Source organism: Mustela nivalis, assembly GCF_964662115.1.
Source record: "Mustela nivalis genome assembly, chromosome: 2".
NCBI lineage: Eukaryota > Metazoa > Chordata > Mammalia > Carnivora > Mustelidae > Mustela > Mustela nivalis.
Genome location: NC_139021.1, coordinates 123,853,123 through 123,925,211, shown reverse-complemented (window position 1 = coordinate 123,925,211; position 72,089 = coordinate 123,853,123). Strand labels below are relative to the sequence as shown.

Here is a 72,089-nt window from a genome sequence, read left to right as displayed (position 1 = left end):
CATACCCCAGGATGGCAAATCTCTTTATTTAAAATAACCCCCAATAAAACCCTTGTATTATCCATTATAGCACAGAACCAAAGTACCACTGTTTTTTATCTAAAAAGGTATGATATATCAAAACCAGTATGCCAACAAGTAGAATAACTATGTTAAGGGTCACTGTTCAGGAAAAATCATAGGGAATCAGTGGCTTTATCTTTTGGGCCACACATGAAGCAGGCTCAGAGCCCCTGCTTTTCCAGATACCAGCTCTAAGCTCATTGCTTGAATGTGGGCTGGCCAAACAGCATCAAGAGGACAGATGAAATGTTTCAGTTGCCCACAATTAGTTTAGAAACTCAATAAACACATATATGTCAGGCATGTGACTAGCCATTTCTTTTTTTGTCTGTGCTTATTCTAATTATAGTTGAGAGTGGGGAGTACAGAAATTAAGTTTTATAGAAATTAAGTTTTATAGAAATTTATAGGATACAAGTGAAACTCTTTATAACAATCTTGGAATTAAGACAAAAGATCGAGTCTGTTCCATGAGTCCTGTATTGCAAACTGAATGTATCCATTTAAGATGGGCCCCTGCCCTCTCTAACAGTCTCTTCCTTTCTCTGGCCTACTTCCCACCTTTGCTCCCTACCAATACATACACACACACACACACACACACACACACACACACAGAGATCATTTCTGACACTGTGTTTAATACTCCAGTTCCTCTTTTGGGGTGGAGTGAAAAGGCACCAGCCTCTTCCTGAATAACACCTGGCATTATTTTCTCAAAGACAGTAAGATTGAATGGTGTAATTTCTATGTGAATGCCCTGTAGATGGCAGATGTTATGTATATATAGCATATTCCTCAGAATACAATCATGAAGAAGAGCACATTTTAGTTTCTGTGGCTTTTTTTTTTTTTAAGATTTTATTTATTTATTTGTCAGAGAGCGCGAGCGAGAGCGAGCACAGGCAGACAGAGTGGAAGGCAGAGTCAGAGGGAGAAGCAGGCTCCCTGCGGAGCAAGGAGCCCGATGTGGGACTCGATCCCAGGACGCTGGGATCATGACCTGAGCCGAAGGCAGCTGCTTAACCAACTGAGCCACCCAGGCGTCCCTTAAACCTGTAGTTCATCCCAGTGCCTTGACACATAATAGATTTTGCAGAACAGCTCTAAGAATTTGGTGTCTTTTGGCTTCGGTATTTATAAAGTGTACAGCCTGGTACAAGTCCCTTAACTTGCTCTCTGAGCATCAATTTCTTCCACCTAATGTGGGGGTAATAATAGTATCTACGTCAGAGTGGGGGGGGTGAGGGTTATTTAACAATTCAAGAAAAGCCCTCAGCGCCGTGCCACACACACTCAGTAAATGCTAGCTGTTAGCACTATTTTAATTATTAACATAATTATTTTTGTTGGTCAGAAACAAAATTATAATGAAGATAGTGGAAGTTATTAAGGTTTCCCCGAAATATAATTCACCCAACATCTGTTGTCGCTTTGAAGTGTCTGGCCCTCTTGGCTTCTTGAGCAATCATGGCTCTCTCCCTCCTTCCTTCCCCTTCTGAGTGGGTCAAAGCAGAACCCAAACTCCGTGCACAGGATATGCTGAGAAGGGGAACAAGGCTGTGCTGGAGGCAGGCGATCTGAACCCAAATCCTATCTCTGCCACTTGGACAAGTTCCTTAAGTGCTCCAAATCCTTCCTCTTTCTCTAATGCAGGACAAAAATATCCACCCACAGAGTGGTTGTGATTACTAGACTGAATGAAAGGATCCACGTAAAACAAATGTAGAGTATGATCATGGAAGGAAACAGGGCGATGGGTTTCCTTCCCGGGGTGACACTTGAGGACATATGTCTTAAACTCAAAGAATCCCTCCTTCATGAAACTCTCAAGGTTGACAGACTCCTATCAGGGCACAACAGCACCCATGGACATGCTGGACTATTACGCATATTACACATCCCGACCCAGGGCGGCGTGGCATCCACATGTCAGGAACCTGATCATGGCAATGTCCTAAACACCATCTCATACACTTGGCTCCCACTAGCTCTCTCTTCCTTCAAGACTCATTGGTGTGGTCCACTTTCTCATGAAGCTTTTCCAAATTTAAGAGAGAAGGTAAGTATCCTGCCTCTTGTCTGATTATCTAAAGAAACCTCAAGCCCAAGTTAAGACTAGTGGAAGAAAATCATCCAGTAACAACATAAATGTGTGGGTACTTGTTGATTTTTTTTAATAAATGGTGAGCTTTGAAGGCCACAGGCTGCCTCTTAAATCTTTCTCTATTTAAGTATTGCCTGTCTTTTGTTAGAATACAAAGAATTAAGTTGGGAAAAAAATATTTTAAAACAATATTGTAGCAAAGAGAAAAATAAGGATGAGAAGATAAAAGGAAGTTGGGGTAAGGGCATAAAAAAAGGAACAGCAAAAATTGTTAGAGATAGATCACAAATTTGGTTTCAGACTTCCCAATGGGGGGGGGGGCATGATCAACTGTGAGATTTATGGTGTGCATGATATGAAAAGCCAAAAATTCTGGGCCTGGAACTAGAGACAGATTCTGCCCATGAGCCTGTATGAAGGAAGACCGAATCACAGCTTCCAGCTAGTCTAGGAAATCTGTCGTCCACTCAAAAACTAAAATGATCTTCCCAATGAACAAAGTTTATTATATCAATTTCCAACTCAATGTCTTTTTGTCTTTGGGAAAAAGACACTCTGAGGAGTGCTGTACTTGTAAGTAGTTAACAATCAGCTCTTGGAAGGAGACACAGACGCTGACTTGTAGCACTTGATCGACACTGTGCTCTGAATAGTTCTACCATGGCCAATTTCAAGCTACCAGAGTGATGTCACTGAAGACAAACTGGCATGTAAGCAGTAGGTTGTAACACTGAACAAAGGGAATGTCACTTAAAATGGGATCTGGGGAGTGCCTGAGTGGCTCAGTCAGTTAAGTGTCTAGGTCTTGATTTCAGCTCATGTCTTAATCTCAGGGTCATGAGTTCAAGGCCCACACTGTGTTCTGTGCTAGGCATGGAGACTACTTTAAAAAAAAAAATAGGGTGGGGGGGATCTTGGGAGAATATAAGAGAGAGGGTCTCATGCCCAACCACTTTTCATCAGTTGCAGATCCCTACAGGAATTGCAATCCCAACAGGAGCCAACTTTACTGCTCAGGCAGGAGGAAAGAAGAATTTCTTCTGGCCCAGCAACAATCTCAGCTGATAAGAAAACACCACAATTCAGCCAATGAGAAATCATCATCATCCTGAACTCTCACTTTCCTTCAAAGCAGTACCTCCCAATTTCTTCCTTTTTTTCTATAAAGTGACATTCCTCTCCTTTGATATCCAGAATTGACTACAGCTTGCCAAAGCTTGTTTGTCCCAAATTAGGATTCCTCTTCTATTCCCAGATAAACCCATTTTGCTGGTAAAGTGATTAGCTGTTTTACTTTAAGGCTGACAACACTCTTGAATAGAATTTCCACCAGACAAATAAAATAGACATAGATAATTTCAAGAACATAGATTATAGCAAAATGTAGTAAAATAATTAGCAAGTGATGGGTCTTAAGTAATATCTTAAAATACAATCTAATCATAAGTTTATATAATTGGATTTTTAGTAAAAACTGTGTAAAAAATAACTTGCAAAATTCTAGAATAGTTAGAGTTGACTCAAGACTGACTGCAACATACCACTACTTCTGAGATATCATAAGACATGTCCCCAGCTGTCTTCCCCAAGCTCATCTCTATCCACTTGTTTCCTCACTCCTGCTGCAAACATCCTGAGGTGCCGCAAATCATCTCATCTTCCTTCTGTTTCAGACACCTTATTTCGCCTTTGCCTGGAAGGCCTTGGCCAGCTCTTACTTGTCCTGCAAATCTCCATGTACACATTCTTCCCTCCGAGATATTTTCTCTGTCACTGTAAACTGGTAGGCTGGCCAACAGAACTGTTGTCTGGAAGTGGTAGAGTGTAGACCTGCCTTTCCCAAACCGAGTCTTTATCCTTGGTTCCCTGGAGATTGCAATCTCTAAGCGCTTGGAATATCTTGTCTGATAAGTGTCTTTGTTTATTTGGAGGAATTGGAGAACAGTCAACAGCACACAGTAACAGTGGTGGAGGATATCAGCTAGACTCCTCGAGGGGCTGGAAATGAAAATCAATCATGGATGGTCAACCATATCTACATAACTGAGCCCCAACAAAAACAGCAGACACCAAGGCTCAGGTGATCTCTCAGAACACCAATACTCTATATTGTTACATATCACTGCTGGGAGATGTTCACACTGCCCATGACTTCACTGGGAGAGGCCAACTGGAAGCTTCATATTTGGAACCTGCTGGGCTCTGCATTATGGACCATTTCGCTTGACTGATTTTGATGTTTACTGTCTGTTTAATAAGCCATAATTATGAGTACTGTTAACCCATGCACAACATGAGGGTTAGGGGTGCTGACCTCCTGTGCAGCTGAAAATCTGCATATAAGTTTTGACTCCCCAAAACTCAATTACTGACAGCCTACTATTGACTGGAAGCCTTACTAATAACACAGTAAATTAACACACATTTTTTACATTATATGTATTATATACCGTGTTCTTACAATAAGTTCAGCTAGAAAAAAGAAAATGTTATTAAGAAAATCAAAAGGGAAAATTTACAATACTGTATTTATTGGAAAAAATCTGCACAGCAGAGGAACCACACAGTTCAAACCTGTGTAGTTTCAAGGACCAACTGTATAACCACTTCCAGTGAGTTTCATGATTCCTTCCAGGAAGTTATTGAACTTAAGGTGGTCTTAGAGACCCCAAACTTGCAGTTAGTGTCAGACGTGAGGGTAGCTTGGGGGATTCCAAAACTCTCAAGTGGCCCTTTTAAGGTGCTTTCAGTCACTATGACATATGTATCACCCTCTGTAGCTTTTGCCTGTTTATCTGTCTGATAATAGGGACTGACTTACTGTTCCCCACTGCATCCTTAGATCTAACCCCTAGTAAAATGTAGCCTCTCAAACATGGTGGAATGAATTCAATAGGCAATATTCTCATATTGATTTTATAGCCACATACTTGTTCCTATGATTATTTTTATTATAACATGAATCAATTAAACTGAGGATAATAATGTCTGAAGGACTTTGAATAAAACCATTTCATAAACAGCCAAGAAGCATGTCTTTATGAATCTCTCTCTTTGACAATTTCATTTGATCTAATAATAATATTTAGACTATAGAGGAATGGAACATTCTTCTTCAGATTACCTTCTATCATACTATTTCTCTAACTGACCTTCTAATGAAAACTACACTGAAAAATATGAGGGCTTATTGCCTAGGACACATCTGGAAGGCAGATAAAAGGGTTGGTCTGGAAGCTTCCTAAGCTAGCTGAGCCCAGGGTAGGATAGACACAGACCTGAGTAACGAACAAACATCTGACCAGAACACCTGCTTGAGCAGAAAGCTACCACGAGGCTGGAGAATGATAACAACCCCTCTCTTATTTATTCTTCATGAGAGTAAAAATACCTGAGAACTTAAGCTGGGTCTACAGCAAAACACATGACAGGTCAGGTTTCTTCACCCCTCTGACCCACAGTCTACTCATCTGCAGAATGTGGATAAGAACAACACTTTATTTCACAAAGATTTTGCAGGAAGCAGAAGGGGTAATAAGCGTAAGAGCTTTGAAAATACCAGTGCAAATGTGTACTATTGTTCTTCTACCACCATAAGTATGCTAGAGACATATCCTACTTGGATGCTTATTTAATGGTAGGTATTTGAGATGGTTACTTAGTTGAAAAGAAAATGCAATAAATCTTCAAAGTCTACCGGGTAGCAGTCCATGGCCTGATAGCAGCAGCTAATTTTTACTGAATACTTAACATATGCGGGACACTAGGCGCATACTTTTATATCATTCTCTCCTCACAGTTCCTCAAGGTGGATCTGTTATTAGCCCCATTTTACAGATGAGGAAACTAGGCTCAAACTCGCCCAAAGTCACGTGGTTAGGTAAGCAAAAGAACTGAGCCTTGAGCCCAGATCTGCCTCTTTGTATAACCAAACTCTTAGCACTACACAGCCCTATCCCTCTGTGGAAAGGCTAGAAGAGGAACTGTGTGAGACGATCTTGATCAGTGTGCAGCTCTGCTGAGGGCTTCCGTCACAGCTGTCTCCAGCATTCACACCAGGGCTGGGTGGGCGGAGGCGGAGCGGTGTACGGACATCGTAATGTGAAGTGTATTGCCTGCTACTAACCGTCGTGAATATTACAACCCTCATTTCAGCCTGAGCCCCAAAGACAAGATAAGATTGCCCATGGGAAGCTCGAAATGTAAGTCTATTTTATAATCCATTTGAACAGGGTGCTGAGATAAAATTAATTCATGACAACTTGTTCTCAAACTGTGAATTTTTGGGAACATTTCCAGGATTCATTAGCTCTCAGATTCACACTTCCACCTGTGTGTTGAAGAGTTGTTTTATCAGTTCCTAGAGCAAGAGGATAAAATATATAGGGGAACTGACTTTGTCTCATTTTTTTTTCTCTTTAATTTGCAATTTTTAAATGTCAGTAGACAAAGTCTAAAGAGGTGGTCAGGAGTCCTCTAACTCCCACATCCTTCTCCTGTTAAATCTTTTGTTTTGTTTACATCCATTTATTCTTCATACTCTGGGTTTCTCTCCAATGGGAATCTAATTTTAACTGAATTATGTATAAAGCAGGCTTTGTTCTAAAGAGGATCCTCCTGATAATCTATAATAGCTTTCTTGGCCAATAAATACTATAATGGACCTTATTTAAGACTACTATAACCCAAACACCTCTGAGCTTAATGCTATATCAAGAATGTCAGTAAATTCTAATGTTCTGAACAAAAACTTAGCTAGAGAGAAAACAGCTATCATCTGGACAGTAAAATCACAGATCTTGTCTCAGAAGCAGAGTTTAGCATTTCCAGTACAACTGGCTGGTTATGCTGAAGTTAAAATTGATTTCCTAATTCTTCCTCTACAATGTTTACCTCCTCACACACTAGACCTACTTCTTGCTTACGACCTATGACAACCTAGCACAGTTTGATTAGCATCTCAATAAAGCTAGGAATATAATTTATAGACATGTTCTTACATGAAAGCTGTAACCTCTCCCACCCCCCGCCCAACCCCCAACCTCCCAATCATGGTCCCTACCAATGCATTTGAAATTTCACAACCTTGGTAATTTTGAAGTATCCTATCATTTCCCTCTCCTGCTAATTCGCGCTCGGGGAAAAACAAACCAGAACAGATGTTCTCCACTTCGTTTTCCTGCCTCTCTGACAGAAAGAGATTTTGGCAACAGTGACAACAGACAGGAATACTGAAAAGAATTCTTGCAAAGAGAGGGAACTGGATGGATACTGTGATCCAAGGAGAGGGTGACGTCACTGACCCTCCACATCTTATCTGCCCTCAGTGCCCCACCTTTTTGTCTCTGCCTCTACTTCCTAGCTTCCTTTTGACTTTCGACTTTCGACTCATACCAATTTTTTTAATTGAAGTACAATTAACACACACTATTATGTTAGTTTCAGGTGTACATCATATTGATTCAACGGTTCTATACATTGCTGTGTGCTCACCACCATAAGTGTAGTCACCATCTGCCACCATACAACCTGCTTACTATATTATTCCCTATATTCCTTATGCTGTCCTTTTCACCTCTGTGACTTGTGTGAGTGGAAATCTCAACCTCTTCATCCCCTTTATCTATTTCTTTTTTTTTTTTTTTTTTAAAGATTTTTTTTTTTATTTATTTGACAGAGAGAAATCACAAGTAGACGGAGAGGCAGGCAGAGAGAGAGAGAGGGAAGCAGGCTCTCTCTCAGCAGAGAGCCCGATGCGGGACTCGATCCCAGGACTCTGAGATCATGACCCGGAGCCGAAGGCAGCGGCTTAACCCACTGAGCCACTCAGGCGCCCCCCCTTTATCTATTTCAACCCCCACCCCACCCCACCCTCCTCCTCTGGGGCAATCACCAGTTTGTTCTCTGTATTCGAGTCTCTTGTTTGAGGTTCCCACACCTCCCATCAAAATTTCCCCATCCTCCTTCAGCTCAGGTCATGATCCCAGGGTTCTGGGATCGAGCCTCGCATCGCATTGGGGCTCTCCGCTCAGCGGGGAGCCTGCTTCCTCCTCTCTCTCTCTGCCTGCCTCTCTGCCTACTTGTGGTCTCTGTCTGTCACATAAATAAATAAATAAATCTGAAAAAAAAAATTTCCCCATCCTTTGCTAAATATATTTGAGAAAAGAAAGAGAGTCCAGGGTGTGAATCATCCAGGTGCTTTTTCTCAATTATCTGTTCGCATGCTCAGTAGACACCAATTCATGGAGAGCTGTGTCCGTAAAAACAGGAACATACGAACTACTAAAGACATTTCTAAGGCGAGAGTTGGCTGGCTAGATCGACAAGCAGTTGTATTCTTTAAATTTAAAAAGACTTGTCAACTAGGAATTTTTTTTTTAAACACTCTGATTTGATGAGCAAGGGAATAGCTTCAGAGAAATGTATGAGAAAGTCATATTTATATCATTGTAAATTTTCTAAGCAGCAAGGATCCGAAACATGCTTTTTAAAATAGCCAGATAGAGAAATCTTAGTGTGAGCAATTTACACTTGAAGTGACTGTTCTGGCTTTAGAACACTGGGAAGAGCGAGGTGTTTAATGTATCTTCCAGACAATTACAAAGCAGTCCTTGATCAAAACCCTCTGCAAGGGATATTGACAAATCTGCCCAGCTCCGAGAATCTCCTGTAGAGAAAATGATCTATGAGATTACCTGCTGGTGAGTTCATGGGTCAGATTGTCAATATCTAGAGAAGGATCACAGAAATAAACATTTAGTGTTTGCTGTCCTGACGTCTTTATTTATGGTCCTGTTAAAGCAGTTGGTCAATCAAAACCAGTTAAAGCAATTACAATTTTCCCCCAGCTACATGCAAGAGAAAGAAACAGGAACTCATTGTGACGAGAAGTCAATAAAGCAAGATAATCCAAAATTGCTTTTTATTCATGTGGAGGGAATTTGGTACTATTATATCTTGTCACTTGTAATTGTCTGATTAGATGAATACACTGAAGATGTATTAATGTAATGAAGTCAAATACTCAATTAGATTTTATTTTTTTTCTTCCCTTCCTGCATTGTTTGAGGTCCCCACAGAATTTGGAACAGAATGTTCCTTTCCCTTTTGAGTTTGACTCCTTTATATTTGGCAAATATTTATTCTTTTATCTGTGTTTCAATTGGAGTTGCAGTGAATGGGTCCATTTTTTTTGTGGATTGACTCCCGCTGTCAAACAATATAGGTGATGTTGTTAGGCATAGAGTTATTTCGGAGATGACATAAATCACTAATGTGAGACAGAAGGCATGCTGGATTCTAACAGCAAACTTCTGCGAAGGACTAAGAAAAAGAATAAATGGCAATGTCTGTAGGAAGATGTGATTTCCAAAATGTTGACCCAGAGCCTGAAAACAACCTGGAAAAAGGACGCATCAGATTGTAAATCCTCTGAAGGGTTAAAAAGAAAGACAGGTGTAATGAACCGGCATCTGTTTTGGTGAAACTTGCTATTCAAAGGCTCGAATGGGAGTTAAAAGAATTTTTTTTTCTTTTTTTTTCCCTGTGTTCCAGAATTCATTTCTGATTGAGAGCTCAGGTTTATGAGGGTTAAGGAGAGGGTGGTTGGGTTATGGACACTGGAGAGGGTTTGTGCTATGGTGAGTGCTGCAAAGTGTGTAAACCTGGCGATTCACAGACTTGTGCCCCTGGGTATAGGTTATATGTTAATGAATTCTATGTTAATATGTTAATAAAAAATTAAAAATTAGATTTAAAAAAAGAAACTCAGGTTCTAGGACTGGATCCTCCTTACAGATCTTTGGGACCTCAGGCAAGTTAGCATTCCTCTCTAAGCCTCGGTTACCTCATCTGTTAAGTGAAAGTAATTGTAGAATGTGCTTCATAGACTGGTTAGGAGTTTGAAGTTATACAATCCATGCATGGCTCTTGGCATAGACTACATCGTAATAAGCACTCAGTAAATGTCAGCTAGTGTTAGCTAATTGTTAGGTATCGTTAGCTAAGGCAGAGTCTATGGTTTCTATTAGCAGCAAGCTGACTGGTAGTCAACACACACTTACAGAGGGTCTACAATGTACAGAAGAAACTAGATGGATCCAAGGAGAAATAACACACCATCCCCATCCTCAGTTTAGGGGGGTCAACTCCGGTATTCACCAGTCTCTTAGAAGGCTGACTGAGGTGAGTGTCTAAGAAATCCTAAGACACATCTGAAAGGATTCTCATTCCCTTCAGATTCATACTCTACTCCCGTCTCTCTGCAGGAGGAGAGGAACTCTGTAAGACTTTTTAATGTCCTCCTATTGAACTATCAATGAAATCCAAAGTACTTACTCTGGGCTTCTTGGCCCTGCCTTGCCTGGCAGCCAAAGACCTCATTTGCGTCACTCTGTCTCTCTCTCACGGCAGCTCCCTGCCCCCTTCACTCCAGTCTTTGGCTCCGAATCTTCCCTCCACTGGAACTATTCCCCCTCCTTTACTTTCCTAACTTCATTCTCACCAATTCTTCTTCAGGCCTCAGCTGTAATGTCCCTTCCGGAGCGGGAATTCCTTAACTTCCTCACTGCCCAAGGCCAGCCTAAATTAATTTCTCCTGGAACGACTCTATTTTCCTTTGTGACCCTTGAGCATTTCTGTGAGTTCAGAAAAGAATCTGTCTCCCCCATTAGACATCAACTCCTTGAAGTCAGAGACCATGACTGTTTTGATCTATTGCTCAGTTGCTAGTCCAAAGCTTGGCACAGAGTAGTTGCACAATAAAAACTGAACAAAGGTGCTAAATGGTAATTTTTTTGTTTAAAAAAAATTGTCAAATCATGAATCTCATACAGATATGAAATGAAAATTGTTAAAGATTTTAGGTCACTATTAATGAGGTAACCAGGAAGATGTTAAACTGAGTCAAAGAAGCACAAGAACAGACAAACAGAATCTATTTCTAAATGTGGGGTATGGTAATGAACATGGAAGTTGAGACAAAGTAAGCTTGTTTCATAGTACAAAGGAAATTTAATTGAACCTTCACCTGACAGAATTCTTGCATATTTATAGACAAGAATTATTTTGCATTGCTTTTAGTTATCAACAACTTAAAGAGTCATCAAATAGCTCAAAAGTAATGGAAGGCTAAAATCAGAAAACTAAGAAGAAAGCACTCTACAGAGTACGCAGTTTTCTACTATAATACATTTTTCTCTACAACAAATAGATGGTAATTATGGGGGCACATAGGAGGGTACATTTCATTTTGGGGGTAGGTGAGAGATTTCAGAAGAATATAGAATAGTTGAACTAAATCTTAATTGTAGGTAGGATTCCAATAATGATAACTACTTGAGATTTTTTTTTAAAGATTTTATTTATTTATTTGACAGAGAGAGATCACAAGTAGGCAGAAAGGCAGGCAGAGACAGAGGAGGAAGCAGGTTCCTTGCTGAGCAGAGAGCCCGATGCGGGGCTAGATCCCAGGACACTGAGATCATGATCTAAGCCGAAGGCAGAGGCTTAACCCACTGAGCCACCCAGGCGCCTCGCTACTTGAGATTTTTGAGCAGAGCTCTAGAAAAATTTTTCTGTAGTCATAGATTCCTGCAAGCAGGAATGCAGCCTAGGAGACAAGACAAGAGGCTACTTGTAACAGCCCAGGGGAGAAATGGCTAGGAAAGAGAAAGGAACACGCATTCGGGTGCACCAGCATTTCTTCTGGACTAATTTACAGATATCTCTGGGCCTAATCCTGGAAATAGTTCACATTTGGCACCAGGAATATGATGGGGAAGAAAAAAGAGGCATAAACTTATAGATTCTGGAGTATCGATTATCTGGATAATGATGACATCCTAAAGTAGTCTTCAACCTCTAAGGTCTGTATGCAGAGGTGTAATTCCTAATGTCACATTGAAATGAGAAAAATCACCCTATGTCTGGGTCAGGATTATTTCGTACATGAATTTTATAGGAAAGACTCTTATCACATGACTATTATTACCGATTGTCTTCTAATACAGGGGTCAGTAACAGCCAGATGGTAAATAGCTTAGGTTTTGGGTGCTATACTGTGTCTTTTGCAACTACTCAACCTCACTGTTACAATTCAAAAGCAGCCACAGACAATATGTAAAGAAACGGACATGCTTCTTTTCCAATAAAACTTTATTTTCAAAACCAAGCCATGGGCCAGATATGACCTGCAGGCCATAGTTTGTGCACACTTGTTTTTGAAGGTGAATAGTTTAAGATCATTAAAACTGTGACCAATGGAGGTCAGCTTATTTACCTCCGTCCCAAATAGTGCCTTGCACAGAAATTCTAGAAAATTCACTGTAAAAGGAAAGATTTTTTAAAAAGGATCCTCCACTGAACTTCATACCAATTTGTAACTCTCTCATAGCACACTCTACATCCTACATGATATTAGAATTATCCATGCACGTGTCTCTATTTCTCCCTAAGCTTTAAACTCCTAGAGGGTAGAAACCATGCCACTTTCCATATTTCTTTTTTTTTTTTATTTTTTATTTTTTTATAAACATTTATTTTTATCCCCAGGGGTACAGGTCTGTGAATCACCAGGTTTACACACTTCACAGCACTCACCAAAGCACATACCCTCCCCAGTGTCCATAATCCCACCCCCCTTCTCCCAAACCCCCTCCCCCCAGCAACCCTCAGTTTGTTTTGTGAGATTAAGAGTCACTTATGGTTTGTCTCCCTCCCAATCCCATCTTGTTTCATTTATTCTATCTGTTCCCTGATGTATCAGGACTAAAAAATGTTTCCTGGAAGTGTGAATGAAAACATGGTTTTTTGTTTGTTTTTTTGTTGTTTTTTGTTTGTTTGTTTTTCATCGCTCTTTCCTGGCCTCCATGAAACGTGAGGTCTTCCCTGGAATGTTCAGTGGTATCTCCAGGAACTTTGTCCAGGAGGGAAACATCTCTTGGAACAGGACACTTTGCCTGTGATCATCACTTGTGTGTCACTTCTTCACTCCCCCCCCCCCCTACTTTGGGATGACTCTTGAATGAGTGATTATTTGCCTTCTTAAGAAATGTCCTCTTAGTGGCTAGCCATGACCCATTTAACATAATTCAATGCAGCATTCATATATTTCTCCCCAGGGCTGTCCTTTTCATGTGCATGTCTGAGAGCTTTTGAGGAAGGCACAGAGTTTTGTTGTGGGTCATTTTATATACGCTGCAGATAATAAACTGTTAATGGAAAGAAATATCAGCTGCAATCAGATTTCCAGTTTGTTTGGTTTCTTTTTTTCAATTTTCCTTAAGTGTTCCTTCCTTTGTGAGAACACCAAGCCCTCATTTCCCTGCCTACAATAGCTTTTTCATGAAGTGTTTTTTGATCCCCCCCGCCTTTTTTTTAAGCTTTTAAGCAATACCAGATGTTGAAAGAAACTTTCTCTGATTGGTGTCCAGAGAAAACAAAAAGCATGTATCACTTCAAGCCTGACCTACACAAGGGGAAAATGGACCAAACAAAAGCTGCCAGGATTAAACGCACTGCAGATGGCATAAAAGGAAAATTCTAAAGTAATATATTTTTTTTTTTTTACCCCTTGTGCTTCCATTGTTCCTCTTCATACCTGATTAAAGAGTTAATTTTTGTTAAGAAGAAAAGATAAACTAGGAAAGAGAAAAGCCACAAGAAAAGGATTTTTTTTTTAAGATTTTATTTACTTATATGACAGAGAGAGAGAGATCACAAGTAGGCAGAAAGAGAGGGAGAAGCAGGCTCCCTGCTGAAGAGAGAGCCCGACGTGGGGCTCGATCCTAGGATCCTGAGATCATGACCTGAGCCAAAGGCAGAGGCTTAACCCACTGAGCCACCCAGGTGCCCCAAGAAAAGGGGAGGCTCGTCTCCTGGCTGATTATGTGATTCTAAGCCAGGGATCCTAGGGAGATCCACGTTCAACCAGGGGATATTGAAGGGTGATTTGAGAGAGGGTGGAGAGTTTGGTGACCAAGTAAGTGTGGGCTATGTCGGGTTAAACAAGTTAAACTATTGGCCAACCGGTATCATGAATCTCCAAAGGGGTATAAGTAATAATCTGCACAGAATACTTTTACTGCAGAATATTTTATAGAGCCAAGGCCCCTTTGGCATACTCTCAAGAAATGCCCTCTGCTAGGAAAAAATAGATTTGCTAGAAAAGTTAGGTGCTGTGATCTCTGCTATCATCAACACTATGGTATCTATAAAATGCCAGCCGACCTCCTAGCATCCTGTAATGTGCCATGGAAGACTCCTGAGTCCTGGTCTCCTACCTCCAAAGGGGACACAGCCTGGTTGGAAAAATACGGCGCACACACCTGAAAAGATACTCAGTGGGACAAGGCCAAACCAGCGGCAGGGAAAGTAACAGCTATGGTGTTTTTTCAACAATGTGTGGCGAAGCCATAGAGAGTCCCTCAAGGTACCACAGGGCTGCCTCTAAGGGAAGAATGGTTAAGGAGAATGTCAACCAAGCAGGGTTAAGTGCCCCGGCCCTTCATTAGCGAATGAGATTCCACTGCAGACGTGATCCTGCTGTTGGAAAATGCCCAACTTACTAATGTTTACGTTTCCACTCAACAAATGAAAGGAGTTCAGGGCCGTCCCTGTTGGCACGTATTTCCATCTCTGAGCAGAGTGCTCCTTCCTACACTCGTGTGAGTCAGAAAATGGGGACATGGACGGCCAGACAAGAACTGAGAAGCAAAAAAGGGAGGAAGAGAGTCACGAAAGAAGTTAGAGACAGCGTCATTTAAAAAAAAAAAAACAAAACACCAGCTGCTGGAAACCTGGAGAGAGTAGGAAGTGGGTGTCAGAGAGAAAAATTCCCCAGGGCAGCCAGCAGAGGGCGCACTGGAGAGGCCGCCTCCTGCGGGAAAGCCTCGAGTGGTGAAAGGCAGAAAAAGCCCAGAGGGGAGAGGGGAGGAAATGAGGGGATTATCAATATTGCTTAAGCGTCTTGGGTAAAGATTGCAACTCCTGTTGCATTATTATTATTTTTTTTATTATTATTATTTTATTATTATTATTTTTTGGTACTGTGCTTTTTGTGACTTTGGTTCCATGCAGATACTGGATTGCACAGGTTCACAGCTCAGGGCTATACAGAAAAAGGCATTATTTTCATCAGGCTTTTTGAAACACCGTCTGCCCTGAGGGCCCATCATTGCCTCTGAGCATTGAGATGTTCAAGAGTGCCAGGCTGGGAGCTCATTGCTTATAATATGGATAAAAACTGTGAAGGACTTTCCAAAAGTCTCATTTAGGAAGTCCAATGAGATTAACAGCTTTTATTATTTTATAGAACTGAATAAACAACCTGAAGTGGTTTGCATTTTCCTACTCAGAATCTCCTGTCACTAAGCCTTGTAATTCTTCTGCTTCTAGTTGCTATAGAAATGGTGCACGAAATCTTGACTGATTTGTGCAGAATTCATTTCTCTCTGACACTGTTGCCTTTTAAAATCAACATTCTGGTTGTGTGGGGAAATTGGGTCACTGCATCGTATGGTAATTATAAATGCTGCCATTTTCATTGAAAGCAATAAATAAGACTTCTGATTTTATTTTGGTGAGGTTGGATGGGCCCTGGGAGGTTATCTTTTAAGCTGGGTATCTAATATAATGTTCAAGTTTCTTTCTTTCTTCGTGTGTGTGTGTGTGTGTGTGTGTGTGTGTGATCTTCCTATGTGTACTTTTTTCTGACAACTCTTTCCTCATCTGCTTATAGTTGACTGAAACCAAAGAGGGAACCCTTTATTCCCACCCACGCTACTTTCTGGAACCACTCATCTTGCTGCCAACAACCATTTTATTGTGGGCTGTCTTAAAGAATACGAATTAATAGAGAAAGAATTCATTGCCTTCCGGAATCAACTCCTATCCGGAATTTATGGCCCTTTGGAGGCCCAGCGCTTGGTTCTGAGGTAATTTTCTCCACACTCTGTGACAAGAATGAACTTATGTGAACCAAGAGTGCTCTTTTCTTGCCATAGTCAGGTGAGGTGGGTCAGAATGTCTTCATCTCTCTTCTGACCTCCAACAGAATGCTGCCTATCCCCTGTCATTAGAAGCATTCGAGGAGGGGCTGGGGTAAGTCAGGTGCAGATGGCCCAGGCCTCATTACCACAGATGAAATAACAATGACTTCTTAAGAGACGACCAAGACTTTCTGCTTCCAATTTCCCTCTGCTCCTTCTAGACTTGATTGTGATCCTCTACTTAAACGACTTTATCACCTTAATATGTGAAAATATGAGGTCAACTCTATGAAAGGTATTGTTCTCCACAGAAGACCATGTCTTAGTTTTGGCTGCTTATTTTTTTTCTACATTTTTGCATATGGCAGTCTATGCAGACACATATTTGACTGTTTAATAGGAAGGGCCATTGACTTGAGGAGAATTTACTTCACACAAAGCCTCCAATACTTGTTTTTGCCCAAAGCTTTGATAAAGTTGAGGTCATAGGAATGACTAGATTGCTGGGGGAAGGAAGGCAAAAAAGAATCCAACAATCTACTTTGGGAAGACTTCTGATTTGTCAGAGTGAGTACCCAGACATCTTTCCTGGACTTCTCCACTTGCTCTCTTCCCCCCCTCCCCCACCCCAAAAAGGTTTAGAAATAGGAATTAAGAGTCTTACTGGTTTTCAGTTCTGCTACTGCCAAACTTAGCACTATCCATATTATTTGGACTAAACAAACAAACAAAAAAAGTCCCTTCTTTTTCCTTCAGCTCTCCAGTTGTTTGCCTATAAATGGCTCATTTAGTTGTTCTTCATTTGCAGGAAAGCTTTCTGGGGCCTCATCAAAGCCCCCTTCTCTCACTTTTAAGTCTCCCTGCAGGTTCCTTTCTTGATTGCTTTGAAAAATCTTTCTCTTTTAGTGAGGCTCTGCACTTACTACCTTTCTTTTCTAAAACAATCTCAAACCCATTTCTATATCCAAATTGTTGTGATTTCAAAAAACTGTATTTAGGAGCCCAAACAAGATGGGGGATGTTTAGAAAAATACCGCTCTGTTCTACACATGTATTTGCTTAAAATGAAACCACACAGAGTGGAAAGGAGAAGTTCAGGGAACTTGCTGAGATCTTCCTGACTCCTCCTCACCACCACAGGGCTGGAAAGCAAAGCAAGAAGTATTTACACACACACACAAACACACACACAAACACACATGCACCCACACGCACGCAAATATGCTCAAATACACACATACGCACCACATATAGGTCTGAATACCTCATCATAATTCTTGGAAACACCCATCAGCAAGCCAATGCTTATTTTCAAATTAACTGTTCAATTCATTCACTACAGAAAATATTCACAAATACTAGACTTGTTCAACCATGTATTTTCCTTTTTCTCCTTTTTAAGAAATTTCAACAAAACGCAACACAGGGGAAACACTGGCTTTTCTTCCTTATGCATACATTCTTATTCATGAAACCCAGACAACATAAATGAGTGAAATATGGCTTCTAAAATAGCCTTTACCAAAACAATCAGGTCAGTCAAAATAACCCATAAACATGTTAGTCAAAACTGTCAAACTGGTTTTGCAAAGGAAAGTGATATTGTCTGTGACGTAGATTCCTGCGGCCTTTGCCCCAGATCCAAGTTCACATTAAATGCCCTTGGAGATAATGAGGAAGCTAGGAAGGACGGAGTCAAGAATCAGTTATTTCATGATCTTAGTCTTCTGTCTCTAAGCCCTCTTCCCACAAAAAGATTTTTTCTTCACGTACATTTTATTCACTGTGTTTGTTAGAGTTGATAGATGTCATATATTTTTGGCTAACACTCCCACTGTATTAGCAAATTTGTAACTGGCCGAGGGGGAGAAAAATGGGTGTTGCTGCAGATACCGGGCAAATCAAGGGCTTTCTGTTTTATACTAATTTGAATCACAGTTCTCAAATTAGGATGTTTAAAGAAATACTGATTTCTAGATTGTCTTTAATTCAAATAAATATGGACTCCAAGATACCACTCCCTGACTGGCAAGAAGTTCAAACTCAAAAGTTAGAATCGTCTTCTCTTTTTTTCCTTCCGGCTCTCCTTCCAAAAGTGGCCCCAGCTTTGTGCAGGGCTAGGAAAACAGATCACTGGTCTTCGGTCCTGGCTCCAAGCCCACAGCAGTCTCTTAAAAGCCGGTTGCTTCCTTCCTGCAGACAGGGTCTCGGCCAAACAAGGAAACCACCCTGCCCCATGCAGTCATGCCTCAGGAGTTCTTGTTCACTGTGGCATTCCCACCGTCCCACATTCAGATCACCTGCTATCACATAAACCACTTCGCCAAACAGTGACTGGAAGCAAGAGCAGTCCTTTATATATTGCTCTGGTTCCTCCTCAAAGCTTTTCATGAAAGTGCACCCAGAAGGTGGTTGGGGCTGGTGTCCTCTTGCCGGTTTCTTGCTCACCTATTCGGGATCTGGACTGCAAATGTTCAGAAAGCTGGAAGCCGGAACATCTGGAGTTCCTCAAGGCATCTCGGTCCCTGTGGACTCGCTATGTGATCTCTTTGCACAGTGACCTCACCATACTCAGACCTCTTCCCTGGTTGGTGAAGGTTCCCACAGGGGGGTGTTCCAAGAGAAACTACCACAAGCGGCATCGTTTCTTGCCTTAGAAGTCACCCCATTATCGTTTCCATCACATTCTGCAGCTTGAGGCAGTCACGAAAGCCGGCCCAGTGTCAAGGGAGCAGTGTCAAAGGGTTTGTAACACGTGTTAAACCTACCAGACCCACAGGGCGTAATGCTGACCCTGTCCCTCTCAGGTCCCAGAGCTGTCCTAACACAGGTTTAGAGAAGTCTCATCTTTCGCCATTCCTCCTTTCCTCTTACAGTCTTTTATTTTTTTTTCCCCCCTCATCAGAGACAACCAGCACTTTTTCCTCAGTGCCAGGCCAAGGATAGCAGATAAGATAAAAGAGGCCTGGAAATTTGAACTATAAATATGAACACCCACATAGAATAAAGAAATAATCCTTTACTATAAAAAAGCCAAAGAAAAATGATCAACAACCACTAACACTAGAGGAACTCATTTCAGAAGACAACAGGGACTGGTGGGAACTGAGACAATCCCTTAAAGGGGGCTACTGCTTTAGCCAACTGTGGGCATGAGGGACACAGGTCCTATTTTTGGAAGTCCTGCCAGTTTTTCTAGAAAAGTCAGAAATCTCAATTTTTAGGTGAAACATCCTGATTGTTAAATGCTGATTACTAATTCAGATGCCTTCAAAACATCATTTGGGCCAAGCAAAATCTGTCATTGGCCCTATTTAGGCTTCCAAACATCAGTCTGTATCCAAAGCACCAGGCTTGGATTTCAGCATAGGAAGGAAGAAAAGTTGATTTCAGGCAACTTCGGACTTCTGCTCTTTCAAAATCCCCAAGTCAAAGAAGCATGAAAAAATACATCTAATTTCAATGAAGCATCCTGCCACATAGTATATACCAAGGGTAAGCAAACCATGAACAAACGTGATATTTGGCCCACTGCCTAATTTTGCTAATAAAGTTTTACTGGAAAATAGCCACACTTCTTTAATTATACATTGTCTGTGGCTTCTTCCTCACCACAATGGAGGAGCGAGTTGTTGCAACAGACTGTTTGGCCCAAAAAGACTAAAATATTTATCTGGCCCTTACAGAAAAATTTTGCTGACTCCTGCACAGTATCACTGAGGCTGGGAATTGTAGCAATTAAAAACTAAAGGCTCTCAGGCGCCTGGGTGGCTCAGTGGGTTAAAAACTAAAGGCTCTTAAATCTAACTTTGGGGCTACAGTAAGGGTATTTCCACTTTAAGGAAAAGGTTATGGTTTCTCTGGATCACTGGTAGCACTGACTTTTCCTGTTGGGCTTGGACTGTAATTAGCAGGTGTAGTCAACCTTGACTGCTTTCCCTATAACATGATAGTTAAGGCCTATAACTCAGTAGCTTTCTTCTAGTTAAGAGGAAGAATAAAACACACTGAAAACTATGCATTCCATCTTCTTCCATGTCACCTTTACTTAAAATTCAATGATACTGTCATTTTAGAGCATGACTCTTCCTTTTCAGGAACAGAAAACTTAGAACGAAGATATAATCTCCGAGTTTTCAGGTGTGTTCAAAAAATAAACTCTTTAAGTATTTTCTAAAAAAAAAAAAAAAAAAATATTGGGGCGCCTGGGTGGCTCAGTGGGTTAAGCCGCTGCCTTCGGCTCAGGTCATGATCTCAGGGTCCTGGGATGGAGTCCCACATCGGGCTCTCTGCTCAGCAGGGGGCCTGCTTCCCTTCCTCTCTCTGTGATCTCTTCCCTTCCTCTCTCCTACTGTGATCTCTCTCTGTCAAATAAATAAATAAATAATAAATAAATAAATAAATAAATAAAAATATTAATTTTCTTTCTTATGCTTTTTCACAGAAACAAAAAGCCTGCCATTATTTTATATGGTAGAAACAACCATTGACCAATGTGTGCTACTTCTCCCAAAGCACACAATTCAGAAAGAAGTTAACAAACTGGTGAGGTCTAAATTTGCAGCCAAAAATATCATTGTGGTAGTTTTACTTGGATCCTGTAACAAAACAAAATAAATTGACTATAAGACTTCTGGTTCAAGACCAAGATAGCCATAATGCACTTCTCCTCATTCCTCACAATGTACAGCTAAAACTCCTGTACATGATATAGAAAGCAAACATAAGTCAATATTGAAAGGTGGCAAGTAGAAGCTAGACCAGCTAGGAACCTTGGGACCTAAGGAACAACATGGTGGATTAATGGAGGCCAAGTGAGGAACCTAGACATTTACCTCCACCTGCTGGTAACAGACAAGATCCCCCTTCATCTGTCAGTCTGGTATCAAAGGAGGCCTGCTAAAATAGAAGATCTCAATAACATCCAGATTTCATAGCATAATAATCAAAATGTCCAGGACACAACAAAAAAAGTCAATCATCATACTAAGAACCAGGAAAGTCTAAACTTGGACAAGAATAGACAATTAACTGATGCCAACACCAACATGCACAGCTGTGAAAATTATCCAACAAGACTTTTAAAGCAATCATCATAAAAATGTTTTCACAGGGACACCTGGGTGGCTCAGTCAGTTAAGCATCCGACTCTTGATTGGGCTCAGGCCAGGATCTCAGGGTCGTGAGTTGGAACCCTGCCTTTGGCTCTGCATGGAGCCTGCTTAGGATTCTCTCTCTCCCTCTCTAAAAAAATGTTTCTGGAAGCAATTACAATCACACTTAAAACATATTAAAACCTGGAAAGTCTCAGGGAAAAAAAGAAAAAAAAGAATACAGAGAAAAGAAAGTCTAAAGAGGAACGAAATGAATACTTTAGAACTATACAAAAGCCAAAACAGAAAAGTCAATGGATGGACTCAATAGCAGAATGGAGAAGACCGGGGGGAAAAAAAAAATCAGTGGCGTTGAACATAGAACAATCAAAGTAACTCAATCTGAACAAGGGACAGAGCACAAACTGAAAAAAATGTCTGTATTATCTTTGCAACTTTTTGTAAATCTATCTTTATTTCAACATAAAAAGTTATTTTTAAAATGACACTAAATGGATACAAAACTCCTAGTTGGGATGATGAAAATTATCTGGAAATAGATAATGGTGATGGTTACATGACTTTGTGGATGCGCTTAATGCTACTGAATTGTTTACTTGAAGTGCTTAAAATGGTAAATATGTATATATTTATATTATATAAATGTATAGATTTTAATATAATTTATATTACATATAAACCTTTTTATTATATAAAATGTATTTCTATTTTATTTGTATATACTTTATTGTGTAAATATAAATATATATTATGTAAATTACATACTTTATTAGTTACTTATGTTTATATGATATATATATTTAATATACTATATAGTTATAGTTATATAGTTTATATCAGTAAATATGTAAATATAATATATATATTGCCACAATAAAAAAGACTCTAGAAAGGTTCACTTTTCCTGGAATTATCAGATTTAATCTTTTAGAAAATATGAAATAGATGCAGACCAGGGGCAAAAGAATATTCTGGAGCTGTTGAACATGGAAACTGGCTCAATTTCTCTGTACATTTCATTCCTTCAGCACTTAGCATTCTAAATGGATTCATTTTTTTAGATGAAACACCAGAAAGTAAACATTTCCATTCACCTCTCTTCTCCCCCCTGAAGATGTTTGGTGCCATTTGGTGATGAGGTAAAAAAATTGGATTTCCAGAGGGATTAGTCTAGGCTCTTTAAAGTAGGAAGTTAGCACAGAGGCTTTTAGCCCGCAGTGACAAATGGCTCTGGGCTACGATCAAGTTCTACAAATAGATTAAGCCCTTTTTCTTCTTAGGAATAAAACTGACTCAACCAGTCCTAAAAATAGATTACTAATCACCTGGCCTATTTTCCTACAGTTATTTGAAAAGGAGAAAAAAAAAAGGAAGAAAGAAAAAAAAACCTCTTTTAGCCAGATCTCAGTGACTCTTATTCCCTTAATTAAGAATTAAATATACAATTTTTAATAGGAGTTTTTCTGATAAACCGTCTCCTTAAAAAATGTTAATGATTTCTTATACCAAAATGGACAACTGCAAAGGAAATGAAATATCTAAGCAAACCCTGTCCGAAGAAAATCTGTACTGCAGCAGGCAACTCAGAGTTCCCTCTGATGTACCTCAATGTTTCCAATAAATAAAAGCTTTTAACTTTGGATTAAATGTGATATTATTTGAATTTTTGTAATGAGTATTGTTGAGTTTGTTAAAGGCAGTCCTTGAAAAATCTAATCAAATGCCTCGTTTTTCCCACAGAGCCTATATTTACAGATGTTAGAACACCGGAGAAGAAACACCCATGTCCTCAAGGAACCTCATATATTAGTGGCAGCCAAAGCAACAGATTTCTCTAAGCCTTTTTAGATAAGAGAAATTTCTCTGCTGTTTGCTTTTGTTCACTCGATTCATTTCCCTGGAAAGTGAAAGTGCTCCCAGTTCCCTGGGCAAAATGTCTAGGAGAGCTGGCAGGGCATTTCATACTTCCTGTTATTTAAAAAGACACCGACAACAATAATACTTATTTTATTTTGTTTACATCCCTTCTTGTTCCAGAATATAATAATAATAGGAGTATTACAATACAAGTTACATAGCTGTAATAATAATAGGAGCTGTCATTTAGTAAGTATTCGTTATGTGTCAGGGACCGAGCTGGGCATTTTTCTGCGGGAGGTTAAAAGCAGAGACCCCGGAGCCAAGCAGACCTAGTTCAAAACCCAGGTCCACCACTAACTTAGCTCTGTGATCTCCCATTGGGCATTGCCCTCTCTTAGCCTCCCCCTTTCTAAAATGGGGAGAATTTTAATTTCCACTATGGTGAGGCTTAGCTGAGATCCTGTAGATCCCTCCAAATGAGCTCTAACATGTAGAAAGTACTCCATAAAGGTGAGAGTCTCATTAATTTAATCTTTGTAACTTTTCTAATATATAGTGTCTTGACAGGACACCGGCCTAGACAGATGCACCAGTTTGCCGTAAATAGGGTTTCAATCCACCATGATCTGCTCCCAAAGTCCATGACTCCTTCCTCGCCGCCATGTTTCTATTTATTCATTTTATTGCAATAGCGATGCTCGTGAAATCTGTATTATTGGCAGTGAACAAACCAACAGGCTCATTAACTCTCACTACAGCTTCCTCTTCCAGGACGTCTCTTCCTCTTCCTCTGTCTCTGGTGAAGCCACATTCTGATGGCGGAACCACAGAGTGGCCTGAACTGGGGTTGGTCTTGTTGAGAGGCAGAAAAGATGCAGGGCTCAGGAGGGGGACCCAAGGCCTCCAGGGCCTACACCAACTTCCCGATGCTTGACACATTCTCTTTTTTTTTTTTTTTTTTTTTTTTTTTTTTTTTTTGACAAAGTCTCTTTGATCTTGTCAGCCCAAAGACAGAGAGGACTTTGGCAACTCCATGTGGCCACTGGCTTGAATGACGCTCCATCAGACGGGAGCTCTTAAGCACGCACCAGTGATACCTGCAAACTGCTAGCACCACCAAAGTTATAGAGCATTAGCCAACAAAGAAGTCACGTGCAACAGGTGACTGCCCCCACCAAAAGAACACTGCCAATGCTAGAATGCTCACTCGTGCTCATGTTCCCATCCTCATCCTCTCCCCTAACTTGAGTTTCCTCATTTGTACACACTTTGTGTATGTCATGTTTTGTTTTTGCTTTATTTAGCTGCCCTGGGAAACTTTTATTTCCCCTCCTCCTCTCTCTATTCATCCTCCGCTTCCACCTCCTCCTCCTTCCTCTTCCTCTTCATTATATTATTATTCATACCATCATCACCATCATCATCATTTCGTTTTCCCATGCCTCCCTAAGCTCATGATTTCCACTTGGAAGCCACTCTGAATATTCTTGGGATCCTCCTTAAAAATAATTTTCCATTCAACAAGTAAGGTTCGAAGTCTATGCTGGCAACTCTTTTCTGGTTGCAATATATATATATATTTTTTAATGACACCTGTTGCCTGATAAAAATGTATTTTCCCAGCTAGTGTATGATTCCCCCCACTTGTCTTGTGCTACCTGATTGAAAACCCACATTTTAGTTTTATGGCTTTGGCTGTCACCTTTGTAAATTACAGATCCAGCTTCATGAGACACCACTGCAGCTGGGAATTCATTTCAAACTGATATTTTTGGTGTGACCACATGTGGCCCTATTTGTTCACTGAAACCTGCGGGAATGGGAATGTGGGCACTTTAGAATCTCACTGGGCTTTCATCTCTCGTGCTGGGCTGTCCCTTTGCTGACACGGACCATTATTTTCCCCTGACTCACACTGCCTCTCTGATTTGCTTTCTACAACCCTACACATTTCTCATCAGCTTGTTGTGAGCTCTGACACATCCCAAGTAAGTTATTTATTTTGACAGTTGTGTGTGTAATACATCTAATGTGGGATGAACCTAAGAGTCAGATAACCAGTTATTTTAGTCCTGGGAAACAACTTCATTATCTTGTGAAATGTACTTTCAACACTCAATCCGAGCAAGTAATGAATGATATTGTGTAACATGTTTGCAGCAATTACCTTTGGAAATGAAGACTCCCTCTGGTGCTATTGATAGAATGCAAGGTGAGACCCTTTTTCTTACAGAAGTCCGGGGTTTCTGTACGAGACCAGCAAGCAGGCAACACAGGCATAAAACATCTGTGCAACTGGATTGAGGGGAATGGCCTGTCCCCCACTCTGCCTGGAAGTCCTCCAGTCCCCACCCAACTGAGGCCTAGCCTTGCCCTGGGCTTGGAGACTAATCCTATCGTAGTTAGAGAGAATCGGAGGAACCTAGACCAGAAATTTGGCTACTTTGCATCGGGTCTGTCTTTATTTAGTTCTGTTGTTGCTGGAAACCTTTGTTCATGTAACTGGTCCATTGATGTGTCTGTGCTCATGAATGTTCTCTTTCCTTCTGTCTGCTTTTCTGCTGTTCTACTGAGCAGCATGTAGGTGTTTGGGGGAACCCAGTTTCCAAATGCTGGTTCTTTCTTATGGGTACATATGCTGTTCCTTCTGGAACCCCCTGAAGTCCCTTCCCCGTGGAACATGTTAGCACCACCTGGCCCTCTCCTCTACCCCACGGCTCCTAAATATGGTTTAACCCTCAGCCCCTGTGCAAGTCTGCTTCTCAGCCACCTACTCCTCCATAAAGTCGTTAAGGGTCCCCAGCAAACTACTCTTCCCAGCAACCAGATCTTCTTGCTGTGCTGAATATTACAGACACCCCACCCCTACCCCGGGCTCCCCATCTGCCAGGCCCACTCTCCTTCTTCAACACGTTTCTCCACATCCCTGCGACATCACACAGAGCAGCCTTCCCCTAAGCTAGCATCTCCCATCCCTTACTCAATGGGATGAATTTCTTTGTACTCCTGACTACAGAGGGGTTAGCACCTGGTGAATTATACCCAAACGAGGAAAAAATTCAGCTTTCTCCAAACAACAATCTTCTCTCCACATCTCCAGCTTTCTTGACATAATCAAGTGGTGAGGGGCTACAGGGATAGCCTCCCTGGGTAAGAGCTGTCTTTGTGGGGTGGGGAGATGGTTGTGAGGCCCTCCCTGAATTCAGAATGTATGGCACTGTGTGGTCAATCATCAGAAACTCCAGGGGGAAAAGGAAAAGATCTCAATTAACTTCTACATTTTCATTTTATAATAATTCTTTTTTGAGTGTGTATCATTTTCCAAGCATGTATTATTCTATTAATTCTTCTTTTATAAATGAAGACACTGACATTCTTTGAGATTACAGAATTTGTCCTACCTCAAGCTGGTAATAAAGGATATATTTCCATTTATTATTTCAATATGTACCTAAGCAGGCTAATATGTTTAGGACATATCTTGGGTGTTGACAATACCACAGAGAAACAACTGTACTGTTTGTGCCTGGTTTTCCCCATTAAGGTATGAACTGTTGGAAGGGAGCGGGGGTTGTCTCAATCATCTCTGTAACCCCAGTGACTATCACGATGCATATAGGAAGAGCTCAGTAATCACTTGAAAGCTGAACCAGTCACCCATCAATCATCCTCTAGGTAGTGATTCTCAACCAGGGGCAGTTTTGCTCTGCGGGGTTCATCTGGCAATGTCTGGTGACATTTGTCATGGCGAGCATCTATTGGGAAGAAGCCAGAAATGCAATTAAACATCCTCAAATGCACAGGGGACCCTCAACATACACACCCTCACACACACGGCAAAGAACTATCCAAACCCAGATATTAATAGTGCTAAAATTGAGAAACCCTGCTCTAGGTCTACAATGGGCCAGCCACCCACTAAGCCTTGCTTCAGCTACTTTATGTAGTTCTTACAATGGATCCTTTACCAGTTATGTGAGGGCAAATACCATAAAACCACAGTCCCTTAAAATTACATTCCCATTTGAGCCACAACTCACCCAACCCCTAAATATAATCTTCTCGTGGACCTCCTCATCTGAGTTGTGACTTTCCTACTTCTTCTGCACTTTCTTGAAACTTGGCCTGGGATTAAGCTAAACCATAGTTTATTGATGGATAGAGTAGATATCAATTGACGTGACTGCTAAGCTTCTGAAAATCCTCCCTTTTTTGGAATCACTACCAGTCCCAGAGGTGGGCTACCAGGAGCTGCACTCACCTCTTGGCCATCACTAGGAGACACCTGAGCCAAACGGAGTCAATCTGAGCTTTTCCTGGCATTTGGAACTTGACTAGAGAAACACGGGGGTTGGGGGAGGGGGTTGGGGAGAGGTGTTCCTGGGTCGCTCAGCTCCTTCCTCTTCCTCTGGCTCTGGTGAAGCAACATTCTGGGTCAGCAGTTAAGCCTCTGTCTTCGGCCCAGGTCATGATCCTGGGGCTCTCGAATCGATCCCCACACCAGGCTCCCTGCGAACCTTTTCTTCCTTTCCTACTCTTCTGCACTCTTTCTCTCTCTCAAATAAAATCTTAAAAAGAGGGAGAGAGAAACACAGGGACTGGAGGTCTTGGGAACTGAGCTGAGAGGCTCCAGGAACCATCCATGTACTGGTCTTCCCAGAAGCCTAGATCTTTAGCTTTCTCTAAATCATTCCTAATCACTCCAATCCCCCCACTTTGGCTTAAGCAATCAAAATCTACGCCTCATGCCTGCCACCAAAATGATAGTAAATAATACAAAATTCAATACCATATTGATACCTACTTTTAGAAAATATTTGATGCAGCTTATAAAAAAGCATTAGCATAATGAGACCAAAGCTATTAACAGAAAGCAAACAACAGAACCCAATAAATTTGAGAATAAGCTAATAACTTCGGTTTGTTCCCTCCATCTCCAGGTATGCCACCCCCAAGAAATATATACATGATCTCCCTCCTTTTCTTTCCATTCAAATAACATGACAATACCATACTCTAGGTCAGTATTGTTCAACACTGTTAGTGCTCTATAATAAATTAAGAGTATTTTATTGACCCTTGTCTCCCCTCCCCCCTTCCCAGAATATTCTGATATAATAGTCCCAGTAAGGTGCCAACCATAATTTTCAAGAGCTTTCACAAATGATTTTAACAGGTAGCCAGGATGAAGAGTCCCCTTAGACTAGTGGTTTTGCAGTCATGCATTCCAAAGACCCAACGAAATCTATGGAGTGTCTCTCCAGAAAGATGTATAAGTACCTTTATTCCATTTTCATTATCAAACAGTACACAGGTGTCCTTTAGCTTATCTATGAATGGTTGGTTAAGAACACGTTTCTAGACACTGTTAAGCAATGAAGGGGGTGGGGGGGGTGGGGGGGTAGGAAGAAGACATTATAAGTGAAACATGGCCCCTGACCCAGAACAAATCATTTGAGCAAGAGGTCATAGATAAATCAACCAATACTCTGGCCCACCCAATACTTTCAGCTTTCTTCTAACTATACTACAGTCTTCCAGGTCCTTCTCTTATATAAATACAGACAACTATGAACCTATCTTAGAACTGACTGTAGTTTAAATGGGATATGAGTTTTCACCCAAGGCACGGGGCACAAATTATAGTTTGAGTCCTTTTTGTGCCTGAAATAATCCTTTGTAATTATGCATCATCTACTTATTCATTTATTGGTAACATATATGGACTGCTTACTAACTTCCAAGAGTTTGCTTTGTAAGTATGTTTAGGCATTACATTTATGCAAACTCCTAGAAGGCAGAGATTGTAGAGGAAATGCCTCATGTGTTGTAGCTGATGAAATCTTACTAAGCTTGGATACCTCTTCTGATTCTCAGTGAATGTGGCACCTCCAAGGAAAAAGACAGTGGTGGCCAACGATGGACACTCATTCCCACTGGCCCTGAAACTTTCAGTGTCTTTCATATAATGGAAATAACTCAGGGTGAAGAGTTAGGAAGGGTTCCAGTCCAGCTCAGTCTTTGCTGGGGGAAGCTCATTCCATAATGAGCTTTGTAACTGTTTTCACCTTCATTTCCAAGCCAGTTAATGACAAAAACCATATCCCCATTGAGTAATTCTCAGCACTCAAAGAGACTGAAAAAAAAAAAATTAAAGTTTTCTGTCATTATAAATTACCACACAAATGGTATTACTGGAGGCAGCCTTGCATGGAGGAAGGACGTTGGGCTTGGATTTGGGCAAACCTGATTTCAAACCTGATGTCTATCATTTAAAAGCAATGTGTTTTGGGGAAGTCACTTAACCTCTATGAACCTTACTTTTCTCTTCTATAAAATGAGATGCTTGTATTATAAGATTGTTATAAGGATTACATGTGAAATGCTTATCACAGAGGTTGCTCCATGGGAGGACTCAAAATATATTAATTTCTATTATAAAGATTAGTAACTAATGTTGCTAATATTAGTTCTTCAGTAGTAGAGATGGGTTTACACTCATCTAGTTATATTCTCTTGTCCCTCATCTCAGTGAAACACGTGTCGCATGGCACATATCTGCAAAAAGTTATCAGAGTTAAGTGAGCTCTTGGTCACTCTGAAATTGGCCACAGGAAATTTAACACCCATCCTGGCCTCATTAGTATAGAGATTAAATGATATACTTGACTTAAGAGTGACTTCCTCTAGGCCTAAAATAGTCCAAACAAAAGATAAAGAAGAGAAAAGAGGTTATTGGCCTAATAAAGTCTGTTTCCTTACAAAGAGGGACACTTGAAGACTAATTTAAAATAGTGATATTATGGGGCTTTTTATATCACTTTAAACAATTCTTAGAGCTTAAGTGGTCATAAAAACTCCATTTCAAAAAATAATTGTATTTTTTAACAGCTGCTTGTGGTTTTAGAGAGCTGCTTATCCTTTCCTCCAAAAGAGCTTACAGCCTAATGTCAAAACATCTGGCAATTACCTTGGACACTGATGTCAATCCTGCAGGCAATGAAACTTCTAATATTCCATTAGGACATGAAGATCACTGTGACATCTGACCACTTACTTGTATATTAGGATTGTTCCTGACCCTGAATTTTTATAACAATCATGAATACATAATAGACAGGTTGCATGACTGAAGAAGAGCTCTGATGAGTCATTGAAGCAATTCCCTTGGTGTCGCTAACCTTTCCAGACTGGCGGGGGGAAACGTGTATTGATCACTACGTACCCAGCCACCCTGGGGGAAAATGATGAAAACGTATATAAGGATCATATCTTCAGGTTTTTAAGGTCTAAGTTTTTAATTCAAATACAGCTAAATAAACTTCCTGAGACCTAACATTTAAGGTTGGAATCTTGAGACACCATGCAAGGGGTTTTAAGCCTGAATTTATTTGAAGACATCAAGGTTTATTTGAAAACCCATCTAGTGTTTCTTTGCCCAAAGCCTTACAACCATTTACCTTCTAAGAAAGGAATGTTTAATCACAAAAACATGGTGCTAAAGTTGACCTTAAGAGCACTGGCAGTCTTTCAGAGAAACAGAATGCCCACTTTGATGAAGACTGAAATAACGGCGTACTTCATTTTCCTTAGTCACTCATGGTGCCTCACATTATCACCAGCAAGTTATTTCCTTCAAGCCTAGCATTTTCTTCAGGACCACTGACAGACACAATACAACCCATTTACACTCATTATCCAACATGGGACATTAGTTTGCCTATTACTTGGCAAAGAGTGGAACCTCAGTGGAATTATTAATGGGACAAGTTTGAATTTTTAATGCTGGTTGGGAAGGGCAAATTTAAGTACTCAGAAGATCTTGAGGGCAGAAGACACGTGGGAACAGGCGCTGATGACAAGTTGTATATCTTCCTCAAGGGCGTGCTGGCCTTGCTAGAGACATCACTCATCCAAGGTCAGCAAAGAGAGAACATCCCCATCCACAGCCCTCCAGTAATCATGGCCACTCAATCAGACAGCCCTTGCCAACTAACTGGAAAGATGCAGCCTCAGTCTCTTCCCACCCACCCACCCACCCACCCAGGAGGCCACTACTGTCCACCTGAACTAGGAAGAGAGAACGCCAGTGCCTTCCAAGATCATCTTCTCTTTTTCCTCCTGACAGAACTTCAGGCTGGCTTTCTTGGGAAAAATATAGTATCTTTCATCTTTGAAAAAAAAAAAATTCTGCAAAGAAAATGAAATAAGAATTGGAGGTTGTTTCCATTTTTAAGGATTTTGGTAAATGACTTGTTTTTTAGAAATTTCTTCCTGGGATTTAAATCATTTTCCTCCCACCTTACCTCTCCTGTGTCCATTTTGGAGAAAAGCACCTCGTTTATCTTTGGGAGACAGTAATGCAGAAACTGTAACTGAGCAGATTTCCCCTTGAGGATCAAAATATTTGTGTTAAATGAAATGAGAAATCTGCTAAGTGGCGGCATGAATACCCCAGGGAAGGATATTTTGTAATTTTGAAAAATTCCTACTGAAATTCTTCTCTTGCCAAGAAAAGAGGAATGATTTCTATTAAAATTACTTCATGTCTGAATTACTCTCTGCCCCTTGGGAACATATAACATTACGGCTTTTATACTCAGTAATTTAGTAGGACGAGGGACACCTTACTTGGAAAGCATGCAGGCTTAACACGAAATGTTGGGTTAAATTAAGTATTTTTACCACAAAAGTCTTTTTTTGAAAGTTTAGCTCTTAAACTGTTCAAATTAAAGCTTGTTTTCGGAATTGATTTCTATGATTGTCTGTATGTGTTCTTTTTAATTTTATACCCTTATGCTACCATTCTCTGAAGCTACAGAGAAAATTCTCCAACTCATGTGCAAGAATTTGCACCTTTTATGTAAATCAAGATAGATGGTATCACATTAATAAAGCAGGTGAATGTTTTGAAACCAATCAAATCAGTAAACTTCATTAAAATATATGTATATACTTGTGTATAAATGAATAGGCAGGTCTAGAATAAAGGCTTTGGAAAGGCACAAGAGATGGAGAACAGTTATCAACCCATTTGCCAATTCTGGCCAAGTATTATGGACCCTACAGGCACTGTGTTGAGAAAGCTTTGGAGGCCAAATTCACATTAAGAAGGGGGGAAAAAAGCCATTAAAGTCAAATACTGTGCCATGACTCCTGGTGGCCAAACCCAACTTTCATCCCTGGTATGTGCTGAATAACAACGAAGGTTCTCTGAGGTTGGTGCAATTGGACTTGTTTTCTAATCTCCTACAATAAAATATATGCTGTTTTTGTAATAAGATTAAAACTATTTTTAACACTTCTTTTAAAACTGAAAGAAAAATGGATCTTTTTTTTTTTTTCTTAAGTTGTCCCAACATGTAGGGAAAAGTACTCAAATTGTCATCTCTGCACCCCAATCAGAAAAAGTTATCTTTGGGATCAATGGAAACTTTTGCGAGGGTATAGGTGCATTTCTATTTGTCGAAAGTCAGTAATTCTTTTGATTATTAATTAATTATAAGTTATTTGAGTTATCTCAAGGCTTACTCATAGGCTTTATCCGTGCAGAGTTTCTAATGTTATTGCTGTAAGACAGGCTTCAAGTACATGGGAGCAGGGGAAGATGACTGGAGCAGCAGGACTCCAAGAGTTTGGAACACACTTGAACAAGACCCGGACCGTGGCTGTGCTTGTGGGCTCATGCTCTCTGTCTGTCTCACACACACAGCCCTGACCCCTCAAGGGGAGAAAATAGTAACACCTATCTCAAGTGCCCCTATATGTATCTCAAAATGTCACAGGGTATTTGAAAAGTGCTTCTTTGTAGCATACTAATGCTAGTACACTAGCACTATGCTGGTGCTGTCACTCTTAGCCATAATGGTCAACATCCTTGCTTTCCATGTGAATTAAAGGAAACAGTAGTACCCAAAACACAATCTGAAATTATTTCTCCTGTTTTAGTAACTGATTTCTAATTAGCATAGACTTGCCAAGGCCTCGAGGCAACTATCATCAGAATTATACTTGGTTCAACAAGTTGCAGTACGAGTGAAACAGAGCCCCAGAGAAGTTCAGTAAGGACTCTGGGCCACATTTAAAATTAGCATTGATGGGGCACCTGGGTGGCTCAGTGGGTTAAGCCTCTGCCTTCGGCTCTCATCATGATTTCAGAGTCCTGGGATCAAGCCCCGCATCGGGCTCTCTGCTCAGCGGGGACCTGCTTCCTTCTCTCTCTGCCTGCCTCTCTGCCTGCTTGTGATCTCTCCCTCTCTCTCTCTCTCTGTCAAATAAATAAATAAAGTCTTTTTAAAAACTAAATTAAATTAAATTAACGTTGAACGTGAACTGGAGACTGTGGCTTCTTACTTTCCTTCTAGTCTTTCTTCCAATCCACACTGCTGCTTCTTATTTATCTTTACAATATCTCCTGCACTATTGGATTTGAATGAATGGTCCAGATTTGGCTGAAGATGTCAGCAAAATGATGATGCAGTCTCTAAACAATTACCACCATAGAGAAGACTTCACCTAGCTTGCTTACACATTATAGAAAAAAATAATAAAAATAATAATACCTTGCCCTGAGACAGAAATTAGATGTACCCAGTATACAGATAAACATCGCCCAAATGAATAAATAACCCAGGGCGCCTGGGTGGCTCAGTGGGTTAAGCCGCTGCCTTCGGCTCAGGTCATGATCTCAGGGTCCTGGGATCGAGTCCCACATCGGGCTCTCTGCTCAGCAGGGAGCCTGCTTCCCTCTCTCTCTCTGCCTGCCTCTCTGCCTACTTGTGATCTCTGTCTGTCAAATAAATAAATAAAAAAAAAAATCTTTAAAAAAAAATAAATAAATAAATAAATAAATAAAACAGAATAAATAACCCAGCTTGCCATATTTCTGCTTTCATATTGTCCTTTCCCTAATATATGAATACTAAATTAGAAAAATAAGAATACATAAATTGCAAGGTAGTTGGCCTCAAGTAATACATAAAAATAATAGCTATCATTCAGAGTATGTGTATTTTGTCCCAGTTATTTAAACATATTACAGATCATCTTCACAGCAACCTCATGCTATATTTGTGTTATTATTTTACAAGTGTGAAAATGGAGACTCAGAGACAGTAAGTAATTTTTTTAATTAACTAAACAGCAACAACTTAAGAACAGAGCCAAGATTTGAACCTGCAAAGCCCATGCTCTCTCTACACTGTGATGTTAGTATATTAGTATCAGAGAGCTCACTGTAATCATTTTTAACTGCCTAAATCAGTGCATATAGTGGTAAAAGTGCTCAGAACAGAAATTTTCAATTACTAGGTCAAGGTTGTGCCATGTGATAGTGGCGAAGTCAGACCTAGAACCCAGTCTCCTGACCTCATGAGTGTGTTGCCCACTTCTTTCGTCAGCCTTTAGCATGAGCCCAGAGCTCATCAGGTGGCCCACCAGCCTCTGTGGGTTTCTCAAACGATTCTTAGACGTCATGAAGCAGCATCCACTAAATAAATTCACAAGCTGAATACCATGCAGCTAGGAAGGTGCACAGACTTGGTGCTGACTGGTGGGGAATAAGGAACAAAATACAGCTGTTTCTGAGGGTAAGAGATTGTAGGAGAGGGGTGGTACTTCAAGGTGACTGGGCCAACCTACTGAAAGGCAGGAAAAATCTCAGGTTTCATAGAAAAGGATAAAAAGGCTTTGAAATAGAACAGTATGTCTGTGGTCTTGTCTATGCCCTTGTGTAAGTCCCCAGCCACTTCGTGCATCTTTCAAACAGAAATCCTAATGTCAATCCAGTTATTTAACAGCAATAGAGTAAGGAACAACCAGGCCAATGACTATAAAGTGGTCTACCCCAGAAGTGTGCAATAGAAATTATTCAAATTAATGATCGGGGCAGCTTGCAGGTGAGGTGCCTGCTCCAATTTGAGCCAAGTCCTTTCAAGTTGTACTTTTTTTTTAAAGAGTTCTGCCTCAATTCAGTGAATTGGATTATTTCAATGAAATACACTTAATAAGTTCCCTTGGGCATCACTTGATACTTCTTTGCTATTCTTTTTACCTTTTTTTGTATTAGATTTAACACCTGGGTAATACTAAGTGCCATGGTTACCATAAATTACAGGAGACTAAATAAATATTTGAGAGAGCAGGAGAGATTTGATTAAATTGCTGAAAATGAAATGTTGAGTACTACTTCCCACACCAAATAGACTTTCTTGCTTCGGTGTGCACTGCCAACAGTGGCTTTGGTTTTCATAGCTCCAGACATTTTCTAAATGGGTAAATTGCCAGCATGACCACTTCCGTTTTTCTTTCTTGTGTAAGCCCCAACATATTTTTTATCCTTTGACTTTAATCCAAGCTGGTAAATTATGGCCAAGAATTGAAGGTTTGATAACAAGGAGTTGTAATAGTGGAACTCTATTGCAAAATCTACCTGAAATCGGCAGGAATGTTTATGTTATAAATGCGGGTTTGGGGCACATGAGATTTATGCAAAAGTAGAGTCTTTCCTGATAAGTGGGCATGAATGGGGAAATTCAGTAAGGATGCATTATAATAATTACAGCAACGTCAGGAAATTTGGAACAAGCCAAAAAGATTACTGGATGCCTCCAGTGGAAAACTAGGCACTGCTTAGAGCAGTTAATTTCAATATTCCTGATCTGTGAATGACTCTGTTCTTTGGATCACCCCTTCGAACCAGTTGTACTCCTTTAATAATGAGTTAAATGAAATCTTTTCTCAAAAATTATGCTTTCCCAGGTTTAATAACTAACATATAGTGAAATGCTTATGGTGCTAAATTCTGCATGGGCAGTTTCTTATTTAAGCCAAACCACCATATATGTAAGCCCATTTCCCTTTTAAAAAGATGAGCTGAGCGAGGTATAGGGAAGTCAAGTAACCTGCCCAACATAAGAAATGAAATAGAAATTCAGAGAAGTGCCCTCCACCACCCAAAAAATATGTAAGTTTCTGGTTAGTTCTCCATCACTTCTGACTAGATGAGATCATTATGAAGAATTTCTTGAGTTACTTCCTTTTTGAGAATATATTCTCCCAAAATGCATCCTGGTGCACATCCTGTGGGCAGCGTCACGGAACCACGCCTTTCTCTGATGGCTGATAACAAAGATACGTTCCCAAGGAGCTTGTTCACCCTGTCCTAAGCTATGGGTTCCTCCAAGGAAGTTGAGAAGTAAAGAATGATGGGGAGAAGAAAGTGTTCTGAGTTTAAAAGACAGGAGGAGGAGGTGGCCAATGCAAAATGCGGATTTCTGAAATCTTTGTTAAAACACAGCTGCAAGACAGTGTGCAATAGAGTCTGGTGTTTGGGGGGCCGGACATGAATGCATTACTCCATTCTCCTTGCTTTCCAGAGAAATGCCCCCCAGTGCACCATCACCCCCAGGTTCCATTCTCTCAGGAATTTAGCCCTCTGCTTTTAGGCTCAGAAACTGTAGTGGTCTATGTACAATCTACTATCCCAAATGGGAAAGTCCTACTAGGACCCATGAGCCAAAAAGTCTGGCTAGGTTTGTTTTTAGGCCCCAGTTTCTTCAGCCACAAAGAAATCCAGAATGGCGATCCCTTCCACTCTTAAAATGGAATGATTTCTGTAATTAATCTTCATCATTCAGTGAAACACAATTCCAAGTGTAAAATGAAATACAAACCTGTTTTAGGAACTCTAAAATATTTATTTATTCCTTTATTAATTACATTCATTTAAAAGTTACTTTATTCCAAAGGGGAGTATGGCTGGCTTATTGGATTATGTCGTGGTAAAAACCCATATGGTATCGTCTGCTGAAGTGTCAGTGCAGAGTAAGGGGATTGTAGTAGATAAGGTTGTCGAGAGCAAATACAGAAACCACTCTGCCATTTAAGGGTAACTAATGTTCTCATGGAATCCCAGAACAGGAATACCTCCTTGGCCCTGTGAATGAATGGGAACCAGGGACTGTAATGACCTCCCAATTCTGTTCCCTACTGTGCACCTGCATTGTTCACTTCTATTACAGAGTGTGGTATACGACAGAAGGAGGCGCCTACAAAGAGCAACCACACACCTATACCATCTAAAGGGGGACAAACGTCCCCAAGACCCAACCTAAAATTCCTTGGGAAGGAACAGGTCAAGCTTGGGTCAAATGCCCACCTCTTGATCAATCAACTCTAGCCACAGTCCGGGAAAGGTGCTCTGATTGAAATGTGTGTTCTTCTCTCCTCTAATCAACTGTAACCTGTAGTCAAAAGCCACACCGTGTGAAATAGCCAGTGGGGGGACCACACACCCACTACTGCCTTACGTGAAAGGAAGTGAGTATTACTGGAAAACAAGGGACTAAGATAACCACTGAAAAGATGTCCACCATACGTCCCATAAAAGGAACCACTATTAAGTAATACAGTACTCATAAAACTTAAGTAATGCATAAACCTCATTAAAAACCCAAGCTAGAGGCTTTATGCACCCCTTCAGTCCGCAGGGACATTTTGACACGACCAGAAGTGATCAAGCAAAACACACTGTATTTCCCCCTCTAATTAGCATCTTTCTTTGCTTCTCTCAGGACGCTTATATGTGGTCTCAATAAAAAAGTCTGTGCATTCCCAAAGAGTTCTTCATCTGTTTCTCAGCATTTTTCTTTTGATTCCTGGACTTCATTTACTCCATAAAAGCACACTGGAACATCAATGAAGATCCCTGTTTTTGCAATTGTTCTCTCTGCGCAATTAGGCATAATAATTAAAGCATCCTTTTTGTCTGAAAGGCAATTAAAGTACAACTTTGGAAACATGCGACAATAATATTGAATAATGCTACATTTGTCAGTGAGGTCACTAAATGGGCAATAGATCTTAGGAGGCAAATGATTTTTCCTTTGTAAACAGATCATTGCTGAGCTTACTTAAATGGCTCTAATAAGTCCCATACAGTGCCGTAGCAGCTTGCTGTGTTTCTATTCCTTCAGCAGAAGTGAACACTTTAATGGGCACATGCCCATTGACTGACTGATGAAAAATGAGTCTAAAACCACTTGGAAATCATCAGACAAGTAAAAAAAAAAAGTATTACATATTTAAAAAAATAATATTTAAAAGAAAGTCTCAGAGACAGAATGAAAGATCATACCCTATCAAATCTTTAACTCTAAATTGAAAGACATCTATGGCAAATATACAGTCACTACCAAATAAATGCAGTAACTCCTGGCCAACTCCACTTTTGCAATGACAGTAACTTTCCCTCACTGCATGCCGTGGACTCCTCTACTCCCCACTAAGAGTAACCTCCATGAGGGCAGAAATATTGTCACCTTTGCTCAGTATATTCTCCCCAGCACTTGAATTAGAGGCTGACAACAGGTGATGCACAAATTTTTGTGTGTGTCTTACTGTGTTCATTTTATTTTATTGAAGTATAACATACCACAGAGAAGAACACATATCGTGGGTGTAAAACTCACTGATTGTCACAACCTGCACACATGCAGCCAGAACCCAGAGCAATCGACAAAGCATTACCAGCACCTCGGAAACCCTTGTGGACCTTTTCCCAGTTACTATCCCCACAAGAATAACCACCATCCCCAAGGCTAAAAGTATCATTTGTTTTGCTTATTTTTAGACTCTATAAACAGAATCACATAATGTGAACTCTTGCATGTGTGACTTCCATTCAGCTCTACACTGGTGAGATTCATCAGTGCCGTTGGTTACTGTAGGTCACTCATTCCTCGTTATGTGAATGGGCCAGTTTACTTACCCATTCGACTACCGATGGCCATTTAACTAATTTCCAGTTTGGGGCTAATACAAATGGTGCTCTTACGGATGTCCCAGTGCATATCTTTTAGCATATACATTTCTGTTGGATATACGCATTGGAGAGAAATGGCTGTGTTATAGAGGATGCATGTTTCCAGATTTACACATTAATATTTTAAACCATTAGTAATATGAACTTTAAAAGAACCTGTATTTTACTTGAATTGGGGGTGAAATTAACAGAGTTCAATACCTTGATTTCCACATGAAGAAACTAAGGGTAAAGTTCATTTAGGAGGGGCAGTAGAATGGAGCCCATGCTGCTACCATCTTGCTGTGTGGCCTTGAGCAAGAATACCCTGGCATTGATTTCTTCACATAAATTGAGGAAATTCAATAAGATCATCTCAAAATCACTTCCACATTCCAGCTCTAAAATTCTATATGAGGCACAATTGTCAGAGCAATGACTAGAAGCCATGCTTCCAAATTTATATCCATGAGCTTTAACTTCATACCAACCTTTCTTTTGGTGAAATTAATTATCGATATAATTATTTATTAGCAACATGGAAAGTTAATCTTATTAGCTAATATTTATCGAATGCTCTTTCCAACTGTTTTTCATGTACTATCTCATCAAATCCTGACAACCACTCATAAAGAGTTATTATAGCTCCCATTTACAAACAAGGAAATTGAGGACCCAAAAGGCTAAATGCCCAGTCTAAGGTCATAGAATCACAAAGTGATTGAGCTGGGTTCTTTAAGGCACTATGCATAAATAATTCTATGCACAGTCATCTTTAAACCTAAACTGCATCCAATGTCAGGTCCTTCTCCTATAACTTACAGCTGTTTCTAGCCACTTGTTCTAAGTGAAACTTGTTTCTCCTTGGATTCTGATATATGACTTGTGACATACACAGTCTGAAATAAGCCACACTATAGCATTTTCTGTAGGGCTTAACACGTTGACACTCAGATTCTTCACTGATGTCTCCCAAGATCATCTGGTACCGATCTCTATCTTCAACAACACTGGATGGTTTTCTTAACTCAGGATTTTATGAAGGCAGTAAAACTAATGAATCACAAATGTCTGAACCCATATAGGAAACAATACTAAAGGAGATAGTAAAATTATGTATCACGATCTACCACAAACTATAAATATTATGCATCAGGTATCTGATACTAATGTCTAACTTCAGTCTGATAACAAGCTGGCGGAAACATTTCGTTGTGCCATAAGTAAAATACCTCTGATACAATTCAGGTTTTTGCTTCCATATTCTTTGGCCCTTCTTTTCTTTATGTTCCATGAAGATTTTCATAGGCTCTAAAATTCCATTTTATTGTGTACTAAATTCCTGGTTACTCAGTAAAGAGAATTGTTGAGTCCTGTCTGAAATTGCTCTAATTGTTGGCTTTTCATGAGGAGGTGGGTTTGTGCATCAGCTGATTTTTAAAGAGGTTTTGCAGTCAAAATACTTGGCAGTGCTGTCTGTAGAGTATCTTGTTATGTGGAAATTGTCCCTTTATTTCTACACATAAGTAGAATGTGGTTCACAATCCATTTCTACTCTAGCTCATCTAAACTGACCTATAACTGGACTTCCAACCAAATTCCACCACATTCTACATTTACATTTAGTAAATGGGTGTAGTGGGAAAGGAAGGGGTCTTACCCTGTACAGTTTGCGGTAGGAAGGCTCTCTATTCTTCCTACCCTTACAAATACTTTCTAGAATATCATCATTGTGCACACACACATATCACCCTAAATACTGCTTAATCTCTCATCAAAGGCCATTCTGCTTAACTGTTTACTACACAAACAGGCTTGACTTCACCATTATAAATATGGCAGTTCTACCTGGCCATTGTGCCATAATACAGTAGACTTACTTAACCTGGAAAGTGACTCTAGTTCTCCACCTAAAGACATAGAGGGTAGCACCTCAGTGAAAGCTACAGTCATGAAGATTACCTTCCCTAGATCCTTGTTCTTTGGTAATAACTCCTGCCTAGGTCACTGGTCCACATGTGACCCCTGTCAAAGTTCAGTAACTTGCAGCTCTTTCTAGACCTTTCCTGCTACCTGTGATTCAGCCATTGGTACACCTCTTTGCCTTTACCTTGGTCACTAATGATTGTGCAATTATTTAGCATGTATGGGCTGACCAATAAGTAAATTAGTAGTAGTAATTTTGATTAAGAGCCTTATCTTTCTGTGGAACCTCAAAACAGATCCAAAAAAACTGTGGTCATTATTGTTCAAGGAGTATACAAGTCACCCACCCCCCCACCCAGAGGCAATCAGTTCTAGATTCCCTTCCTTATTGCAGTGACTGATGTTGGAATCATTATTTTTGCTTCTTAAAGTATAGAGAGAAAAAGTCAGTCCTCATGATTTGGAGGGAAGGAATAGGAAAAATATGAAGATGATGATCAAATCTCTTACCAACTAGGTATAAATTAAAAGCCAAGAGCAGAGTGATGAATAAAGAGCCCCTTTCTCATACTTTTGGTCCCAGGCTGTCTACTACTTCTCTATCAGATTTTATAAACTAAGAGTCAGAACTAGAGGAAGATGGGAGCAGAGACACATTAATGGTGGACAACTGCAATGAAAACCACAGACTCTTCCTGCTGCAGTCCCCTAGAACTACCTGTTTCTGATCCCTCCTACAACATAATTTGAGACAACAGTATAGATCAGAAGAGGAAGCTAATTCATTGGAAAAAGATACAATTTAAAATAAAATATAGATTTTCAGTGAAGTTGAGGACATTTTCAAGTCCTTCAAACATTATGGAAATAGTCAAACTAATAAAAGAGGAACTGGAGAACATTTGCATGAACTGAAATGAGACCTCACAATTAAAGCTACAGTTTGACCAAATGCATGAGGGTGCATAACCCATTTTTTTGTCCTGGACACAGGAAACTTTTCCCACACTAATGATAATATTATAGAAAAATTACATGAGAATAAAGTAAGAAGAATATAAAAAAGAACCCAAGAAGATGTATGAGAGGAGTTAATTACATAGGAAAAAAGTAAGCAAGCAAAGTAATTTGAAATTTGAGAGTTAACATAAGCCTGTATTATGGAGAGTCTTCTGGGTACCATTGATCTGTTACTTCTCCCATAGTCTCTGTCGAAGTCTAAGTGGATGATAAATAATGCAGTTACATAACCATGTTTCACTCCTTGTCAAGAACACTGCTTGAAACTAACCACGGACCGAAGAAAAGGAAGGGTTTTCTCCAGGAGCCTTGTATAAATTGAGCTGAGATTGCAGTAAAGTAGTCAACTGTGAATTAGTTTGATCTACTTATCTGTACTATCATCTGAGGTTAAGCCTGCCCAGAGTAGAGAGTAGAACAGATTTCATTTTCTGTGTACTTGAAATAAATCTTGAATTTCATGAGCAGTGAATACTTGCAATAAATCTCTTTTTACTTAAATCAGATTGATGAGATGCCTCTTTTTTACATACAAACAATCTCTGACAGAACCAGAGTTTTCGTTAAAAACAAATTCTCCTGTTGGGCAGAGACACGACATATCATTTGGATTTTAGTCAGAAAAGAGAAACCACCTGAGGTATTTCAAACAGATAGGATTTAATGTAAGGAACTGATTAAGCCAGTGATGAAGAAACTAAGGAGTCGAACAAAAGTTGATGAGACATCGCAGAGACTAGAAACAGGAAGAAGATGTTGCTGCCCTAGGGCTGGAGAAACACAGGAAGGATGTTGTGTTCCCAAATCCAGAAGCTGAGGTCATTGGGTATAAGGTGGAACCATAGTAGGACTTTCCAATCGGGCCACAAAGACAGGCATTTTCTGGCAGATTCTGGACCCACACAAGAGGCTCAGAGATGCTGCCAGAGATTCCACCACAAGTAAAGAAGAGAGAAGTCCTCCCCCCTTCTTTCTGTCTCCTTTGTACTAGTGTACCCCATTGGCCAAACTTACAGAGATACTAGAGGTCTGAGAAACTTAGTTTACTGCCATACAGAGCAGGGCAGAGAAAGAGTATGAATCTGAAAGTAAGCAAGCCAAGATCTGCCACAAGTAGGCTCCAGGAAGCATTCCGTACCACACTAGTAAACACCCTGCAACAATTCTGGGTGGTCTGGGGCATGATGACAGAGCTTTAATTTGTGCGATTCTCCTTATATTTTTTCTTTTACTCATTTCATTCTGATCCTCGGTATCTTACCCTGGGGATTTTTGTAAGATGTAAAACATAAGTTACTTGAAATAATATGCTCTCCTTATATAAAATAAATGCCTAAACCGGCTGCAGATGTTATACTGAAAGTACTAGAGGAAGAAGGAAGAGAGGGATTTACCCATGTGAGCAGCAAGCAGAAGAAGGGGAATAATTTTAAACACTAGAGAGAGGGAAGAATACAGATGTCTTAGGGAATCAAACACTCATATGCTACTGGCTGTTGGCACCCCAGGGAGAAGGCATGCCCTTAGAGAATGTGGCTATGTGGTATCCCAGTGAAACCTAACACCTAAACACAGGAGAACCCTGCCTTGGTAAAGGGTCCCATGCCCTAAGCAGGGTCCAGATACAGCACAGCTTTCAGACAAAAAGGGAAGTGCAAGCTGAAGTATCATGTGTATCAAAAGGAGCCAATAAGTTTTGACTAATTCCCCATCCCAGCCTCCCTGACTCAGGTTTAACTTCAACATCTCAGCACCAAGAGAAAACAAATGGCATACTCATAAAAGTTTAACTGAAAGAACTTAACAAGAGAACTATCACTTAAATCTTGAACAAGGGGACCGAGGTGGCTCTGGTGGTTGGCGTCCAATACTTGATTTCAGCCTGGGTCATGATCTCAGGGTTGTAAGATCAGGCCCAGATCAGTTTCTGTGCCTGGCGTGGGGTCTTCTTGGGAGTCTCTCCCTCTCCCACTGCCCCTCCCCCTGCTTATTCTCACTCTCTCTCTCTCAAATAAATAAATAAAGTCTTTTTAAAAAATTTTTTTTTAAAAATCTTGAGCGGGATTAAGGAAATCAACAAGGATGATGAAACATAGTGGAGAAAATCATCACACTGAAGACCTGAAGGGAAAAAAGGAGAAAATGGTGTTACCACAGCCCCAAAAGAGCTGAAACCATGGAGCAAAAGCCCTCCACCAAGTAGTCCCAATCCTTTAGGGAAGCACATTCACTGTTCCAACAATGGTGAGAGACAAGAAAAATGTGAAAGAAATAGATATCCCAACTTCTTACTTTCTCTTTCAACTCTAGCTGCTACCTCTCTGGTTAAACCCATGTAGACATCAAAAAGCACAGCACCTAAGCCCAGCTAAGGCAATCTATGGGCCCCACAGCACAGACCAGACAAAGAAGTGCTAAAATTAGGAGAGGTTAAATAAAGAACAACCCAGTGAAGATCAAAATGCTAATTCAAAAAGATATATGCACCCCCATGTTTACTGCAGCAGTATTTATAATACCCAAGATACAGAAACAACCCAAGTGTCCATCCATAAAGGGTAAAGAAGAGGTGTTGTGTGTATATATATATACACACACACACACATACATATGCACGCACACACACACACACAGAGTGGAATATTACTCAGCCATTAAAAGAATGCTGCTTCTTGCCATTTGCAACGCCAACAGAGGGTATAATATTAAGTGAAATAGAGAAAGACAAATATCATATGATTTCACTGGCAGGTAAAATTTAAGAAACAAAACAAACAACAACCAAAAAAGAGACCAAAAAAAAGACTTCAATATAGAGAACAAAGCAGTGGTTGTCTGAGGGGGGTGGGTAGGTGAACTAGGTGAAGGGGATTAAGAGCACACTTCTTATGATGAGCACTGAGTAATACAAAAGTGTTGAGTTGTTATATTATACACTTAAAACTGATAGAACACTATATGCTAATTATACTTGAATTTTTTAAAAAAAATTTAAGAGGAAGAAAAATAAAGAAAGAGAATAACCAGCACCCTGCAGCTCCAGATTTTGTGGAGTCTAAGGTCTCTACAACTTGAGGGGCTTACTTACAAAAATAATAATATAATTAAAAAATATAAAATCAAGTATGGAAGTGTATAGTGTTTATATCAGGAAGAGAGATTACCAAAAAACAAAATTTAAATAGCTGATAAATTACTCAACTATCAGAATCTGAAAAAAAAGAAAAACCTTATTAATTAGCTACTTAAGATACCTTTATAATATCTACCTTCTTTATAGTACTGCTATAATTTTTTCATCATCTCTTTATATAAGAACACTTTCTAATATCAATTTTTGTAATGAGAATGGAAAGATAATTTAATATTTTCTCGGACCAAAATTTTTTATTATCAGTAATTGGAATGCATAAACTGTGCAAGGTTATAAAAATATAAAATTATTGTTTGGAGTTCTGTTATTAAGTCTGTGCCCTACAAACACAGGAATTTTGATAAGTTCTATTTTGCATGATTACTATAAATTTTTAAATGTAGGCTGCTTTTTAATTTTCTTATACTATAAATTTTTAAATGTATGCTGCTTTTTAATTTGCCTATACAGAAGATAATGTGTACATTATCAAATATATTCCCTGACAGCTTCCATTTTAAGTAAGTGTTGATGAGAACCGAATTCTCTGCTAACAATTAAACATGTCTGATAACTGAAAGAATCTTGAAAGACCAGCTTCCTGTTCCACACATTGCACACTTAGTTTTTACTCTAGTATCCATGTTTCTGCTTCTGGAAACCATAGAAGTAATTCATATATTGATGGCTAGCAATGGCTTCACTATACAAAAGTGACTGAAAAATCACATAAATATTATCTCATAAACTCAAACTAAATATCATAAATTCAATTTTCCCTGAGCTGAATCTTATAACATCCTGAAGTATGTATGGTTAAAGAAAACACAGGTCAGTGATGTTTGTAGACTTGCATTTGAATCAAAAGTCAAAATATACTCATGATATAATTTATTTTTAAAAAATTATTACCTGGGGTGCCTGGGTGGCTCAGTGGGCTAAACCTCTGCCTTTGGCTCAGGTCATGATCTCAGGGTCCTGGGATCGAGCCTGCTTCCCCCTCTCTCTCTGCCTGCTTGTGATCTCTCTCTCTGTCAAATAAATAAATAAAATCTTTAAAAAAAAAAAAAAGAATTCAAAAAATTATTACCTAACTCTGTTCATAGAAAAGTCTAGAAGCAACTAACTCAGGGACAAGGAGTGCCCCTAGTGTCCAGACTGTGATTTCTAAATACCATTTCCACAGAAAAATCCTGAAATGCTTGGAGAGATGGCTGATTTTGGGTCTGGTGCAATGAACTTATATAAGCCTAGAACATCTTGCCATACCAGAAAGCAAAGAAGTTATCCACATTCACAAGGATCATGTCAAGAGATAATAAATAGGAGCCAAGTTAAAGGGACTCCCACTGGCCAAAGATGAGATAGTTTGTGCAACAAAAAGTACAATTCCATTAGATAAAAACACATCAACTATTTTTGTGCAACAAAAAGTACAATTCCATTAGATAAAAACACATCAACTACATTAAAAAAAAAAAAAAAAAAAAACTCTGAGGTCATACTGTTTTCCACAGTGGCTGTAACAATTTACATCTCTACCAACAGTGTACTAGGGTCCCTTTATCTCCAAATCCTCCCCAACACTTGTTATTTCTTGTCTCATATACTGAAACTAACAGAACATTGTGTGTCAACTATACTCAAATTAAAACAAAACAAAAAATACAAACATCCAATATATGTCACACCAACTAAAAACAAATCTATGAGGTCATAATGATATATTTTTTAATATCATTGGTTCTATTTGAAGGTTTGTTAGGGCACCAACCTCTCATTCTAAAATTTGACAAAGGGATAGGGTGTCTGGGTGGCTCAGTGGGTAAAGCCTCTGCCTTCAGCTCAGGTCATGATTTCAGGGTCCTGAGATCAAGCCCCACATCAGGCTCTCTGCTAAGCAGGTAGCCTGCTTCTCCCTCTCTCTCTGCCTGCTTCTCTGCTCACTCGTGATCTCTCTGTCAAATAAATCAATAAAATCTTAAATAAGTAAATAAACAAAATTTGACAAAGGGGGGAAATTATCCTACCTATCCTGTATTAACTATATTCCAGTGTAATCAAGTAATTGACAAAAAAATTCTTCTTTACAGAAGAATTCTACTTAGTAATTACAGAAGGAATGATTGAATTAGAGTATCTATATTTTGTAGGCCCTAATGAAATAATAGCTCTAGACAGTGGTCATCTAGGGTTGCTAAATCCATTTGGGGAAAGATGCATGGACCAGACTAACAAGATCTGAAACCTCTGGTCAATCTAAACATTCCTAAAAATAAAATAAGATAGAATACAATACAGTGAAAAGACAGTGTGTCAAGCATCATATGCCTCTGATATGATAGAACAATGAGCCCACAGCATCACTTATGGAATGTTCTACCAAAAAATTGAACCTGTATACAATCAGGTATCTAGATATGACAGATGAACATGAAAAACAGCACCACAGGGATGCAATTGGCCAATCCCAGAGTGTAAGATATGCTCTGGGGCACAAGACCCAGTTTCTTCAACAAATAAATGCATTAAAAAAGAAATGGAGGGAAGAGAAAGTTTACAGATTAAAAGAATTTTAGGAAATATCAAATGCGATGCATGGACTTTATTTGAATCCTGATTCAAATAAATCAATTTTTAAAATGTTATGGAACAATAAGGTAAACTTAGTGCATACTGAGAGCATATTTAATGATATTAAAGAAATAGTGTTGAACTGGTAGGCAGGATCGGCAGCAAGAGAGCTTGGGGCCATGTCTCACACCATTTTGCTGGTACACCTACCAAGAGGCCAGAAGGCAGACCTTAGGCTGACTATGATTCTATGAATGAAGGCATTGAATTCCTCTTTAAAATTAGATCATCTGAAGAGCCTCTCTATCACATATAGTGTCAGTCACTTGCTTGATTTTTATCCATGATTTGGCAGACCTCAGTGGCCCTGCTTATGGAGCAGATACCCAGGCATATCAACCTTACAACAAAAGACTGGATGAAAGAAAAGATCTATGTGCTCCCCCATGGGCAGACCCAACAGGCCCAGAAACAGCAGAGTTGGAAGCACTAGGGATGGGCATGGGCTTGAACACCACTGTGAACAGCGGGCTGCAGTGGAAGTTTTGTCTTATAGTAATCCTGTTCCTGTCATGGTACACTCCAGCCAGGAGGCACATATTAGAAGAAATGTGAGGATCTTGGTCAATCTGAAACCCCCATGGCCCATTTTCCCCCCTTTCATTTAATGGAAGCATTTAGAATTTAGATGGAAGTTAATTTTTATCAGTTAATATTGGTCCCAATCTTTCAAGCTCTCCATATCTGCTTTATAGCATTCCACTGTACTAACTCTTCTTCAAGTTGGGATGTGAGTGGTGACAGTTTAGTTGCATCTTTAAGATAAAATCTTAGTGAAAAACATATAAATGTCCTTTTAGGGTTTTGTTTGGTTTTGTTTTTTAAGAAGAAATCGTGTTAAGGGATCTATGGGTTTTTTGCTCTAACAATGATTTTTTTAAAATAGTGTCTTTTCTCTCAGAGACACATACTGAAATATCAAGGGGTGAGGTAATATTGTGTCTAGTATTTACTTCAAAATTTTCCAATAGGTAGGAGTAAGGCGTAGGCGAGTAAGTGTAGATGAAATAGGACTGGTCATGTGTTGGTAATAGTTGGATCTGGGCGAGAGGCATATGGAGGTTTATCATATTATTTTCTCTAATTTTATCTTATTTTCTCTAATTTTAAGCTCAAAACTTCCATAATCTTTTTTTTTTTTTTCAAAAAAGCAGCTCAAGAAAAATGAACTTTCCAGAAGATTCACAGAAATTGAAAATGTTACTTAGTTCTCATATCACAGAGAAGCAAGTCTTGCCTTCAAGTCTTCAGGTAGAGAATTGGATCCAACAGTGATTCTTTTCTCTCTTTCTAATTCCTAAATGTTGCCCGTAGTGTCAAGTGCTCAGTGCCAACTCCATAATTATCACAGAACATATGTCTACCTCACCATAGGTATTTGACAAAGATGAAAACCTTGCGTCGGGATATCCTGACTCAGTTGTGTGTAGCAGGACAAAAACCTTTCTGAACCCTGAGCAGACTTTGAATTAACAGACCCTCCAGCATTACTTGAAGGCTGTGGCTGAGTGAGAAATAAATAAATAAAGCAAGCCTCAACAAGCAATAGCTAAAAGGCAGTTGGCTTGGACCATCCGCCCAGTGACAGATCACTGAATACCAGAGTGCTCAAGAGCTCTGTCCTCTTTTGTAACTTTTCCCTCAAATAGCTAAAACGCTTCCTTCCACTGCTCCCACCAGGCTCTGGAGCCTTTGCTTTACAGACACTTAAGTCTCCACGTTTCTATCCTTCCATCCTGATAAAGTACAGAATTAATCAGGATTACAGGACCTCGAAATCCATACGTCAGTTTTTGTTTGAATATATCATGTGTTAGACAGTGACACCTATTGGTGAAGTGTAGTATTGTAAACCGGGACTACTGAATATTGTCATAGTCAGATCTAACTCAGACACAATGGGAAAAAGCCAGACTGAATCCATGGCAGGAAAAAAAAAATCACTTTAATATTCTTTTATCACCTTTAAATAGTCTAAGTAATTCCACCTAAGACTAAAAATTAGGTAGGTAGCTCCCTACACTTATAGGAAATATTTTGATGAGCACAGCAAATATTCAGCAGGAACTGTAGTGATTCAACTGCCTTACATTGCAATTAATTCTTTTTAAATGGGTGTTTCCGAAGTTAAAGCCACTTTGTGCTCCTACATGTACAAACATTTCACAGCCCTATTTCAATGAATTCTTAAGTGAATTTTATTTCTTTTAAAGTGACCCTATCTAAAAATTCACAAGTTCCTAGCTTGTGGAATCCAAATTAATAAAAAAAAAAAATTCTATACTTGAATTAGGCAAAAGGTTAGGAACATTGTCAATTCTCAATGTGAATATGGGAAGAGGGGGCTCTAAGTATGAAATATATTTATTTCATACAAATCAATCAGCTATAGATAGGAAGGATGGATCCTCTCAGTAAGGGATCAGACAGTAGGAACAAAGATTAGGGAAATGTGAAATGTAAAACCCCATCCAATTGTTTAAAATGTCCAGCCATCAACTTGATCTTTTCCCTCATCAAAAGTTCTTACTGTGTGCATTAGAATGATTTATATAACTCATAAAAATAATTTCTATAACTTAGAATCATTTATAAATGTTTACATTATATATACACATATATGTATAAACATATATATGTTTATATAAACATATATTTTTATATTTTATATAAACATATATATGGCATAAATATATATTTTAATATGTATCATATAAATATATGAAAATATATTTATCCCATAAAAGTACATTGTAAAATAATTTTAATAATGAAATCAATGGAAAACTAGATTCACTTGAAGTAATTTGTTTTATAGACCCCACTTGAGGGAATACGCCAACATTTTGCACAGTTAGCGATGCCTCAAAGGAAAAGTCCTCTTGAGCCAAGGCTTCTCCCTGATATAAAATAATTTCCCCTCCCTAATCTCCCAGTCATTTCCCTTTTTTTCTTTTTCTTTTTTTAATTTGACAGAGAGAGAGATCACAAGTAGCCAGAGAAGCAGGCAGAGAGAGAGGAGGAAGCAGGCTCCCTGCTGAGCAGAGAGCCTGATGTGGGGCTCAATCTCAGGACTCTGAGATCATGACCTGAGCTGAAGGCAGAGGCTTTAACCCACTGAGCCACCCAGGCGTCCCATCATTTCCTTCCTAACTACTCGATAGTGCTGTAATGGGTGGTGTGAGGTTTTCTCAGGCTCAGTTCTGAACTCACCTTCCCCTGCGTCTCCTCTTCAATTACTTCTCTCTGGACTCATCCTGGTCTCCTCCCCTCAGGGACAGGGAAACCAGCATTGATGGCCTTGCCGCACAAAGGAGCGCCAACATTTTCTTTTCCTCTGAGGCTCTCTCGCCTCCCATCTCCCTCACCTTTTAATCAATGCAAGAGAGGAGCAGTTTGAGGAATCCACGCTCACATCCTAAAGTCCCTCTGTGGCCCCGGTGCTTGCTCCTACGGAAGCTGAAGGTACAGCAAGGACCCAGAGAGCCTTCAGGTCTCGGGAGGGCACCCGGGAAGAATGCATGTTCACTGTAGTCGATGTGGTAACTACACTAACTCTGTGATGACACATTTCAAATTGCAAAAAACCTAACCTGGAAGGATCGAATGAAAAAGGAAGAAACAGACAACCAAGGCCCCTGACGCATACTTCGCTAAAGCTACCAAAGTCAGGAACAGCAGGTTAATAACAGACCACGAAGGCGGCCTTGCAGTTTTACTTTCTATTCCCACCATCATGTTTAAAGGGATCCTGCATGGGTCAGGAGGGCCCTTGCCAAAATTAAAATCACGAAAGGTTGGCCATCTGTGAGAGTTAAAGGAATATGGAAGGAGTCGAAGAACAAAGGGAACCAACTCCTAGAATAAAGAACTATGATTTAACTTATAGTTGTTTTTTGGTTTGCCCTTGTTTACCATAGGATTATGGGGTAGAAAGTTCAGAATCTTTAAATAAATAAAACATTACAGTCATGCTGAGCTAGTCAAGTCATTGACTCAGGGAGTCGACTCTGAGAGAGTTAATTGGAGTCACTTGGGGATGAGCAGGTTCCACGTCCTAGAGAAGCTGAGGGAAGCCACAGACAACACAGTTGTTGGAAAAGTCAGGGCAAGGATGGGTGTTGATGAGCCTGAGACAGCTTGGTGAGCTAACGCGGATCCCGAAGAGCGTGATCTTAGCGAGCGGATTCCGTGTTTTACTTAAACACCAGAATGCTGGGTACCAAAGGCTGAAAACTGTCAGCAGGAAAGGCCCAAGACCAATATCCTCTTCACAAAAACAGAGGAATGAATCAGTGGTTCTCAAAGCATAGTCCCAGGACCAGCAGCATCAATGTCCCCTAGAAGCTTGTTAGAAATGGAACTTCTCAGGCACCTGGGAAACTCAGTGGGTTAAAGCCTCTGCCTTCGGCTCAGGTCATGATCCCAGGGTCCTGGGATCGAGTCCCGCATTGGGCTTTCTGCTCAGTGCGGGGCCTGCTTCCTCCTTTCTCTCTGCCTGCCTCTCTGCCTACTTGTGACCTACCTGTCAAATAAATAAATAAAATCTTTATAAAAAGAGAGAGAGAGTGTCTATGTCTTTAAAAAAAAAAAGAAAGAAAAGAAATAGGACTTCTCGGGCCTCACCACTATACACTGAAACAGAAGTGCAGATGGCGGTCTTTGCAGAAGCCTAGGTGATTCTGAAGCATACCCAAGTGTGGAAGCCACTGGAAGAAACTCCTGGAATAAAGGATAGAAATGGTCCAAGAACTTTGTTACAGTTAAATAGGGACATGAGTCTCTCCCTGCCTTCCTGGCTTCACCTCAGTCCAGGCCACCACAGTTTCATGCCCAAACACCTACAAGAGCTCCTTCTCTTGTCTCCCCGTCTGGCTCAGACTCCTCCAGTCCATTTCCCACAGTGTTCTTGAAATTACAAATCAACTCCTGCTATTCCCTTGATTCATACCCGGCAGTAGCTTCCCCTGGGATGTAAGAGCAGGTCCAATTCCTGACCTGACTTCTGCTGTGTTGCTCGAACACTCTCCCAAGCTTGAAACTTGCTGTACCCTAGGCTCCAGACAATGTAAATTGATTTTATCTCCTCAAATCCAACTTCCCGGCCATGACGCATGCTGCTACTACCATCTGAAACATTCTTTCTGTGTCTCTTCATCAGGCCAATCTGGAGGTGACTTGGTGGGAAGAAGAGAAAACCCACGGGGGTAGGATTCGTTCAAGAGAGAGGAAGCTGGGGGCGCCTGGGTGGCTCAGTGGGTTAAGCCGCTGCCTTCGGCTCAGGTCATGATCTCAGGGTCCTGGGATCGAGTCCCGCATCGGGCTCTCTGCTCAGCAGGGAGCCTGCTTCCCTCTCTCTCTCTCTCTCTGCCTGCCTCTCCATCTACTTGTGATTTCTCTCTGTCAAATAAATAAATAAAATCTTAAAAAAAAAAAAAAAAAAGAGAGAGGAAGCTGGGAGATGGAGGAGAAAGGAGAGAAAGTGTTACACACAAGAGTGCAGCCCATGCTGTGAACTAGATGCACAGAGTCTCCAGGCCTGTCCCGGCCTTCGACCTTCACTTTCTGCAGGTGTTCAACCCACCCCCGACTTAACCTTTAATGCCCCCAGCTTTTTCTGGACCCTCTGTGCCTCAAATACAAAACACTTTCTGGAGATTAGGCTCTCCATGGCTTCCAAATGATAATTAGCTACTGGATATGCAGGGTTCTCAAAGTGTGGTCCCCAGGCCAGAAGCAGCATGAACACCACCTGGGAATTATTTAGAAATTCAAATTATTAGGTTAAATAATTCTGAACCTACTATATCAGAAACTCTAGGATAGGGCTCAGCAATCTGTATTATTAAAAATCCTCCAGATAACTTTTATGTGCAATAAAATTTATATCTATGGGGTGCCAGGGTGGCTCAGTGGGTTAAAACCTCTGCCTTCTGCTAGGGTCATGATCCCAGGGTCCTGGGATCAGGCCCCGCATCAGGCTCTCTGCTCAGCAGAAAGCCTGCTTCCTCCTCCCTCTCTCTCTGCCTACTTGTGATCTCTGTCTGTCAAATAAATAAAATAAAATCTTTTAAAAATAAAAATAAAATAAAATTTATATCTACAATAGTTGTTTTAGGACCCAAGCTAATGGAATACAGGATAGTCTCCTAGGCCCACGAGAGGACATTATAACTTGAGCTTTTGGGTGATAATACTCCTCCCTTTTTTGAATAAAGCTCCAGATTTTTCCATTGGTGCGACTAAATCTCAGGCAGATGGGGCCAGGCAGAGGATGCATGGCCTCTTGAAAGGCTACAGCACATGTCAGATGCAACTGTATAGACAGTAGTGACTGTAATAATTACAGCAACACTGATAATAATCAGAAATAGTAAATATTGGTGATCATTTGTTAACCCCTTATACTTTATTTATATATATATTCAACATATACAACCTTGGCAAGTAGATTATTAATTAAATGAATATACCCCCTTTATAGATGCAAAAACCAAGTCTCAAAGAGGTCACGTGATTAGCCTAAAGACACCCTACAAGGAAGTGATAGGTCAAGAATTTAAGCCACTCATGTCTAGACTATTTATTCCTACAAAGGTGAAGGCATGGTTACCAGAAATCCACTCTGCTTCTGAAGCGAGGCCCTTTTTCTTCTAAGCAAACATGGCAATATGTTGAGTTTCCTTCTGCCCATCCTGCCTCTCTTTTGGCCTCCTTTCTTTAAGTATTTGCTTTGGGGCTTCTCATTTCCTCACTGACCAATGATTGTGATGATGCAGTTTGCATTTTCTGCTGCCACGCAGAAAGTGGCAGACAGTTCTGTCTTGTGTGTGTGTGTGTGTGTGTGAGAGAGAGAGAGAGAGAGAGAGAGAGAGCCTTCCAGATGAAATGCAATGTGTAAATGGAAATTGTCATCATTATCCCCTGAATAAATGGAGAAGATGAACATTGGCTCTAGCAGAACTGGAAGGAAAAATTGGACTGCGAACAAAAGCATTATTAATTTAAGGAACTGCCTGAATTTGCCCCTGGCAGTTTCCTTTGTAAACACCGTTAACACTCTGGAATGCTTCAATTGTATCTAAATGCATAACTTAAATATGTAAAAACAGAAACCTAGGCATTACTTTTAGGCATCCAGAGAATTGTTTGCTTCTAAAATCTGCCAGAACAAAATACAACTAGCATATGAGACTTCCAAATTAAGAAGAGGGTCTAATATTTCTCATAAAATCCTTTCACAGAATATAGAATTGTTGACTACCTCCCACCCAAGACCTGATATAATTTACAACTGACAAAATGTGCCTCTCTAACACTGCTGGTGCAGAACGTGCTTCTATTTGTGTTTCTCTGTAACATGAACATGATTCTTGGAGGTAAATGGCTGCAGCAAGGGATATCTTTAGGCAACAGAGTTATTTAAGTGGCCAAGTCACAGCTGAGTAACTTTGTAAATGAACCTGGTAGAGTCAACTCAGGGGAGAAGAATAATTGCATCTTTATGACCTCATTCTGAGGTGGAAAGCCCCTCACTCAGGCACCATGGTAGGAGGCATTCAGAGAAAGTTGTATTTTAGACACTAGAATCAAGTAAGTTATATTTCCCAGGAGGAAAATATATCTATAATTTTGGATAAGGTAACTCTAAGTGAAAAGCCATCCTACCCTCACCAGGTTCACAGGTTTTCCCAAATAATCTAGAAAGTAAACACAGGCTTGTCAGTTCTCTGGAGCCTAAAAAAAGCATTTGGGAGAAATCCTGACTGAGTTTGATGAGAAACCATATTACCCCAGGGAATTCTCCATTTAGAAGCAAGAGCATGAAGGAGTGGTGGAAGAGTTACCACTAATTGGGAACCAGCCAGCCCCTGGAGCGACTGGTGGTAAACTAGCATTATATACATATATATAATGTGTGTGTATATATATATTGTGTATATATATATACACACACACATACATACACATAGATACATATATATGTACACTAGCACTATATACATATATATGTTTGTATGTATATATTATATTTATATAAATACATATATGAATATATATTCATTTAATTCAACAGCCTTATTAAATAATTTCATAATATTATTTGCATTTTACAGAGAAGGAAACTGAACACAGAGGTTATGTAATTTGCCCAAATTAGAAAGCAATGGAAGCAGGATTCAAACTGAGTCAGGCTCCAGAGTCCTTGCACCTAATCACTTGTATATGTCATCACTTAGCATGGAAAGATCATGATCTTTCAAGTTTGGCACTGAGGAGCTGAATTCTGGCTTAGATACTTGGAGATCAAATATGACCACACACACACACACACACACACACACACATGCACATACACATACATGCATGCACAATGGAATTTTACTAAACCATAAAAAGAATGAAATCTTGCCATTTGCAACAGCATTGATGGATCTAGAGTGTATTATGCTAAGTGAAATAAGTCAGTCAGAGAAAGACAAACAAATACCATATGATTTCACTCATATGGAATTTAAGAAACAAAACAAAGGAAAAAAGAGATGAACCAGAAAACAGACTCTCAACTATAGAGACAAACTGACAGTTACCAAGGGGAGGTGGGTGGGGGATGGGTGAAATAGACGAAGAGGGTTAAGGAGTGCATTTATCATGATGAACATTGAGCAATATATAGAATTGCTGACTCACTGCACTGTATGCCTGAAACTAATATAAATACTGTATGTTAACTATACTAGAATTAAAATAAATAAAATTAAATTACAAATGTGATCCTGAGTAAGTGACTTAACATTATACCTAGCCTATAAAAAAGATAAAATTCTAAACTAACAGACTGTCATAAAGAAGGTGCTTAGAACTTAGTAGACAATCAATGAACAGTTTCTTTTTTCTACTAATTATTTTTATTAACAAATAATGTATTATTTGCCCCAGGGGTACAGGTCTGTGAATCATCAAGATTATACATTTCATAGCACTCACCATATCACATACCCTCCCCAATGTCAATGAACAGTTTCTTAAGGTACATCTTCATTAAACTCACTTAACCATTTCTGGCTATGATTCAGTAATGGAATGGCAGCTATCAACTCAAGACTATTTCTCTGGCTTTAAGGCACAAGCAAAATGGGATGATTGCAAACTATAAAGGAAGGAATCATAAGCATGTACATACAAGAATATGCACACAGACTGCATTTTTGTGGAACTCGAAGGACAGAAAACACCTCCCTTCTACATTCAAGTCCTATCATGTTTATGAGTGGCTTATCACAGTTGGCCAAAGATCCATACTTAATTCTGAATCTAACTTTTGTTTGAGGAGTGTCAAGCTTTATATTTTAAGTGCCAGCAATATATATATTCAAGAGATATCACTTCATATACATAAATATATAAAATATAAAGTTGAGTGTGTGTGTGTGTGTGTGTGTGAGAGAGAGAGAGAGAGAGAGAGTGTGTGTGTGTGTGTGTGTGTGTGTGTGTGTGTGTTTCCCCCTAGGGTGATTTTGCAACAAATTAACCTCATTGCTTCAGGCTATTTGAACCTTTCCATTGACTGGGCTAAAATAATTCAAAACCACCATGAAATGATTTCAGTTAGATTGTATTTCTCTGGGATTATTAAAATGAGATTTTCTCCCCTTCCCAACAATTTAACCACTTTTTAAACATGGCTAAGGACCTGCTCTTCCTCCTATCCTTTTCCCATATTCTTACCGTGAAACAACTAGAAGAGAATATGTGATTATGGGTTGTTGTTTTTTTTTATCTTTCCAAGCAGGAACTGTGAGTAGTATTGTGCTTTCTCATCCATTCCCTTATTACTTGGCTTCTTTCCTCTTTCCTGGGGAAGAGAAGCTATCTCAAGAGTAGAGAAGATTAATTATTTTCAGATGCCTTCTTACCTTGTTCTGTTAGACTCTAATCTCAATGGACTCATTTAAAATAACTCTCTGATCGTTGGGTATTATTGAGGAAATTGCCACTGTGGTATATTCTAACATGTATTTTTGATTCTAAAAAACACAAGTAAGTTTCTCAGGAGGTAGGCCCTAGTATATGCCTTGCCTCCCTAATTTTATCCCACATCTCCAGGAAAAAAATGTCCATTGAGAAAAAGAAAGTAAAGTGATTTTCTGTTTATTAAGCTATTTTAATAGATAGGAACAGAGACTCATTAAAGTCACTTCAAAAAAAAGGGAGACTGAATATTAACTAGACTTATTGTGGTGATCGTTTCAGAAAATACATAAATATCAAAGCATTACATTGTACACCTGAAGCTAATATAATATTTTACACCAATTATTCCTCAATTTTTTTTAAAGATTTATTTATTTATTTATTTGACAGAGAGAGAGAGATCACAAGTAGGCAGAGAGGCAGGCAGAGAGAGAGAGGAGGAAGCAGGCTCCCCGCCGAGCAGAGAGCCCGATGCGGGACTCAATCCCAGGACCCTGAGATCATGACCTGAGCCGAAGGCAGCGGCTTTACCCACTGAGCCACCCAGGCGCCCCTTATTCCTCAATTTTTAAAGAATCCTTAATGTTTGGGGAAAAAAAGAAAAAAGGTAAAATGGATTAGCACAAAGTCATTATAAAAGATATAGGACTATATCTAATTCAGTTTTCTCTTCAATGTGCAGAAAAAAATATCTCCTGTTCTCTCTGGCCACTTCAGAGTGACTTTGTCCTCTTGGAAAAAATATCTCCTATGTGAGAAGGTCCTCACCTTTGATAGCAGTGAAAAGGGTAGGGGATACATGCCTAGCCAGCCAGATGACCCTGACCCACTGTGGCAACCACCAGGGATAATTCTTCCCTGCCAGGTCTAGGATACCGGGTAGGTGTCCCCCCTCGATGCCTGGGCAGATGCTGGTGTCATGGCACTAACGCAGAGAGCACCCAAAGGCCAGTCTGGAGAGGAAGAGGATGAGCTCGCATGCGCAAATGTTAACTTTGGGGCACCTATAAAGCATTCAAGAATATATCTGGGTTTGAATCTCCCAGAGAGGTCTGAGCAGCAGACACAAGTCGAGGGACTTGCCCAGGCTCCACAGATCGGTGGGGGTGGTAGCAGTGCAGAAGTTGAATGGAATCAGGTCAGTGTTCGTTCCGCCATTGTATGCTACCCATAATGCCCCACATCAGGCCAACCAGTGAAGGTGTGAGGTGCGAAGTTGCATTTCTGGCCCTAAGCTCTCCATGCCTCTTCCCTTGGCTTCCTATTCCACTTTCCCAGCTTGCAGACTTCCTTCCCGTGCCTGCTCGTTTCTCCTTCTCCTTTATCTTAATTAAAACTATACTCAGGAAAGGACCCATTAATACTGCCTTCCCCAGGGGGATTGACTCTTAAGCAGCAACTCACCATGGGCAATGATGAGGATGATGAACATAATGATGAGAGTAAGAGGATTAGTTAGGGATGAATTTTGTGTCTGGCCCTGCTGAGTTTTTTCCCTGCACCTTTTAAGTCAATCCAGGCTGTTCCAGTCTGAAGCTATGCACTGAAAAGACCCAATCCTACACACAACTTCTATTTCTGGGTCTTTCAAATGCAGGAGATCTTAGGGAAGAGCTACAAGAGAACTAGAGGGTGCCTCGTTAAATGTGAATTGCGGGTAAGTAACCTTTTTTTTTTTTTTTAAGTGTAAATATGTCCCAAGCATTGCTAGGGGCATACTTGTGCTAAAAAGTTATTGTTTAGCTGAAATCCAAACTTCACTGGATGACTTCTCCTGTCTCGTTTTTTCTTTTTTTTTTTTTTTTTGCTAAATCTGACAATCCTACTGTAGGGTGAAGGGAAACAGGCTTTTCGAACATGACATGGGGATAAAGAAGGGAGAAGAAAACAGCAGGAGAGAGGGAAACCCCAACACCAGGACAGTTCTGAGAAGCTCTCACAGGACTGGGCCTGAGTCCACCCCTCACACAAAGGAGAGCTTGCAGAACCTCAGGAAGAGGCACTAACTATGATCCTCCAGGAGGCTGGGCCTTTGGGCTCAGAGAATGCTCCAGAGTCCGTGGGACCAAGCAGGGCAGACATGCCCAGAGACATTAACATCAGGTAGCCATTTGTGCTTAGACAATTAGTTTTTATTCTCTACTAGGCCCCAAAGATTGAGATGGGCGTGGTCTAATAATGACTGAGAGTGGATTTCCTGCCAACCAACATACAGGAGACTTCAGACTAAACTTAATTTTGTATAAAGGAAATGATGTGACATTTCTAACATCCTGTTTTGTGAAAGAAACTTTCACAGCAGCAGAAATAATCATCATTACTGTTAAACACAGAATATTTTTTATGTGACACACACCATGTTAAGTGTTTTATGTTCATTATTTTGGTTTTTATATAACAAAACTATTATGGTTATTATGGAACAAGAGGAGGGGTCATTTGTTCATGGAGAGTCAGCCTTTGGGGAGTATGTGAAGATGATTCTAGATGAGTAACAGAGGACATAAAGCAGCACCTGCGTCACTTATTGATTAGCCTGGCTCTGGTCCCAAAACCTACTTCTGATATAAAGGAAAAATGAGCTCAGAAAGTTGCTTCCCTCAATAGACAAGATATTTGTTTCAGGAGGCTGCCTTCTGCCGGCCTGCCTTGCCATTCCCTTTAAAAGGCAAAAAGGGCTAGTCCTGATGTAAATGCTCCATTTCCTCACTTCAGACATAATTTTTAGGCTTAGCTCAGAACTTGTGGCCTTTTCCCTTACCAAGTTTTTCCAAGTCCTGTTACCCAAAAACAACCTGTATCTTTACACCAAGGTTTCAGTGAAAGTATTGTATTATGCAATTACTATTTACTTGAAAGGGTGTGAGTTTTCTTTCCAACTGCTATCATTTCCTTAGGCAGACAGAATTTCCTCATCAAGTACAGAAAAACTTTGTTGTACTTTACTTCGATTTCTGCACTTTGGAGATACTGTTGTGGTTCACCCCATACACACACACACACACACACACACAAATTGAAGGCTTGTGGCAACCCTGTGTAGAGCAAGTCTGTATGTGCCATTTTTCCAACAGCGTTTGCTCACATCTCTGGGTCACATTTTGGTTATTCTCACAAAATTTCTAAATTTTTCAGTATTATTATATTTGTTATGGTGATCTGTGATCAGTGATCTTTGATGATACTGTTGTAATTGTTTTGAGGTGTCATGCCCATATAAGACAATGAACTTAATCCATAATTGCTGTACATGTTCTGACTGCTCCACTAATGAGCTGATCTCCCATCTCCCAGTCGTCAGCCCTCTCTATTCCCTGAGACACAAACAGTATTGAAATTAGGCCAATCAATAGCCCTACAATGGTCTCCAAGTATTCAAGTGAAAAGAAGTCACTCATCTCTCACTTTAAATCAAAAGCTGGAAAGGATAGAGCTTAGCTAGGAAGGCATGTCAAAAGCTGAAATGGGCTGTAAACTAGGCCTCCTGTACCAATTAGCCACATTGTGGATGCAAAGGAAAAGTTCTTGAAGGAAATGTAAAGTGTTACACCAGTGAACACATGAATGGTAAGAAAGCAAAACAGCTTTATTGTTGATATGGAGAAAGTGTTAATGGTTTGGATAGAAGATCAAATCAGCCACAACATTTACTTAAACCAAAGCCTAATCCACAGCAAGGCCCTCTCTTCAGTTCCATAAAGGCTGAGAAAGGTGAGGAAGATGCAGAAGAAAAGTCTGAAGCCAGCAGAGGCTGGTTTGTGAGGTTTAAGGAAAGAAGCCTTCTCGAGAACATAAAAGTACAGGGGGGAACGGCAGGTAGAAGTTGCAGCAAGTTCTCCAGATCTTGCTAAGAGAATTAATGAAGGTGGCTACATTAAACAACAGATTTTCTGTGTAATAGAAGACCAGTGGATTGGAAGAAGATGTCATCTGGGACTTTCACAGCTAGAGAGAAGAAGTCAATGCCTGGCTTCAAAGCTTCCAAGAACAGGCTGATTCTCTTATTAGGGGCTAATGTAGCTGGTTCCTTGAAGTTGAAACCAGTGCTCATTTACCCCTCATAAAACCTAGGGCCTTAAGAATATGTTAATTCTACTCTGCCTCTGCTCCATCAATAAAGCAACAAAGACTGAGTGATACCACATCTGTTTATAACATGGTTCACTGGATATTTTAAGCTACTGTTGAAACCTACAATTGAAAGATTCCTTTCAAAATACTACTGCTGGGGCGCCTGGGTGGCTCAGGGGGTTAAGCCTCTGCCTTCGGCACAGGTCATGGTCTCAGGGTCCTGGGATGGAGCCCCACATGGGCTCTCTGCTCATCAGGGAGCCTGCTTCCTCCTCTCTCTCTGCCTACTTGGGATCTCTGTCTGTCAAATAAATTAAAAAAATCCTTAAAAAAAAATACTACTGCTCATTAACAATGCACTTGATCACCCAAGAACTCTGATGGGTTCAATGAGATTCATGTCATTTTCGTGCCTGCTAATACAACATCCACTCTGCAGTTCATGGATCAAGGGTAATTTTGACTTTCAAGTCTCATTATTTAAGAAATGCATTTTGTAAGGCTATTGCTAGTACAGATAGTGATTCCTCTGCCTCTGGATCGAGACAAAGTAAATGTAAAGCCTCATGGAAAGGATTCACCATTCTACATGCCATTCAGAACATGTGATTCATAGTTAGAAATCAAAATAACAACATTAAGAGGAGTTTTGAAGAAAATGAGTCCAACCTTCATGGGTGGCTTTTTGGGTTCAAGACCTAAGTAGAGAAAGTAATTGCAGATGTGATGGAAATAGCAAAAGAACCAGAATCAAAAATGAAGCCTGAAAATGGAACTGAGTGTCTGCAGTCTCATGATCAAACTTGAATGGATGAATTGTAGCTTTTTATGAATGAACAAAGAAAGTGGGGGGGTTTTATTGTGGGTTTTTTTTTTTTAAGATTTTATTTATTTGACAGAGAGAGAGAGATAGCAAGAGAGGAAACACAAGCAAGTGGAGTGTGAGAGGGAGAAGCAGGTTTCCTGCTCAGCAGGGAGCCCCGTGCAGCCCAATCCCAGGACCCTGGGATCATGACCTGAGCTAAAGGCAGACAATTAACTGTTGAGCCACCCACCCACCCCAAGAAAGTGGTTTCTGGGGATGGAAACTACTCCTGGTGAAGATGCTCTTAAGATGGTCGAAATGACAACGAACGATTTAGAAAATTACAGAAACTCAGTTGATAAAGCAGGGGAAGGGCTTGAGAGGATTAACTCCAATTTTGAAAGAAGTTCTACTCTGGGTAAAATACTATCAAACAGCATTGCACGTTAATAAAGAAATCACTGTACTGAGTTAAGTGCATAAACAATGAATTTTAGAACACTGAAATAAACTAAAATTAACTTTTAAAAAATCACTCATGAAAGGAAGAATCCATCAATGAGACAAACTTCACTATTGTCTCATTTTAAGAAATTTTGCAGTCACCCCAACCTTCAGTAACCACCACCCTGTTCAGTCAGTAGCTATCTCGGCAAGACCCTCCACCAGAAGAGAGGTTATCCTACATTGAAATCTCAGATGATGGTTAGCATTTTTTAGCAATAAAGTATTTTTTCTCAAAATACATACTTTTTAAAAACATAATGCTATTGCCCACTTAAAAGACCATAGTGTAGCGTAGACATAACTTTCATATGCACCACGAAATCAAAAGAAATTCATCTGACCCACTTTCTCATGGTGGTCTGGCACCAAACCCACACTAACTCCAAAGTATATCTGTACTCAGTGTTCCTTCTCCAGTAATAAGAAGCAAATAGGTATTGGCCTGACTTGGAAACATTTTGTGCCCCCACGCACTTTTGTAAGAAGATATGAAATTGTTTTCCTTTTGTGCTGAACAGTAAATCACAGTCATCCAATAGTCTAGCATCTGATTTTGCAGTCTCAAGTCATCTTCAGCATGCCACAAAAAAAGAAATAGTCATCATCATCACCATCTTGCTCAACAACACTTAGCATTATAATGTCTGTCCACAATTACAATGATTATAAAGGGAGATAGGTCATGAAAAGAAATTTCTTAATTCTTGATCAAAAGCTTAGCAATTAGAGTTTAAAGAGGTTTTCACATTTAACCTTACAGATGAACCCTTTACCAAATTTTATTGGAAAAGAGGGTTTTTTAAGGAAAGATTTGTGTTACAGGATTTATTGCCAAGTCCATGGTCTCTGGAACAGACACCGGATACTACAGACAGTTCAATCAGAGGTTGGGCCTAAATATCTAGATGCTGAAGGCAAGGAGTTATTGACATCAATATAAGCACCTTGTGCTGGGGGAGCTCCCCACCATAGAAAATGAAGGTAGAAATTATAGTTTCTTTGTGAAGGAACTGGGAGGCATATACATGAATACATAGTCCTTAATCCCCATGCAAATCCCACAACTTTGACCTCCTTAGCATTTCTACTACTGTATGAACTGCAGCAAGTTAAAGGCCATTTTTCATTTGATAGAAACAATTAATATCCAGACCTTTTTTCACCTGGATGTATCAGAAATTTTTCAAGGTCAAAAGCTATATTCTCTCTGACTTTTAAAAACATACTTGTTCTGGGTTAGATTTCTCACTGTTGGGAGACTAGAGTCACAAATAAGAAAAAAAGGAAAGACTAGAATCTACCATTATCATTACGATCTCATTTTTTAAAATACAGGTAGACAGAGAAACATATATATAACATATTATATATATAAATGCAATATATAAAAAATATAAATATGACTAAGTACACATATAAAAATATATATACATATTTTCTACTTCTGTCTAGAAAGGAATTAGAAACAATAAAACTCCAATGAGTACACGCATATTTGGGTTTTAGGAATGAGTGCTCTCTGGACAAAAGGTGGATTCTAGGACTGGGGCAGGGAAAGTATAAAATGATCCTGTTGTACTATATTGCTCTAGAAGTTAGAAAGCATCCAAAGAATGGCAGAGACCATCAAAAGCATACAGAAACCAATTTGAAGGGATTCTCAGAGGTAAAATCAGGGACGATTTGAGCATCAGAATAACTAATGACAGTAGTAGAATATAACTTTTTTTTTTTTTTTTAAAGATTCATGAAGGGCATGTGGGTGGATCAGTGGGTTAAGCCTCTGCCTTCGGCTCAGGTCATGATCTCAGGGTCCTGGGATCGAGCCCTGCATCGGGCTCTCTGCTCATCGGGGAGCCTGCTTCCCCCTCTCTCTCTGCCTGCCACTCTGCCTACTTGTGATCTCTCTCTCTCTGTCAAATAGATAAATAAAATCTTAAAAAAAAAAAAAAAAGATTCACGAACCCATACTGATACAAGTAAATAAGTATATAGATAAGAACACCCAAAAGGCTCTTCCTAACAGTAATCCAGATATAGAAGTATAAATACAGCAGCAATTATGAGTTGTAAAATCAACAATGGGGAAACAAAAGCAAAAATAAATTACTGGGACTTCATCAAAATAAAATCTTCTGCACAATGAGGGAAACAATCAACAAAACTAAAAGGCAACCTACAGAATGGGAGAAGATATTTACAAATGACATATTGATAAAGGGTTACTATCCAAAATACATAAAGAACTTACATAAATCAACACCCCCTTAAAAAATAACAATAATCTGGATAAAAAAAATGGGCAGAAGACATGAACAGACATTTTTCCAAAGAAGACATACAGATGGCTAACGAGACACATGAAATGATGCTTACATCACTAACCATCAGGGAAATGCAAATGAAACGACAATGAGATATCACTTCACACCTGTCAGAATGGCTAAAATCATCAACACAGGAAACAAGTGTTGGCAAGCGTGTAGAGAAAGGGGAACCCTCTTATACTGTTAGTGGGAATGCAAACTGGTGCAGCTGCTCTGGAAGAGTATGGAGGCTCCTAAAAAACAAACAAACAAACAAACAAACAAACAAAAAGTTAAAAACAGAACTACCCTGTAATGCAGCAACTGCACTACCAGGTATTTAACCAAAGGATTCAAAAATACTACTTCAAAGGGATACATGAACCCAATGGTTATAGCAGCATTATCTACAATAGCCAAAATATGGAAAGAGCCCAAGTGCTCATCAACTAATGAATGGATAAATAAAATATTACTCAGCCATAAAAAAGAATGAAACCTTACCATTGCAACCATGTGGATAGAGCTGGAGTGTAGCATGCCAAGTGAAATAAGTCAGAGAAAGAAGGACAAATACCATATGATTTCACTTACACGTGGAAGTTAAAAAACAAAACAAATGAACATACTGGGGGGGAGAAAGAGAGGCAAACCAAGAAGCATGCTCTTAAGTATAGAGAAGAAACTAGTGGCTGTCAGAGGGGAAGGGAGCCGAGGATGGATTAAATTGGTGATGGGTATTAAGAAGGACACTTATTGAAATGAGAAACCGGTGTCATATTTGATGAATCACTAAAATTCTACACCTGAAACCAATATTGCACTATACGTTAACTAGCCGGAATTTAAACTAAAGTTGGGTGGAGAAAAAAACCCAAATTTTTGAAATTAAAAAAAAAAAAGAAAGAAAATCAACAGTGGATGCCCAAACTAGCAGATAAAAGTTTGATAAGGAACATAATATTTAGATAGCCTCAAAGTATATCCCACAAAATTCTTGATAATTACAAAGGATAAAATTAACAATATTACGGTGAAGAAATCTAGTGAACATCATCCTAAGTTATCAACGTTAATATCACTGATATTGGGACAGACCTACATTAAGTGTCTCATCCTATGATGCATCAAGGAGGATACGCCTAACTTCTTTCTTTCTAAAACTGCATAAGGAAACATTAGCTCAGCCCCCGCTGAAGGACACCACACAAAACAAATGGCTTGTACCTTTCAAAAATGCTAAAACAGTGAAAGACAAAGTCAAAGAACCACTTAAAATGAGAGAACAATGTGCATTAAGGAGGGAACGTGATCTGATGAGCACTGGGTGTTACAAGAACTAATGAATCATTGAACACTACATCAAAAACTATGCTGGCTAATTGAATTTAAATAAAAGATAAATTAAATAAAAATAAAATAAATAAATTATAAATAAATAAATAAGTATTTTTAAAAAATAAAAGAAAATGAGAGAACAATTACATAGACAACTAAATGCAACAGATGAATCTGGAATGGATCCTGGGAGACAATTGACCACATCTGATTACACACTGTTGATTAAATAAAGTATTGCATCAACATTAAATGTCTTAAGTTTGATTATTTCACTGTGATTATGTAAGAGGACATCCTTTTTCTTGGGAAATACACACTAAAGTGTTTAGAAGTAAAGGAGCAAAAAGTCTCCAACTTAACTCCAAAAGTATTCAGAAAAAAATTGTGTGTGCATACGAGAGAGAGAGAGAGAGAGAGAATAGGAGTGAGTGGGGGCAAGATGTGAACACGGTGAATCTGGATGAAGTATAAGTTGATATCTTATACTATTCTTGTAACTTTTCTATAAATTTAAAATTATATCAAAGTAACAAGTTACAGGGGGTACCTGGGTGGCTCAGTCGGTTAAGTGGCTGCCTTTGGCTCAGGTCATGATCTTGGGGTCCTGGGATTGAGCTCCACTTCTGGCTGTCTGGTCAGTAGGGAGCCTGCTTCTCCCTCTTCCTCTGCACCTCCCCCCTGCTAGTGCTCTCTCCCTGTCTCTCTAATAAATAGATACAATCTTGGGAGATGACGAGGATAAGTGAGTCAGGGGAGATCAGAGGAGGAGACAAACCACGAGAGACTGTGGACTCTGAGAAACAAACTGAGGGTTTGCGAGGAGAGGGAGTGGAAGGTTGGGTGAACCTGGTGGTGGGTATTAAGGAGGGCACGTATTGCATGGAGCATTGGGTGTGGTGCGTAAGCAATGAATTTTGGAACACACACAAAAATTAAATTTAGTTTAAAAAATACAATAAAATAAAAGTTACAAAAAGCTATCTATTCTTCAGGGCCAAGTGAGTCCGCCCTTATAGCTTCCATAAAGCCTTCCCTTCCCACCTCAGAATGAAATCATAAATCACAGAATTTTATTGCTGGGAGAGTCTAGATACTTTCTCCAGAGAAATTATGTAGTATGGTGAGTCTACACTATTCATCAATTGTTAATTAATCAAAAGGCTTCTGAGGAAGTCATTTCACTTGTCTTTACCCACTGCCAACATTTTCTGCCATCATTTCTCTCTCCAATTATACTGTAAGCCTCTTGAGACCTGAAAATGTGTCTTACAAGTTCTTTAACCTTCTGATGTCTCTTTCACATTCTCCACCCGTTCTCCTACCCCGGCCCCCATGATCCACAGCCAAAACTGAAACACAAAGCTGGTGAACTCATCCTATTACTCCTCTTCTCCTCGTGTTTCAGCTTGGATAGCAGTCGTTTGTGACAGCCTGGACCGGGTTAAATTACCTTTGTACCTACTCCTCCTAGCATGCGTGTTTACACCATAGCACTTAGCTTGCTGAACTGAAAGTGCTACTTTCTTGTCCATCTCCCTCACCACATCCCAAGCTCCCTGAGGGCCAAGACTGGGGGAGAGGCATAAAGACTCATTAAATATTTATTGAATATCAAAATGAGTAATAATGGTTTAGTTTTTGGACATCAACATGTCAGGCCAGTTTCTGTACCATTTTCAGATAACCTGCTTCAGAATCTCTTGGGGGGTGTGTAAGCTCTGCAGATTTCCAGGACCCACCTAGGATGTAATAAATATCAAATTTATAAATTTATAAATTTATCAGGCAATTCTAATGCATATTAATACTTAGAGCCATAGAAGGAGCAGAATGAAGTCATTTTCCATAATTCCTGCCCCTGCATTTCCCCCTTTTCCATAGTGTAAAATTCCCCAACATGAATTTTGCTGAAATCCTGGAGTTTCTTCCCAATATACACCCTCCCTATTGAAGTATGGCCTTTGTGGATCTAGCCTCTTGGACTGCTTCTCATTAGCAACTTTAAAGAATTTTGTAAGCCCCTCATGTCCATCCAAAATTTGAGGCTAGTTGGTACTAAAGAAGCCAATTTACTTAATATATCTGGGAAAGAATGTAAAGGACATACACTTGAGCATAACCAAAATGTTACGGAGAAAATGACAAAAAGACAGCGTGTACGATAAAATACAAAAACAGAGAAAGATTCGCTTTCCAACCCCAGTGTGGAAAGAGGGTTTTCATCTAGAAAAACCATGACTTTGGATGAAACCAACTGTTACATAAAATTACATATCCCTTCGAACATTAGCAGTGCCCTCAACGTTTAAAGAAGGGGGAGAGGACACTTACGGTAGTATCAAGTTTTAGTGAGGGTCTTTACAGGGTGATATTTTAATCTGTGGACTAAATACAGCCTGTTGTAAGCTACTAATAACCTCCATGCTCTGTGATTCTAGATGAATAGTAAAATAAGATACTCATTTCTCCACCTATCTCTAAAATCATGATCTTTACTTTAAGGTTCATGACACGAAAAAAAAAAAAAAAAAGACCAAAAAAAATCAATGGACAGCATTTTGAACACTGTGACATAAATTATTCTGAGTTAATTATTTACTAGTTGAGAGAACCAAGGGAGATAAAGCAAGATCCCAATGTAAGTGAAATAAACTGTGTGCATATTTAAATAATTCATACTTTAATTAAAATTGTCTATGGAACAGTAAGATATTCCAAAATCATTTTGACCAACACCTACTTCCATGAGTTTAAAAAAGAAAAAGAAGAATCACCATAACATAACTTTGCATGGTCTTCGAAAAGGTCTCCAGACTGTAGAAACACAGGTCACATGCTTTTACCCTGGCCCCTGCTATAATTAGTTCGTGGTGTCAAGACGGGGGTGTACAAGTGAACAGCAGGTACCCAGTAGGTTTTGCTGCATGAAGCGTAATGAGGATTTCAGATGTAACACACTAATACTTGTTTTATTACCGTAGTCAATTGTCCGTGCATCTTAGGATTCATGTTGTGTACATTGGCTAAGTCATGTTTCTTTCATTAGCTGAAGCAATTAATGTACATTCAGCCTTTTAAGTGCTACCTCTTTATGCTTTCTCCTTGTGTAATTCAGTTTGCAATGATTAAAATAATTTTTCAATGGCGATGTCACAGCTTAATGAAAAAATATACAGCACTAATGTAAGAAGCATTTGTAAACATTTTTAGGAGGATATTGTTTGTTGTTACACAACACTGTAGCAGATGGCTATAAAAAGCAGCTCAAACTCAAGAATAGCTGAGAGACAGACCTCAGGGGATTGGGATAAACAGGAGGAAAAAGGAGAAATTTTAATCTTTTGAAGGAGAATTTAACTCCATGTCAGATATAGTTTTTGGTCCCTCTTTTGGTCTCTACAGCTAAGGACTAAATATGGGCTAGTGTTTATAATCAATGACTCAGTCTTGTTCAACCTTTTAACTATGGGGCACTTACCTTGTGCCAGGCCCCAGGCTAAATCTTTGAGACACAGCTTCTGGTTCTATCACAGAAATGGTGAGAAACAAAGACATGGAAAGATGAAATAACATTCCCTAGAGTCTCAAAGGCCAGTGAGCCTAGAGCTGGAATCCATCCCACACCCAGTTCCCTCGTACCCCCGGGGCAGCGTGGTTAAAGAGCCCAGCTGTGTGGGCTTTTGCCTGTGCTTCCCTGTATATTAGTGACGGGACTGGAGCAAGTTGCTTAGTCTTCCTGAGCTTCAGTTTCACTCTCTTTAAAATTGGATATAGTCCCAGAAACCTGACTGGCAGCTCTGTGGCCAAGAGTCGGTGAGTATGGGTCACGTGCTGAGAAGCACGAGCACGCACATCTCCTCTTGTAACCACCACCCTGTGCTATACTGCCCGTCGGGCCTTATCTGCGTTCCCACTACAGGTCTAATTGTCTCTTTGTTTTAAGCAAGACCTTGTGCTTTTGTGATGCCTCGTGGTAAATAAGTGTGTGCATAAATGGTCTTAGGAGGATGACACGTATGTCACACATCATGATCAGAATCCAGATTTCATCAACGTTCTCAATATCTCTCCTAATTGCATAAGTGGTGATCCTTTTTATGCACATGGGCAATTATTTCAATAGTTATATTTTTAAAATTGTTTTTCACTCCTGAAGGCATGATGTGATAATTCAGTCTTTAGCAGCTAGATCTATGTGATCAGACAAAGGAGTTCAGACACGGAGAACACTGTGTGTTTCCTTTAGATCCCCAGTCAGCACTAAACAAAAGAAAAGCCATCCTCATCTGTGGTGACTTACCACATTCCTTCCTCAGACTGGTAGCTCCTTCTGCCTATATAATGCCTCTCCTGATTCTATATTTGTCATATTCCTACTCTCCTTCAGAGACATAGCTTAAATGTTATCTCCTCTAGGAAGCCCTCTGGGAAGCTTCCAGACCTGTTTTTCCTTTCCAGATAAAATCATCTCTCCCTCTTCTGAATATCTCAGGCAGAAAACACCCATTTCCCTCCAGTAACTATCCTCTTTCTCTACATGAGTGAACTTCTGGTTTGCAGCCAGAATATGGCTTTCCAAAGACTGTATCAGCCTCTCCTTACAGCAAGGGCATGGCTAGCCATGTGACCACAGTTTGACCAACAGGATGCAAGCAGAAGCACTGTGTCCTACTTGTAGGACATGTCCTCATACAGAGCAGGGGCATGCCATTCTTTACTCCTACCCTCTTTCTGATTGCTGGAATATGCATTTAATGGTTGCTACTTGAGCAACCATTTTAGAACATGAGGTAGAAGTCAAGTATTCATGATGGCAAGAATATCTAGCTCGTTCCTGGTGATTATAAAGTCCCCAGACAGCATGGACTACCCACTGCAAAAAATTGTTTCTGAGAAAAAGAAATAAATTTGTATTTTCTTGCATTTGCATGCGAACCCCATCTTGACTTATTCAGTTCTTCAGCATGCTGTATTATCTGCACCTGTATCTCCTGAATGGCACTCACAGCATCACATTATATGAGACGGCATAGAATAGCTGTTGCTATACTAGACGTGAGTTTCTAGAAGGACTGTCATCCGTCAAGTACTCGTCATGGGCCCAGGCTCTTAGCAGGCTCTTGAGTAAACAGTTGTTACATAAAGACAACCTGAATCAGAATGTGTAGAAGACATCAAAAAACAGGTCCCCTTGACACTAATTTGGGAGCATCTTTCTGTATAAGCATAAAGATCTTTTTCAGGCACAGATTGACAATGCACAGCAGAAGAGTAGCACAAAGTGTTTTGTCATTGTGCCTCTCCATTGCTCTTATTCCAAATGACTTTATTATAACTTAGTAAATTCTCTTGCTTCAGGGTTATGTGTTTGCATGAAGGCCCTAGCAATAAAGCATATACATTTGATGAGGAACACTCTCATCTGAGAAGATCGTCT

General features: G+C 39.8%; 1 long non-coding RNA gene across 1 annotated transcript; it reads right to left on the bottom strand.

Annotated features, from left to right (window-relative positions):
- Positions 1-26,508: 26,508 nt before the first annotated feature.
- LOC309860111 lies at positions 26,509-46,026 on the bottom strand. Its single transcript, XR_014309160.1, has 2 exons — positions 45,926-46,026; positions 26,509-26,887 (listed from the first exon to the last, which is right to left on the bottom strand). It is a non-coding gene; the product is annotated as an uncharacterized lncRNA (long non-coding RNA).
- Positions 46,027-72,089: the final 26,063 nt, after the last annotated feature.